Source organism: Camelus ferus, chromosome 4, assembly GCF_009834535.1.
Source record: "Camelus ferus isolate YT-003-E chromosome 4, BCGSAC_Cfer_1.0, whole genome shotgun sequence".
Classification (NCBI taxonomy): Eukaryota; Metazoa; Chordata; class Mammalia; order Artiodactyla; family Camelidae; genus Camelus; species Camelus ferus.
Genome location: NC_045699.1, coordinates 41,404,779 through 41,465,726, shown reverse-complemented (window position 1 = coordinate 41,465,726; position 60,948 = coordinate 41,404,779). Strand labels below are relative to the sequence as shown.

Sequence of the window (60,948 nt, the reverse complement as noted above, 5' to 3'; positions counted from 1 at the left end):
TCCTATATATCATACATTTTTATGCTTTTTCTCATTTATAACCTGCTTTTCATAATTTTGGTTTTTTGTATCTTTCTTTATTTTTTCATTCTAATGTCTAGCTGTGGTTTAGAAGTTATACAAGGTATATCTACTCCTTTAAAAGTAACCTTAGACACTTCAACATATATATTTAACTTAACATGCACACACAGAAATTATTCAATATACTTAAATTCTAAACAGTATAAATCTTAAGGCTTTTTTTCCTCATTCACTCTGGTTTTAAATAATGTTTTCTCCAATATTTTAGTTCCATCTTGATTAATAAACCTTACGTCATTCATTATTATTATTTTATACACTCAATATTTGCCAGACTTCTCAATGTTTAACAGTTTTTTAAAATAACCATTTTTTCTTGAAATTAATTCTTCTTTCTGTACATAGTAGTTTGTATCAGCTAATCCTGAAGTTCCACTTTATCCTCCCCTCCCCCTTCCTTCCCTGGTAACCATAAGTTTGTTTTCTATGTCTATGAGACTTTTTCTTTTTTGTAAATAAGTTCATTTGTGTCATTTCTTTAGATTCCACACATAAGTAACATTATATGATGTTTGTCTTTCTCTGACTGACTTACTTCAGTTAGTATGATAATCTCTATGTCCATCCACGTTGCTGCAAATGACATTTTTATGGATGAGTAGTATTCCATTGTATAATATATACCACATTTTCTTTCTCCATTCATCTGTCGATGGACATTAAGATTCCTTCCATGTCTTGGCTATTGTATATAGTGCTGCTATGAACAATGGGGTACATACGTCTTTTCAGATTAGAGTTTTCTTTGAATATATGCCCAGGAATGAGATTGCTAGATCACACGGTAACTCTATTTTTTTGTTTTTTAAGGAAGCTCCATCCTGTTCTCCATAGTGGCTGCACCAGTTTACATTACCACCAACAAGTGTAGGAAGGTTACTTTTTCTCCACACCCTCTCCAGCATTTATTATTTGTAGACTTTTTGATGATGGCCATCCTGACCAATGTGAGTTGGATATCTCACTGTAGTTTTGATTTGCATTTCTCTGATAATTAGTGATGCTGAGCATCTTTTCATGAGCCTGTTGCCCATCTGTATGTCTTCTTTGGAGAAATGTCTATTTAGATAATCTTCCTCAAATAGGGTTCTTTTTTAATTTAATGCTTTTAACAAACTAAAGAGAAAATTACTTCATTTATGTTTCTATTTTTAAAAATTTGCTACATCTTAAATTTTGAGAGTGTTCTATCTTTAGTGAAGTATATAAGTGGAGTGAAATATTTCATTTTTGTTAACATTATGAAACTTCTCATTTTTCCTTTTGCCAAGGTGAACTGATGTAATCCAGGATTTTGTTCTTTTCAAGAGAAGATGAGCAACTTTGTAAGAAATCTTAAGGGAGAGGAAAAAAATCTTCTTGTATAACAAGTACAACTTGGGTAACTGATATTTTTACATGAGGATTTTTGGCTCAATATAAGCAAGAGGATTTTTTTAGCCTCAGATAGCAACCTGAAATCCTTCAAACTCATATGGACAAGTTTGAATATTAGGGATTCTGTGTGATTTCTTTTTAGAACTAGACAAAATTGAATTTTGATATCTTATTTTTAAAAAATTACTTTATCGAGCAAATACCAAATAATTACACCCAAACTATATAAATCTGAATGTTTCAATATTTCCTATTAAAACTGCATATTATTTTGATATTAATGATATTAAAGATTTAGAGATGCACAATCTGGATTCAAGTTTTGGCTTTGACCTAGTTGTTATACATCCTTAATTTTTCAGGGTGTTTCTCTAGAAGAAGCTGTGAATATCTGTCTTGGCTTCTTGACAGCATTACTCTGAGGGGGAAAATCAGATAATGCTTGTAAAATTCATGCTAAACTTTCAAGCACTCCGTTGATCCATAATTGATATCCAGATAGAACACTCTTGCTTATGAAATTTTACGTAACAAAAATATACCTTCTCCATGTCCATCCAATTCTCCTTGGCCAATAAAATTTGCATGCAACTGGCTTGAATATTCAAACACTGATTTTGTTACGAGAAGTAGTCTATTACCTTCTATGGGTCAAGGAGGTTCTCCCTCAGCTGTCACTTCTCTGCTTCCCAAGTAGTAAGATAACCAGTAATAGCAATGCCCCAAGGCACCAGGACCACCCTATCATTTGCCTAGTGATGATATTAATAGTCAGGACCGTAACAGTTAACCTTGCTGTGTGCTGCCTGTGCTTTAGGCACTGTCCTAAGTACTTCAACAGGCATTATTTTAGTTAATACTCAAAACCAACCTATGAGATTGATACTATAATACACACTTTCAGAGAGGAAACTAGAATTCAGGCGGCTTCGTTCATTTGTTTATTTTAAAAATGTGTGTTGTGTGCCAAATATTACCAGGCAGTGAACTAGATGAGAAAGAAGAGCAATAACCAAGATTTAAAAGGTCCTTGAACCCATGAAATTTATATTATGTTGGAGGGAAAGACACAACAAAGATCCTTCTGAGGAAATGTCCTGGAAGATTAAGCCTGAATGACAGGAAGAGGCCAGCCATCTCAAGAAAGGTCAGTAGAGAGTCTACAGGGCTGAGAGAACAGTAAGTAGAAAAGCCCCAAGATGGGAATAAGCTTGAGGTGATGGTAATGACGAAGAGATGTGTGTAAAATTCGGATATGTTTTGGAATTAGAATTGATGGATTTTCTCTTGGATTGCAGACGACAGTGAGGGAAAGAGATGAATCAGAGCGAATACTTTGTTGGTTTTTAAGAGTAAAGTAGGTTGTCGCTGTGCTTTTTGGGGAAGATGATGAGGGATGGGCAGGTTTGGGGCAAGATCAGAAGTTACCTTTTTCTCCCTTTTACATATTTTTTAAAAAATTCTGGTGAAGCATGCATAACATAAACTTTACCATTGCAACCATTTTTAGTGTAAAGCTCGGTGGCATTAATTACACTGACACTGTTGTTCAACCATCACCATCGTCCATCTCTAGAACTTTTTCATCTTCCCAAACTAAAAAATCCATCCTCATTAAAAGGTAACTCCCCATTCCCCTCTCCCTCCAGCCCCTAGAGATTACATTGTACTTCCTGGCTCCATGAATCTGAGTACTGCAGCTCCCTCATGTAAGTGGACTCATACAATATTTGTCCCTTTGTGACTGGCTTATTTCACTTTGTCTAATGTCTTCAAGATTCATCCATGCATCAGAATTTCCTTTTTTTTTTCTTTCTGGATTTTATTTTTAGAGCAGTTTTAGGTTCATAGAAAAGTTGCCCAGAAAGTACATAGTTCCCATATACCCTCTGACTGCACCCCCACCCTCCCCTCACCCTACAACCCCCACCCCATACACACATAGCTTCTCCTACTATCAACATCTCCCACCAGACAGAGTGGTACATTTGTTGTAGTAGATAAATCTATATTCTATAGGTTAACAATTCTATAGGTTAAAAATTACTGGTTCCCAACTGGAGTGTATGAAGAGCAGTAAAAAACTAACAGTATTTTTATTATTTTCTTTCTCTCTACCAGTTCTGTCCTATATAACTACCACTAGCCACCTGTAGCTGTTATATAGTGTGAAATATAAGTTAGTCTGATATGCTGCAAGTGTAAAATAAACACCAGACTTTTAACACCTAGTAAGAAAGAACACAAAATGTCTCACTAACAATATTTTGTATTGGATAATTGTTGAAATAATTTATTTTCATTTTTTTAAATTGTAGGTAAAATACACATAACATAAAATTTATCATCTTAACCATTTTTAAGTGTACAGTGCAGTGGCATTAAGTACATTTACACTGTTGTACAGCCATTACTGTCATCCATTCACAGAACTCTTCATTTTGCAAAACTGAAACTGTGTATCCGTTGAACACAACTCTCCATCCCCCCCACCCCCGCACAAAGCCCTTGGCAATCACCATTCCATTTCCAATCTCTGTGAATTTGACTACTCTAGGTTAAAATGATTACTGTTTTGGGTTTATTGGGTTAAAGAATATAAATTTTTAAAATTTAATTTTGCTTTCTTTTTTTAAAAAATGTGGCTATTAGAAAATTTAAAATCTCATGTGTGGCTAACAATATATTCCTGTGGAACAGCCTTGTCTTACATGGCTCTTTAAGTTTAAATTAATTAACGTTAAATTAAAATTTCAATTCCTCATTTGTAGCAGCCAATTTTCATGTGCACACGTGGCTAGTGGTTACCATATCAAACAATGTAGACATAGAACATTTTTATCTTTACAGTAAGTTCTGTTGGACAGGACTGCTCTAGAAAACCCAACTAAATTAGAAACAACCAAAGAAAAACAAGGAAGTCTGAAACACAGGGTGGCTGAGCAAATAGTTCTTGTAGGCAACCATGGAAAGTGGTAATTAACTTACTATGCAAAGACTAAAAAGTGTTGTGAAATTTGTAAGTTGCATTATTTATTCTAAAACACATGGGCAAAACAGACAGCTTCAGATGTTTTTCCCATGAAATTTTACATGTTGCCTCCAAATGTGTAACACACTACTGTGTACTGTCATAAGTCAGCTAAAACACGTGTAAACATGTCATGTTGTCATTAAGAAGAAGGGTATAATTACACTTTTAAATGTGGCAAAGCATTTTGAAAGTAGTGTATAATTTTCTAGAGCAGGAACCTTTGTGAACATATCTTTCCCTGAGTGTTTATACAGCCTGACATCTTCGGGTTTGTTCAAATCAAGAGCCCCACTGTGAACGAGCCAGCTGCAGACAAAAGAAGCAATTTTTTCTTTAGGTGCCATTTCACTGAGAGAACCAGAAAGAAGCAGTGAGGGAGGCCCAGAGTCGCAGACAGAGAGAAAATCAAGATAAGACAGAGGGTATGACCAGATTACAGCAAGCAGCTGAGAACTTTGTAAGATCTGCTCATATTAAAGGAACAAATTTTTTATAATTGCTGGTGACCAAGATGCTGACATGACAAATGCATAGTTTATCCTATTAAAGTTGTTGCTTTGTACTTTTTTTTTTACAGCTTTATTGAGGTATTATTGTTAAACAAAAAAACTGCACATATTTAATACACACAATTTGATGAGTTTGGACATATGCATATACCTGTGATATCATGAACACACTCAAGGTAATAAACATATCCAGTACCTCTCAGAGTTTTCTTGTGTCCCTTTGCCTTTTTCCTGTGTGTGTGGTAAAAACACTCAGCATGGGATCTACCCTCTTGATAGGTTTTTAAGTGCATATTACTGTATTTTCAACTACAGCACCATGTTGTACAGCAGATCTCTAGAACTTCTTCATCTCAGGTATCTGTAACTTCATATCCATTGAACAACTTTCAATTTCCCTGCCAGCCCCTGGCAACCACCACTCTACTGTTTCTATAGGTTTGACTAATTTTAGATAACTCATATAAGTGAAATTATGAAGTATCTGCCTTTCTGTGACTGACATTTCACTTAGCAACAATGTCTTCTAGGTTAGTTCATGTTGTTGAAAATGCTAGTATTTCCTTCCTTTTTGAGGCTGAATAATAAATTACATGTATTATTTATTATATTATAAATATTACCATATTATCTTATATCATTTATTCGTTACTAATTTATATAATATATACAATATATAATTATATAATATATGAATTTTATAATATACAAAAAAATATATAAACATACAATTATACAATATGTAATTATATACTATGTGTGTGTGTGTGTGTGTGTGTGTGTGTGTGTGTGTGTGTGTATCTCACATTTTCTTTACCTCAGATTCCTCTGAGAATACTAATTATAGTTCTTCTAAACTCTCCTTTGGATTAGATTATGAATCATATTTTCCTAAACTTTTAGTTCTTCTTCTTCTATTTTCCATTCATCCTATTGTTTTTCCTAAAATGCTTGTGATTCTTGATCACATGCTTACCTTTTCACCTAATATTCTCTTGGCATATGTGTATTATTAAGGATGGTATACAGCATTTTCTATTTCTTTTAACATTAGGGCAGAACACCCAAACAGATGTTTTTCCAAAGAAGACATACAGATGGCCAACATGCTCAACATCACTAATTATCAGAGAAATGCAAATCAAAATAGTGAAACATCATCTCACACCTGTCAGAATGGCTATCATCAAAATGTCTACAAATAACAAATTTTGGAGAGGGTATGGAGAAAAGGGAACCCTTGTAATATTGGTGGGAATGTAATTTGGTGCAGCTACATGGAAAACAATATGGAGGTTCCTTTAAAAACTAAAAATAGAACTAGCATATGGTTGAGCATTTCCACTTCTGAGTATATATCCAGAAAAAAGGAAGATACTAATTTGAAAAGATCCTTGCACCCCAATGTTCATAGCAGCACTATTTACAATTGCTAAGATATGGAAGCAGCCCAAGAGTTCATCAACAGGCAAATGGATAAAGAATAATTTAATTCATGTTTATAAGGGTTATCAGAGATTGCAGACCTGTCAAGTGCTGGGTCTCGCACATAGCTGCCATTTGAACCACGTGGTTGTTTTTCCTTGTGGTATTTTCTGTTCTATACACTGGCATAACTGACTAGAGGGAATCAGGTCCTGAGAAATGGGAACACTCAATCTGCTGGTTGCCTGTAGAAGCTGTTTTGAGATAGGTACACTTGTAGCTACCCTCTATATGTACTGCTATTCCTCTCTGTTTCCTTGTCATGGAGCAGGAAGATTGCCCCTTTCTGGGTTTTTGGGAGAAAAAGGGGGCTTAGAAGAAAGAAAAAGAGAAAGTTCCACTGTAGAAATCAAAGGTTGCACAGTACTTTTCAACCTATAGGCAAGAGTTTAGAAATACCCTTTCCTTCACAAGCAATGTTCTCTTAGCCTTATCTGTCAGACATTAAGATTTTACTAAGCTATGAATCACATCCACAATTTCAAAATACTATTTCAATGTTACTAGTCCTTTTTTTTTGTTCCAGAACAAATGTGTCTCCTCAACTTGAAGAATGACTTCTATGAGCATTCTGGCCAAAAACATGTGGCTTTTGTGTGTAACTGGTTTCACGGCTTAGATAACAGCTTACACTTAGGGAGGTCTGTTTTATAGAACTCTGGAAGCTTAATTTTGTTGCCGATAGTGGCCAAAGTGCCTCCTCAGTTATACGTGGAGCATCTCCATGGATATGTCAGTTATTGCAACAAATTGCATCATAATAGGACCTTTAGCAGAGATAAGCAACTGACTTACAGTACATGGGACTATCTTCTGGCATCCCTTCTTCCTTTTTTCTTGCATTGTTCTCATTTTTGTGGGGGAGGGGGACAGGACTGAGCTACTGTCACGGCTACCTAACTGATATTCCCCCAGCTACTCTCCATTTTCTAGACTGACCTATTTTTATCATATGAATCTGCATTAACAACTTTCAGTGGTTTCCCAGTGCCTAACAATGAAAACCAAAGTCCTTGTCCTGTCCTGAAGTTGATGCACAAACCATCTCTACACCAATCACAACTGACATCCAGTGTGCTCCTCCAGGCACCACCTTATAGTGTTTTCCCTCCTTGCTCTTCCTGGTACAATGTATCTGAGTGGAACTCTAATGTATTCTTCCTGTCTAAGGAAATTCTACCCACACTTTCAAGTCTATACCTTCTTCACTAATAACCTAGGCAGTTGTGGTCTCCAATGATCTTTCTGTTTAACTGAGGTCTAATTGACATATAATTAATATAAGTAATGATTCAATATTCATAGACATTGCAAAATGATCACCACAAAATGTCTAGTTAACATTCATTACCATACATAGTTACAAAGTCCCCCCACCCACTGACCCTTTAATATCCTTCTACATAATACTTAATATAAAGAGCTTAAAACAGGGCTTATTAATAAACTGTTCAGTAGCAGCCATATTTTGTACTTAATTTCTACTTTTCTGTCTTTATGGTTATGTGTTCTCAAGGGCAGTGACCATCCCCAACTCATCTTTGAACCAGCACAGTATCTAACCCAGTGCCCACTCATAGTAGTTCTTCAACAGAGTTGTTCAGCAACTTAACTAGCACCATTTGCTATTCATTGTTTATAGATTTCATTCATTGGCACAAGTTGAAAAATATTTACAAGAGACCTATCTGTTCATCAAATATATAGATGGATATGACATTGCTTTTGGCAACTAAGATTGTCCTTTGGTACCAATTCATTATATTGGCTGAATCATAACAACCCTTTTTTTTTTTTTTTTTGGCTCTATCTGTTATTTATATCTTATTTAGCTTTTGACTTCTTTAGTATCAACTATGTTCTCTTTGTATTCTTGTCTTGTACCTTGTATTTGATGCCACTATTTTTTTTCCCTCAAGAATGGCCTTGGTTCTCCCAACAAGAATTTTGGGGAACAGTTCCTTTTTTTTATTTGCCACATTTCTCATACTCCCAGCACTCCATATCCCCTCAACATCCACCAATCCTTGTTTTCCCAAGGAAACTGACAAACTTGGGACAGCCTTACCTTTCCATATTTCTCAAAGAGGGATATACTTCGTTTGTCTATTTCATAGAAATATTAGGGGCAACAAATGAATCAATGTGAAAGAAATGTACAAACTCTAAACTCAAAATTATACCAATCTAGGGCATTATTTTAAAATTACACTATTAAACATATTCCTTGGTAACGTATCTTCTGCAGCATCTAATGATGCCGGTTATCCTCAGCAAGAGAAACATTTGAAAAGAAATGCAATTTTTTATCCTCCAACGAAATCCTCTCTTTAGTTTTGTCTTCCTTGTATGGCCAGACAGAGGCTTTAAAATTGGCATTAGTCAAGGCAGTAATGACGACTGCAGAAACTGAGGGAAAAAAAAGGAAGAGTCCCTTTTCCAGTTAAGAGTTCTCTCCAGAAGGGAGAAAACTTAAACCTCTGATGGAAACATTTCGAAAGCGTACGTGAAAATCCCTCTTACTGGGTCACCATTACTCAAAGAAGGGCCTGCTGAAAATAAGAAATTCACGCTGTCCTGCTGACATGGAGAGAAAGAAAACTTCAAAGTAAACCTTGAAGAAACGATTTTTAAAGTAGTAGAGTTGAGGCTTGACCCAGTAATAGATTTTGAAAGAGTGTTTGGTATCTCTGTGGTAAGTCGGAGAATCCAACAGACAAGGCTTCAGACCCAAGTACAACCAGGCTGGAGGCACCTTAATAGTGATATTGATTGACTATAAACAAAGACAGACGAAAGTAACCAGGATAGCAAAGAAAAATGTATTCGGGGGGAAAAAGGTTATTATCCTCCTTCAGGATGACTAATACCACAGCCATAGAAATTCATTTTACAACAAATATTTTCTGAGCTCCTACAACGTGCCAGGCACTGGATAAAAGACACACTTCTAACCCTCAAGGCATTTTCAGGCTCGTTTATGTGTTTTAGGGAGGTCGGTGGAAGGAGGGAAGGATCCACGGCTTATACACAAAAATGAAACCTGCCACTTTAGCATTATCAGTAACCCACACTCTACTGAATTGCTCTGAAAAAAGAACCAAGCCACACAGAATGCCTCTCATTTTGTTTCTGTCGCAAAACAGCTGGTAACTTAGAGCAGTCACTTCACTTTGCTGGGTCTGTTTCTTCTTAGTCAAATACAGGGAGCAGCAGCGGGAGGAGAAAGACAGTTAACGAAAGTTATTTATAAACTGTCTTCTAATTCTAGAATTTAAATTGGGTCGGGAACGGATATGCAACTCAGTATTAGGATGTGACCTTTAATGATCTCTGTGAATAGAATATAAACTCTCACCCTTTGTAAGAAACAATTTGCACCAAACCTGTTGGCAGAGTTATTGAGGGCAGGTGGCGGTTTTGCTGCAGTGTCAATTTTCATGTCACCAGCACACCTACTGCTAGTTTCAGGGCTCCTGTCTCTGAGACAGGCAGAAATAGCTCATCAGTCAGTGGAAACATAGTGCTGTGCGAAGCCTCTTCTCCTTTGCTTCCCCTGGATGGACATTTTCAAAAGACTGGGATTTAACGGATTATTTTGGAATCATTCAATCTGGAGTAACTCTATGGAATAGGATAGCTAATGGTGGCTGGGGTTTCTCTTGATTTGTGTATAGAATTACTTTCTAGTCCTTGCAATGGTCTCTTGTCCAATCTGCTGAAGCTAGACTACTTCCCAAGCAGCACGCTGGGTGAACTGCAGCAATAAATGTAGGGGAAAAAACAAAAAAATTTAAAAAAAAAAGCTAGTTGGGACCACTGTCTTAAAAGACAACTTCTCCACTGCAGATACTCAGGATTTCACAGTCACTCATCTACTAAACAATATTTAAGCACCCAGTAGGAGGCAAGTAGTGTTCTAGGGTGGAAGTGATGGGCAGTAAAAAAAAAAAAAAAAAAAAAAGACAAGTTGATCTTGAAACCTAAAGAGTGAGACAGGCAGTACACACATGTCAAGTCTAACAACAACAAAAAATAACTTCAGATAGCAACAAGTACTATTACACATAACAGCTCCCCACCTGCCTCTGGCTATGGCTGTGGCAATGGCTTCTACGCAAGCTTTAAGCATCTTCAGACTAGCACAGCTTGCTGTGCCTCTCTTGGGGCCCGATGCCTGCCACAGAGCTTTTCAGCTTGGATGCTCCTGGGAGTCTGCTAGGCACCCACTCACAAAATTGCCACTCTGAGCAACAGGTGATGGAAGATGCATGTGCTTCCTATTTCATCTCCACAGAGTAAAGTTCTGAGATGCATTATTCTAGGCACCTCCAAAGGTACCACCCAACTGAAAATACATCCTTGTGTTTGCTTGCCTTCCATACTTCGCTGTCCTGTCCCTCACTCCTGAATTGTTCCCAAATTAACTGCTTTCACGCAAGCTTCTGTCTCATGTTCTGCTCTAAGGTGATAGCTAGGCTACCGTATCATACAAAATACTGTGCTTCTGCAGCTGTGTCTACTGGTGGACTTCTTAGAGCAGAGAAGAATCTATTTGGGGTAGGAGTGATGTAGGGTAGGGGGCCAGGTGGAGAAGAGGGAGAGGTGGTGAGGGGGTTGGAGGAAGAGACTTAAGGATTGTGCCACAAGTATGCAATTTCTTTGAAGTCAGGTGGTTTATATTAAGAATTCACACAAATTTTGCATTTTCCACAATATTTCCATGTATATTTTAATGTAAAAAAACAATAGCTTGGTGACAACTTTGTAATAACTAAAGTCCTGCACAGCTTATTGGCTAGCCTCACTGTTTCCACAGTTGGCACATCCCAACCACGCTTCCTAACATCCTAAAGTGTAAATGTGATCAAGTCATTCCTTTGCTTACAACGTTTAAAGGAACTGAAGTTCTAATGAAGCTCAAACTCCTTAACATGATTTATAAGGTTTTGCATAATGTGGCCCATGCCTCCCTCCCCAGCCATTTGCTATCTCCTCTTTGACATCTGTCATCCAGCCATAATGAATTTCCTTTAATCCCTTAAACTCGCCATGCTCTCTTGCCTCCAGGCATTTGCTCATTCTTTTAAACCAGCCTGTAGTCCACGTACCCCCTGTTCTTCAACCTGCCCTTCTGCCAGTTCTTCATTCCTCAGCTTCCTCCCAGAAAAAATGAATTCCCATCTTTGTCTGAGTTGGATGCTCGCCCACGTTCCTGTCACATTCTAATCTTCCCCATTATAGTCCGTGTTTCACCCTTGTGTTCTTGCCTATTCGTCCAGATCTCCCACAGAACAGAAGCTTACAGCTAAGGTCACTCCATTTGTCCCTGTTGCCTAGTGCCTTCCACAGTACTGGGAACAAAGCTAATGACTGTCAGGTTAGGGTCCTTAGAGTCACTGACTTCAAATACTGTTTTTCACAACTGCTAGCTGTATGACTTTGGGCAACTCTTACAAGCTCTTTTAGTCTCAGTTTCTTTATTTATAAATTGTGGGAAATAGTAATACCCTGATTATAAAATCATCAAGAATAAATGTGATAATTCATGCAATGTAGTACAATGACTGACCCATTGTGAGCACTTAATAAATGATAGCCACTATTATTCTAATAATAATTGTAATTATTAGGTATTCAATACATAAGTATGAAATGACAATGCAAAATAAAAGAAAAATATTTCATACCTTTCTCATTTGTTAATAAGCAAGTTAGTTTTTCATTGTCTATCAATTTCTTAAAAAACAGAGCTGAACTGAAGAAGCTAATAAACTGTATAAGATTCAGCATCCAGGAAATTTTTCTTCACTGCTCCATTGTCATAAAAGCAGAGATGACAGGTATCAGTTTTTCAGCCCTTTTACTACTAGGTAATTAGGATAACAACAAAGGAGGGTGTGACTGGCTTAATAATGCTCCCCCCACAAAGTTGTCCATGTCCTAAACCCTGGAATCTCTGACTATGTTGTTTTACGTGCTAAAAGGGACTTCATGGATGTGATTAAATTAGGGATCTTGATATAGGAAGATTATTTTGTATTATATAGGTGGGCCCAATGTAGATGAAACTGTCCATATAAAAGGCAGGCAGGAGGATCAGAGTCCCAGAGAGAAGGTTATGTGATGATAGAAGGAGAGGGCAAAATAGCCATGAGATGTAGGATCAGAAGAGGTAAGGAATAGATTCTCCAGAAGGAACCAGCCCTGCTGACACCTTGATTTTACCTCCACAATACTCATTTTAGATTCTGACCTCCAGAACTTCTGACAGTAAGTCTGTATTGTTTTAATCTACTAACTTTGTGGTGATTTGTTACAGTAACACTTGGAAGCAAGTTTAGGTTTGAGATACACAGTATATTGACTACCAAGTGGTACATAGTACTTTTGGATTTCCAAGGATGGAGAGATTGACCAGCATGAATTTATATAAAAGGATAATCTCTTATTATGTAAACAGAACTGAAGACATTCTGGAAATATAATTTCATCTTTTGCTGGCTATATAAGTCAGTAAGAAGTGTTAGCCTTTTCTTATTCTAAACTCCAATACACATTTACAAATATTTGGATCTGTAGCCATGCTATTTGAAATATTATGACATTATAATATATTTTATTATATAGTAGACCTAGCCTTAACTCATTATTTTGCTTCAAAAGGTTTCCAGCCATTGTACCTTTATACTTCCAGGTTAATTTGGAAATATTCTTGTCATTTTAAAATAATCGGATTTTAAATTTTCTTTTGGTTTTATTTGAATTTGGAGGATTTTTAAGAAGTATGAGCATCTCAATTTTATTGAGTCTTTTATTAATAACTAATGTACATTTATATACTTAGCCATTTTTTTTCCTACCAGTCACTGATGTCCCTTCCTAGATTTTGTCCTGCCATCACTCCTCTTCCCAGATCACTATTACTAGTCACATGTGGACATTCTGAAAGTGTATATGTACCTACTCTTATATTAAATAGCTCTGCAGAGGTCTCCGAAGTATAAATTCTTGATACACCTAACAAAGACAGTTGTGAATTCTTCTCAATTCCCTAAAAGGCTTATAAGCTTTTCTTTTAAGACTATGTGGAAACACCAATTCACATGATTTATTTCATCCAATGTGCATGTGCATGGTAGGACAGAAATAACTAGTGAAATCACGACTCATCAGGAATTAGGCAGTAAATTTTTCTGTCTAGTAAGTTGTCTGGAAAGTTGAAAGGTTGCCTTAATGGTGTTCGATCTTTTTTGTGCACTGTACACACACACACACACACCAGACTCCCTTCAGCCACATCTTGGCACATACAGTAGCTCCACACCACACAGACTCAAATTTTATGGAGTTGTCTTTCTCTATTTAAAATGGATGTATGCTTATTGTGTGAAATATTGCAAATAATAAGGAAGGAGGAAACATGAGAGTCTCACTAATGGATAATTTTTCTTCTATGAGCCTCAGTAGAGTATTATCTTTTTCTCAGAATGGGTCTGCATATTTGTTTGCCTTATTGTCTAGGTATTTTCTTGTTGTTGTTATCAATGGAAGATTTTCTTCTATTGTCACTGCTACAGATTGAACGTGCGTGTCCTCCTCAAAGTCATATGCTGAAGTGCTGCCTTCCAATGTGATGGCATTGGGAGGTGGAGCCTTTGGGAGATGATGAGGTCATGAGGGTGGAGTTCTCATGAGTGAGATTAGTGCTCTTAAAAAGAGGCCCCAGAGAACTCTCTAGTCCCTTCCGCCAGGTAAAGACAGTGAGAAGATAGTCACCGGCTGTGAATTAGGAAATGGCTTCTCTTCAGACACCAAATCTGCTGGCACCTTTATCTTGGACTTCCCAGCCTCCAGAAATGTGAGAAAGAAATTTCTGTTGTTCATAAACCACCCACTATAATAGTATTCTGTTAGAGCCCCCTAATGGACTAAGACAGCCACATTGTCTTTTTCTTAGCTCTCCCTGTGTTCTTTTCATCACATTTTGCTGTCAAAGGAGCTCATGTTTGATCTCTTTCTTTTCTGTCTCCGTGCACAATCTATGTTCTCTTTTATATCCATGAGAAATGCATTTGTTGTCCAGAGTTTTATTTTTCTTTCTGGGATTAATATTCTGCTAGAGTAGATGACTTATTTTTTCTATTGCATGCCATATTCCTTTCTTTTGTCCCTTTGTATTTCTAAAGAAATTCTGTCTTCAGTGCTTTATTCCATTAACAAAAATAAGCTTACTTATGGTTGATGGATGCAATTCTGAGCATTCTATTTACTCTCTGGTAGTGTGTGGTTTTCCTCTTGACTTCTTTAGATTTCATACTCCACTGCTATCCTTTCTTCAGAACAGAACTTAAGAGATGGCCTGGGCTTCCCCTCCCTACCCCACCCTCCCGGATCCCCACAAGCTTCGGAAGAACAAGGTAGAGCAGAATAGCAGAACCTGACAGCTGCAACTGGTAAGACAGGCTTTTTTTCTCTCAATAAAACAGAGGTTTATTTTCATAGTTCCAACTATGGAGGATATCAATATGCATACACCATCAGTGGGATCATGTTAGCAAGCCAACCAATTACAGAAGACCCTTGGCTCCTGGCTTTTACACTATCCTTATATGACAAAGTAACGATATTTTCAACTTTATGAAAGAGGTATGTTTTCAGCTGACTTACATTTTCTCAAAAAAATATATTTGTGTTACCACATATATGATATTGAGTAAAGAACACAAAATTTTGTTGAGATGCACAGGCTGTGTGATAGTCAGCTGCTTTCACTAGTAAAGTGACTTTCACACAAACTAGCATCTTAGTCCATGCCAATTTAGTTTCTTTCTGCAGCAAAATTATCAGTTACTCGGTATCATGGACCGTGAGTATCCTGCAAGGATAATCAAGGTTGTGAATAGTAAATCTGAAGGCTGAAGGTCTACTATATTCACTGTAGATTTCCAGACTTCAAAATTACATAAGCAGGTAAGATGTTTAATGTAAGCCCTGTAATGATGCCAGTTCAAACTATTTTGTAGATAGAAAAGAGTTCTGAAAGTGAATTCTATCATTTAGGGTAAAAATCATTATATATGCAGAGATAGCTATCCTGTAAATATAACTTAATTCTTCTGAGATGCTCCTATTCATAAAATAGGCCTTTTTTCATGTAATTGTGAAGAAAATATCTGAAATATGATTTAAAAGTCCAAACACTAAATAGAAATGGAGATAGACAAGATGGGAGAAGTTAGAAAATGTTTTTTTTTCCCTTTAGTGGAGGTACTGGGGATTGAACCCAGGACCTTGTGCACGCCAAGCATGCACTCTACCACTGAGCTATAGTCCCCACTCCCTAGAAAAGATTTAAACTATACAATTTTTTAACATTGGTACTTAAGTATTCCTGTTCACAGGTACAAGGAAATCACTCTTTCCTGATAACCTTATCCACTCAGATTTACACATAGAATTAAAATAGGCCAGGCAGAGAGTGTAAAGGTCACTGAAGGACAAAACCTCCAGAATTCCCAGCTTACTGCCCTGAATCACTACTTAACTGGTTTCCCGTGTCACTAAGTTTTGAAATCCCACATCTAAGGGAAATAAAAGGATTCCCAAAAGAAGTTTTCCTTTGTTCCCCTTGGAAATGACACTCCACTTATTTAAGAACCTAGTGAAATAGGTATTTGATCAAAGTTACTACAAAGGGATAGTCAACGGGATAGGACAGGCAGACATTCAGTAATGTCCTCTGAGACATTCAGTGAGAAAGCCAATTCAAAGATGACCACTTCCACTTTAGAGAGGCAACCAGTTTTTCAGTCCTGTAAAATATGGAGAAATGTACCCCCAATTTTGACATTACCTACATTTTGTCCTGCATTTACTGTAATCTCTCTTACTTTAACACATAACCTCCTTTCTGGCATATACTAAAATAGAAACAGATCTAATTCAACACAAATGAAGAAATCCCCTATAAATCTAAGAGAGACTGAAGGTGATAAGCCCTTGGACATCTATTCCAAGCAGCCTGCTACACTGCAGGAAACCCCATTGCTGGAGGAGAAATTATTACATATCAGCCAGTCCAATTTTATGTGGGTGGTAATATCCTTGACTAAGTAGACGGTTGCATTTTTCTGATGTACCAACCTGACAGCTGCTTCTATGACCTTTAGTTTTCCCAGTGCAGTCAACAGTAATGCTATTTCTTTGACTCCCAACATATCCCATGGCTGTGCTCACCATTGACAGATCTGTACGGATATATGTCTTCCTTCATATCAGAATGAAAAGATGAATCTTGATGGAAAACGCTCTTGAGTTGACATTTCAACAAGTAATTTGATTTGGGGAAGAGAAATAATTTTAATTTATTGTCATTCTGAATTTGTATCATCCTAGTGAAAACTGATAGCAAGGCAAGATAAAGCTCTTCAAAAATACCGATGTCTTATATACAGGCCATGTGTAAGAATGTCCTTGCTTGGAAGGGTCAAGTGTACTATATTAAGATGGTATATATATATATACACACACACATATATATGCATGTGTTATATCCATGTAACTATAGAATGCACTTGTATGAAGAAAAAAATAAGAAGTAATTAATAAATACTAAGCCTAGGAGGTATGGATATGCAAGAGTTACTTATGTATTTATTTTTATTTTTGAATGCTTAACTTTTTTTTATAATTTAAAAACTTTTAAATACTGATATCAATATGAAAATTTCAAGACAAAAACAATTTGTACAAAGATTTGTTTCCCCCTTGGGTAAGGCCATGGACTGTAGAATGAAAGCTAAGTATTGAAAAATCAGGATAGCACTCAGCTAAACCAGTTTGCTTTTTGAAAGAGGCTGCAGCACGGCATGGCAAGACTCAGAATCTTGAAACAGCAGTCAAGCACACATCCTTCCTTTCTTGCCTCCACGCTTCCTGATTCCGTCTGCTGCCTGCTTCTCTGCAGTCATAGCCAATAACATGCTTGGGATAGAATCGGAACTCTTTTCAACTGGAGTCTCCCATATGTTCATTATAGAAAATGTGTTTGCATTTTCACTGCAACACACCGCATATACTGACGCTGCCTGACTGTGAATTCATAGCTGGGAGAGAAGAGGGACTGGCAGATGAAGTGAAAGAAAGTTGGTGAGAAGCAGAATTCCCGCCCAAGAGAGTTTCAGAGTTTCACAGGACTCTGAAGTTCTTCTGCTTGGCATAGCTCTCACTGCAGAATGCCTGGGTTGTTGCTATTCCCCCTCCCCGGGGCCCCTTGCCATTTAGACATGGCTTTAATTTCATCAGTTCTAGCAACACACAAACTTTCTCAGCATGGGACCTTATATGAGATAAATGTGTCTCATTTCTGATTGTCCTTAAGTGATTTTATTTTTTTTCCTAGCCACTGACAGTATTGATTTGTATTTCACAGATGCCTGTAGATTCAGTGGCTTGGACATATTCTACTTTACCTCTATGTATGTAGATGAATGTAGGGGACAGATGGATGGATGGACAGATAGGGAGAGAAAGAGAGAGACTGAGAGAGAAGTAAACATATTTTTGTCTTCCTTTTGGCTGATCTTAGAGCCTGCTATTAGAGAACACATGGGAAAAGTTTAGAACACAAAGACATGTGAAAACTGTTTACTGAATCCACATTTCTGTGCTGCCTCCAATAGACCACTGTTTGGGACTTTGCAGAACCCGTCTTTATAAAGTTCTTGATTTTCTAAGGTTTCTAACTCCTATTAATCTTGACTAACATTGCCATATTATGAGCAAATTATTTTTGTTGCAAATTAGAAATTAGATCGCCACAATCTAATTTTAGAACACTTTCAGCACTCCCCCAAAAAGCTTGTACCCCTTAACAACCATGCCTCTCTCCTCCTCTAGCTCTTGGCCAATCTACATACACTTTCTGTAGACTGGCAGGGAAGCGGGGAAGTGAGAAAGGAGTGGAGGTAGTCGATTCACAGCGTGATCAAGAGAGCTCCACATCAGTGTCTAGGACTTCAACCCACGAAGAAAGTCTAGAATCTAGCTTAAAATATGTGCTCAGAGATAGCCCGTCAACAGGCTAAGAAGCTGGGGTATTCAGACACCACCTTTCATCAGTTTTCAGTTGAGGCTGCTCTTGAGCATTTAACTCTCTGGCATTTTTCCCAGACGTTCGCAAGAGTAGATCATTGCATTAGTTACTCAGTCATACCAGTGTAACTTGTAAGTAGACACAGAATGTCGTAAGTTGAGGAAATCTTTCTGAAAGTCAAAATATATTGTCTTCTATGTCAACATTTTTCAACAGGAACATAATACAAGCCACAAACAAGGGAACTACATATATAATTTTAACTCTCCAGTAGTCACACTAAAAAAAGTAAGAAAACAAGTGGAATTAATTTTAATATGCTTTCCTTAGCCCAGCATATTTAAAGCAGTATAATTTCAACATGTAATCAATATAAAAAGCATTAATCAGAGATTTGATATTCTTTTTCTCATACTAACTTCTCAATATCAAGCGTGTAAGTGAAGCCTACACAGCATCTCAGTTCAGACTAATTCAGACTCAGTTCAGACTAATATTAATTCACCTCTTAATAAGTGTGTGGCTAGTGGCTATTTTATTGGACCACATAGCTCTTTTTAAGAGATGTCTGAATTTTTAATCCTTGGAGTTAATGCTAAAGATTATTCTTAACCTAATTATCACACTTTAAAAGTGAAATAAAAAAAATGTTTAGAAAGGTTAAGCAATTAGTCCAAGGATATAAAACAAGAAAACTTAAATCTGAGAGTCTGGGGCAGTTATTACACAGTTCTCTTCAGCTGTGCAGGAAGTACCATATTTGCTTCTCTTTTGTGGTAAATGCTGCTTAATGCCTACCAAATACTCATTCTCCTCTTCTTTTTAGTAACTAAACTATATACCTGGGGGAGCAGATGCAGTGATTTGCTTATCCGTAAACCTACATTTCTGAGCTTCTCTCATGTGTAAGGCTATTAATGAGACATAGTTCTGGCCAATAAGTTATAAGCAGAAAATATGACGGCAATTTCAGGGCAAGTTTCACTTTTCTGAAATAATGCCTTGTCTCTTGTTCATTGTTTTCTTTTCCTACCTGCTTGGAATGCAGATATGAGACTAGAGGTGAGGCCACAATTGCATGACACTGAGATGATCCATGGACATGAAAGTCACACTCTTCAGACGATGGATAAGAAAGATCAGGATAAGGAGACGCAGAACTGGGGCCAGCCGTGAACTGTATGCCATCAAACTTTTTATAACCTAAGTATAAGCCCTTGCTTGGTAAAGCCCCTAAACTGACATGCAGCAGGATGTCATTACTGATCGATATTTTCACTTCAAATATCATTATTTCCAGAGTAATGGGCATTTAAAGCAAAAATTTCAACTAAATACTGATAATTCTCAATAGGCTACTGTTGTTTTTTTGTTGTTATTTTGTTTTGTTTTTGTTTTTGTTTTTTTGCTTTTTTGGTAAATAAGAAAAATACAGGAACAAAAAATAAGAAAAAGAGAAAGATGTATTATTTTCCCTTTGTCATATACACAGTCCTGGAAAACAGAATTTTAACCTTCTCCATTGCTTGTTCGGTTTACTAGAACAAAATATATTTCTATCAGAGCAGTGGCACAACACTATGTCCATGTATGTCAACGCCTGCTAAAATGGGGAAAGAGCCGTCTTCTATGATGATGATGATGTCCCAGGAATTATGAGATCTTGGTTCATTTCACGGTTCTATCACAAACAAGTTTTCTGCGGGTAATTCAGGTAGCTTCTCTGTAACTCAGTTTCCTCACCTGTAAAGCCAAAGATGGAAGGTACTGGAATCCTGAAGTCCTTTGCAGATTTAGCATTCTGTGAATCTACAGAAGCATTTCTTCCAGGAGACAGGATTCACAGCCTGATTTCCTTCCATGTTTGGCCTTTGGGGGCTGTGCGAGTTTAAATTGTTAGATTAAATTTTTGGCAGTGATAACTCTTAACCAGCCACCATTTGCAACTCTGACAGTATTCCTTCTGCTACAGAACCTACCCTTTTCAAAGACTCAACTTATTCAGTATTGCATAAAGCACTTTCATAAAATTTCCAGTGAAAAGGATTTCAAGGAAGTCAGATTTAGTAGTACCTATTTTCTCTTTCAGAGGTTCTGGGAAATTATTTTTAGTGAAGTTAAGAAAACAGGGACTATTCATACAGTTAAGCATTCTCTGCATGTGTGCGTTTTAAAATATTAGCCTCATTTCTTTAGATCTGTTTACTATTAGGCATTATTGAAAATTCTACCTCCTTTCATTTGCTCTTAAGAAACTCCAAAGAGTCTTTTTCCAATTCTGGAAACTCTTGGCTAAACACTGGTGCTATTTTCAACTTAGAGTAACTGGCAACCTCACGTTTTGTAAAGTTCACGAAGAGCAGAAACTCAGCTTCCGAATCTGCCACTCTGTCAGCCAGTTCGAATGAGCAGGAAGCAGACAATGGAAGGCAAATTTCTGGAAGCCAAACCCTCCTCGCCTGTGAAGAGCAGATTCGAATGAAGGCTAGGACACGATGAGGGGTGGAGGGGACCCAGTTCTAATCGCTCTTCTCCCACCCAGGTCATCTGTTAGATCGCTCATTAAACTGTCTATTATACACAAAATCGTTTTTAAGTACTTTTACTTTAATACTATCGCTATCATAAAACATGTTCTTCCTCACAATATGCTTGCAAACCATGGTTCCAAGGAGACAGTATTGCCTAATGGCTAAGAATGCACGGATAGTAGAAAAACAGATCTGTCACACTGAAAAAGCCTCTCACTCTTTACTAGGCCTGAGTTTTCTACTTTCCATTGTAAAAATGGGTATAATTGGAGTCTCCGCCTCATCTAGGATGATACTGATGACCACATAATGCAGGTAAAACATCCAGCTACTCTTGGTCATGGTCACTATGCAGTACCTGGTAACTATGTTAGAATCATTATTATCTGTATCATTATTGTTTGAAGTAGTAACAGTATTTTATAGCATTAATATTTCTCGAAATAGTTTTCCTTGGTGATACCATTAAATGCGTCCTCTCGGCTATTACATAAAGTCGATTTCTACACTCATTTCAATAAAGTTAATTTTAATGATTTTTTTTTTTTTTTTGGTTTCCTAACATAGTCCAGGCAGGATTCTGGAGAGTAAGAATTATGTTGTATTCATCATATGCTCAATGTCTAGTGTAGCGCCTAATGTATAGATGTTCTTTGAACAAATCACTTTAGGGTGACAAGCAACAGAGATGCTTTCTGCTGGCAATCACCTGCAATTTTATGCTGTTTCATAAAAAACTATCCATTGATCCTAATGTAACAAAATGTTAAATGAGATTCTTTCATTGTCTTATAACTGAGACAAAATTTCTAAATGGAGAATAACAGATACCAAGTACCTCCCCATTCCAAAGAGAGTAAACTAAAGATCTTAAAAACATCCCTGTCGTTCTTATAAAAGTAGAAAATCTGGTCCTGCGACCATGACTGCCTATCTCCTCCAAGCCTCTTTAAGAGACACATACAGAGAATTTGAGGAAATGTTAAAGTCTTGAGTCAAAGAACTGGGGCACGAGTACATCCAGAGGGAGCAGGGTCTACCCCTCCAAATTAGCCAAGAGAGAAGTCTGCAAGAGAATTATTTGTAGAGGTGATGTTTGCAAGAAGGTAAAACTGGCATCTTACTTCCTGACAGGAATCTGCTTAAACAGTGGACTTTCTGTGCCTTCTTCTGCTTTATATGAGAGAGAACGAGAGAAACAAAAAGCCTAGAAATTGGAGGTAAGACCACAGAGTAAAGTGAGAAAAAAGGGGAGGAGCAAACTCCACTCTTACCTCTCACAAGATGCGGGAGTTTCCCATGGGCCATAGCGGCCCCTAGGAAGTGGTCTACCTTGAGACACCTTACTGATGCCCCACTCAGCAGGGCTCTTATAGTACAAACTGAGTGTAGGGAGTTTCTCGGTGACCTGGAGCTGAAGAGGGTAACTGAAGAGGTCAGCTGGAGAACAGTCACCACAGGGTCCTGTGAAGTGGGCAACAATTCTGCAGAACTCACACAGCTGCCCAGGGGAAGCCGACATTGGGATATTGCCCCAAAAAGGGTACCAGGGAACAAAAGATGTTGGTTCTTTGTTTTTGACTCCTCCCTATCCAATTCCTAATTCAGGGGCAGGCAGAAAAAGCAGGAAGACGCAGGGCATCCAAACAGCATGGAAGAGAAAAGTCTTGAATTGGATACCAGATGGAAGCTTTAAGATTGGACTGGAGGGTTTTCATACTTCAGTATTAAAAATATCAAGGTGAGACTGTTTTTATGCGAGGGTGATTGGTTCCTTCTGGAATGTGCTCCAGATGTTATCAAGGGATATGAAAGGAAAGTTCAAAAGATGAAGCATGAAGGCAGTGATGGAAGAAAACTAAATATCTTTCCTACGTACCCTATGTAGTCAAGGCTCTTCATTGTACCAATTATACTCCCAACCTTGGGAAGGGAGGAAGGAGGGAAGGCTGAAGCAGCCAGATGGGGAGGCAGGTCAGTCAAGATTAACTATCAAATGCATTCCCTGTCATTACAAAGTGAGTTAGCAAAAGCGGGGATGCTGAAGCCGGACTTCTGACTGTGCCAAGCTCTCTTTCCACTGCTCACAGCACTATCTCCTGTAACAAGGGCTTCCACTTATACTGCTCTTTAAAATTAACAAAGCACTTGGGTGAACCAGTGCCTTGCCAAGAATGTTTAGTCTGAACAAAATTCTGTTTAACGAGGTGTCAAAACAACCATTAAAGATGTTTCTAGGAGCATTATCTCAGCGCTGCAGGGAGTCGGCGTGATGTAGAGAAAATACAGGATTGGGAACCTGGAGCCTTGCGTCTGGTCACAGCTCAGTGAGGAGCATGGTGACAGGAACGTGGCATTTGGCATGAGATTGAGACCCAGATTCTGGCTCTGCTATGTAGCAGCTGTGTGACCTAAGGCACAATTCTTGACCTCTTTAATCCTGTTTCTTCATGCATAAAATGGAAAAATGGCACCCACTTTCGAGGTTTGCTGAGAGGAATAATGAGATAATATCCAGGCCCAGGAAAGTGACTAGAACTGAACCCAATAAAGGTCCAATAAGGCATGAGTTTGATCAAATCCTCATCAGTCCATTTTCTGCTCGGCTGAGCTGAGAGAACGCCTGTGATGTTGAAACAGAACAACTGTATGAGAAAAAACTTTTTAAAGTCAAAGTTATTTGAAAACATTTCTGTTCCTTGTTCTCTTCCTGGCAGATAGCTCTCTCTGAACGACAAGAGCCCAGAGTGAAGAGGAGATGGGGAAGTTCTTTTTCTTTTAGGAAACAAATTCTAATATTTCACAACCAATTTGCGCTGTATTTTCTAGGCTATATTCACTTGCATTAGTATTTTTATATATATCATTGCTTCTCAATTATAAAAGACATACAAGTTCTTTGTAGAAAGTGTGGAAAATATTGCAAAGAATTTCAGTTTTTTCTAGATAAGAATATTTTTAAGAATGGGGCTTCTATGTACATATAGTTCTGCTTCCTGCTTTGTTCTTTTTAAGTTAACACTATACAATAGGACTTTTTGACTAGGATCATTTGAAACTTGGTTGAATATCGGAGTCAGTGAGCAATAAAAAGAGAAACTGTAATTCATTACCAAGAGATACAGAATGGGAAGACAGTTCCTTAAAGATGTTTATTATTGTGGATTACATACTCACAGAAGAAAATGTAAAATGTATGTGTACAATTTTTAGAAATAAAAGAAGGCAAATACCTGTGTAACTACCTCACAGGTTTAGGGATGAAATATCTCCATTTCTATAGAAACCCACCGGGGCATTTCCTCCCTCTCTACCTTTCCTCCTTACACCTCCTTAAGAGTGAGACTCAAAATGTTTGATAACTATCGCGGCCTGTCTTTTGTTACTGCCAGCGAATGGTGTCTGCTTCCCATCCAGGGTCCCAGGGGCCAGAGGCAGTAGGATATAAGAGTCAACTCCCTGCCACTTGCCCTATATTTTGATTTTCCTGATAGAGTTCTTTGCTGTGTCATTTATTTAAATTTTATATTTAACTGAATTTAGAAACCTTTTTTTGTTATTGTCTCTCTTTCTCACTCTCTTTTTTTTTTTAGGGATAGCTAGAAATGCTTTCTCCACAGTTAGGTTATAAAGGAATTCATCATTTTCTTATAGTACTCATGATTTCATTCTCTACATTTAGATCTCTGATTGATTAGCAGTGCTTTCTGGTATATGGTGTGAGGTATAGATCTATTTTTCTTTTTTTCCCAATAATTTGGGATGACAGTTTCATTATAAGTTAAACAGATTAGGTCCATTTTTATAACCTCTTTCATGTTCATTATTGTATGAGTCCATTCATGCACCAGTACCAGACTGTTCTGATTACAGGGACTTGATATCAAGTTTTAATATCTGGTAAAGATAGTCTCCCTTATTGTTCTTCTTTTTGATGGCTCTTCCAAGTAATTTTTCAAGTTTATTTTTCATGTGAACTTTATAATCACGCTCTCTAACTCCAAAATAAAAACCAAACAAGACAAAGCAATACTGCTTATGCTTTATTGAAACTGCATTAAATTTGCATATTTACTTGGGGAAAACTAACATCTTTCTAATGGTGAGACGCCCACCGAGAACAAGACAAGTCTTTCTTGTTATTCAAGGTTAATTCATGTCTTTCAAAAATCTTTTGAAGTTTATCTCTTGTAGAGTTTGTCTATTTTATGTTGACTTTATTACTAAGAATTTTGTCACAATTATATAATAAAGTTTTTCTTTTAGTCTATCTTCTAGATGGTTTCTATACAGTAAGGCTTTTGATTTTTAAAAAAAATTCAACAGCAGTTAGTGATTTGTTTATTATTTCTGCTTATGCTGTCATTTATTCTCATGGATTTTCCAAGTATACGGTCATCTCATATGCAAATAGAGATAGTTTTACTTTTTCCCCCCAATTCTCATACTTCTAATTTTTATACAGTAGTAAGGATACTCAGTATTCTTGCCTTTTTCTTGACTTTAGGAAAATATTTCTAGTGTTTCTCCATTAAATTAGATACTGGCTTTAAATGGATAAAGTTAGCTCACACACACATCTGTAGACCAATCTTAGATACATAAATATACATAAAAACTTTAAATAAAATATTAACAAATGGAATCCAACAACACATTGAACATGTGTATTTTTCTAGAAATGCAGGGATAGTTCAAATACAGACAGTCCTACAATATATTTCCCATATTTATAGCTCAAAGAGAAAAACAGTATCATTAGCTCTAGATGCTGATAAAAAGTTCAACAAAGTTCCCAATAGAACAGAAACTCAATAAAAATGGAATTTATGAATACTATCAAAATGTAATTAACCTATCTATACCTATAATTATATTAATTATATTCATAGATAGGTAGAGATAGAAATACAACTCAGCTCTAAATGGGGAAACACTAGTTTCAATGGGGACATTTTCTTGATGTCAGGAATTATTATTTAACATTGTGTTAGAAGTATTGTCAGTGCAATCAGATGAAGGCTACAACATCATCTAAGTCTTCACAACTTGGATTTACAGAAGTATGCACAATTATGACTTTTACCTGTAGGTTGGTTATGAGTTGGATGATATCCATGTGAGTAGCAGCAGAATAGGGATGAATTTATTGTGAAACAAAAGGACATTTCCACCAGCCACAGATTTGAGAAGTGCTTCGTCCTGGGATCCAAATCGCCCAGGGATCTTACACATGTTTGCTACAGACTGAATGTTTGTGTCCCTCCAAAATTCATATGTTGAGTATGATTCCTAATCCCTAATGTGATGGTATCAGGAGGCTGAGCCTTGGGAAGGTGATTAGGTCATGAGGGCAGAACTCCACAAACAGGATTAGTGCTGTTATAAGAGAGGCCCCAGAGAGCTCCCTTGCCCTTCTGCCATGTAAGGTCACAGAAAAAGACACCTGTCTATGAACCAGGAAGCAGGCTCTCTCAAAACACCAAGTCTACCAGCACCTTGATTTGGGACTTCTCAGGCTCCAGAACTGTGAGAAATAAAGTTCTGTTTATATAAGCCACCAATCTATGTTTCTGTTGTTGTTATAGCGATGAGACAGGAGGGGAGGGGGCAGGGCACAACCATTAAAAGAATGACACAGCAATTAGCACCAAGGTGGTGGAGGATTCAACTCCCAGTGGACCTTGAGCTTTAATATGCACTCACTGAAATGCAACAGCATGCTGAGTGGCACTCCACTCATGTCAGGTGCCATGACAGTTTCAAGGCTGACAGTAAACGGTCAAAAAGTGGGTGACAGCCCAATTCCTGGGAACCTCAGCCCTTTCCCCAAAGTAGCTGGAATAATCCTCCAACTTGTTAGCATATGAAGTTGCCACCGAGCCCATAAAAACTAACAACCCAACCCCTACACCTCATGGCTGATCTCATTTTTCCTAGCCCACCCTGTGCTCTGAGGCTGCCGTCCTCCCTTCCGAGTAAGACAGCCTGCATTCTGCCTTTGGAATGTTTATCTCCTAGGCTTTTTCTCTTGCCTTTTGAGAAGGACTGCACACAGTCTATGCAGTGTATATATCTACTTTTGCTTTAAATACTCCCATGCCTTGTGGCCTCTCTGGCCTTCTGAGATGGCCTGTACTCTGTCTATGGAGTACATATTTCTCTGAATAAATCTACCTTTGTTCAACTCTGGCTTGCTCTTGAATTCTTCCATGTGCGAAGCCACAGACCCTCACTTGGCCAGGCACATCCCAGAGACTCGACTGAGTCCTTGGAAATGACCATCCTCTCATGCTGCATTTTTCCTGTATCAGCAATGCAGATGGATTAGGACAGAAACTGATAAAAGAGGGGGTGTTGCTGGAACAAACACCTAAAAATGTGGAGTGGCTTTGCCACTGGGTATAGGCAGAGGCTGGGAGAGCTTTGAGGTACACACTGGAAAAAGCCTACACTGCCAAGAACAGACCTTTAAAGACAATGAGCTGTAGAGAAAGCTTCAGTCTTCTTGGAGAATACTGAGGTAACCCTGAACAGAATGTTAGAAGACATAGGGATGATAGGATAGGGCTATTCTGACAAGGTCTCGGATGGAAATGAGAATCAAGCTATTAGACACTGGAGGAAAAGTGATCCTTGTTATAAAGCTGGCTGATGTGTGTTCATGTTCTAGTGTTTTACAGAAGGTAAAACTTGTGAGCAATAAAATTGAATTAAGCTGAAGCTATTTCTAAGCAAATTGTTGAAGGTATGGCTTGGCTCCCCCGACTGCTTATAGTAAAATATAAGAAGAGAGAAATGACTTACAGATGGAACTGTTAGGCAAAAAAGAAGCAGAACTTAAAGATTTGGAGAGTTCTTAGCCTTTCCATATTATACACGAAGAGAAAGTATGGTGGGAGGAGAACACTAAGAGGTGCCCAAATGACCATCTATAAGGAGATTAGTGTGGGTCATCCATCTCAAAAGAAGCCAGGAGCTACTCTCCAGGACAATGGAAAAATGACCCCAAAAGGCAATTCAGAGATCATCAGAGCTGTTGCCTTCATTTGAAAAGGGTGTGGTGGGGGAACCATGGCTTCATTTTCAACACACCAGGTGGTATAGCCCCAAAGCCAGGGGGACAGGGCCATGGAGAGTTTGGGGGACCCAACCCCTGCCCAGCAAAACTGAGGGGCAGAATCTACCACCCCAGTGAGTTCAAATGGTGGGATCTCCATCTCTGTGGGCAGTAGGGCAGAGCACTAAGCCAAAGAGGATTATTTTGGGGCCTTAAGATCTCATGGAATTTGCTTTATAGTTCAGACTTACTTGGAAACAATTATAGGCATATCTCATTGTACTGCACTCCACAGATATTGTGGTTTTGCAAATTGAAGGTTTGTGGCAACCCTGCCTTGAGCGGTCTTGTTGGCACCATTTTTCCAATAGCATTTGCTCACTTCAAGTCTCTGTGCCACATTTTGGTAACTTTCAAACTATTTCAAACTTTTTCATTATTATTATTTTTTATGATGCTCTAAGATCAGTGATCTTTGATGTTACTATTGTAATTATTTGGCGTGCCATGAACTGCACCCATGTAAGTCAGTGAAGTTAATACACGTTGTGTGTCTTCTGACTGCTCCACTAACCAGCTTTCCCCTCATCTTTCTCCCACTCCTTGGGCCTTCCTCTTCCCTGAGACAGAACAATATTGAAATTAGGCCAATTAATAACCCTACAATGGCTTCTAAATGTTCTAGTGAAAAGAAAAGTTGCATGTCTCTCACTTTAAAGCAAAAGCTAGACATGATTAAGCTCAGTGAGGAAGGCATGTCAAAAGTCAAGACAGGCTGAAAGCTAGGCCTCTTGTGCCATTTAGCCACGTTGTGAATGCAAAGGAAAAGTTCTTAGAGGAAATTAAAAGTGCTACTCCAGTGAACACATGAACGATAAGTGACTGCTGATTTGAAGAAAGTGTTAGTGGGCTGCATGGAAGATCAAACCAGCCACAATATCCCCTTAAGCCAAAGCCTAATCCAGAGAAAGGTCCTAACTCTCTTCAATTCTATGAAGACTGAGAGAGGTGAGGAAGTTGCAGAAGAAAAGTGTGAAGCTAGCAGAGGTTGGTTCATGAGAGTAAGGAAAGAAGCCGTCTGCATAACATAGAAGTGCAAGGTGAAGCAGCAAGTGCTGATGCAAAAGCTGCAGCAAGTTATCCAGGAGATCTAGCTAAGGTAATAAATGAAGATGGCCACACTAAGCAACAGGTAGTCAGTGTAGATGAAACAGCCTTATATTAGAAGGAGATGCCATCTAGGACTTTCATAGCTAGAGAAGAGAAGTCAATACCTGGCTTCAAAATTTTAAAGGGCAGGCATACTCTCTTGTTAGGGTCTTATGGAGCTGGTGACTTTAAGTTGAAGCCAATGCTCATTTACCATCCCCAAATCCTAGAGCCCTTAAGAATTACATTAAATCTACTCTGCCTGTGCTCTAGAAATGGAACAACAAAGCCTGGATGACAGCACATCTGTTTATAACATAGTTTACTGAATGTTTTAAGCCCAGTGGGAGACTGTCTGCTCAGAAAAAGAAGATTCCTTTCAAAATATTACTGCTCATTGACAATGTGTCTGGTCACCCAAGAGCTCTGATAGAGAAGTACAAAGAGACTGATGTTGTTTTCACAACTGCTAATACAACATCTATTCCCTAGTCCATGGATCAAGGAGTCATTTGACTTTCAAGGCTTATAATTTAAGAAATTCACTTCATAAGACTATAATTTCCATAGAGAGTGATTCCTCTGATGGACTGGGGCAAAGTGAATAGTAAACCTTCTGGCAAGGATTCACCATTCTAGATGTCATTAAGGACATTCCATGATTCATGGGAAGAGGTCTAAATATCAACATTAACAGGCATTAGGAAGAAGTTGATTTCAACCTTCAATGATGACTTTGAGAAAGGGTTCAAGACTTTAGTGGAGGAAGTAACTGTAGATGTCCTGGAAATAGCAAAAGAACTAGAGTTAGAGGGGGAGCCTGAAGATAGGACTGAATTGCTGCAATCTCATGATAAAACTAGTGGATGAGGAGTTGCATCTTATGGATGAGTAAAGAAAGTGGTTTCTTGAGATGGAATTTACTTCTGGTGAAGATGCTGTGAAGATTGTTGAAATGACAACAAAGGATTGAGAATAGTTCATAAACTTAGTTGATAAAGCAGTGGCAGGGTTGAGAGGACTGACTCCAAGTTTTAAAGAAGTTCTACTGTGAGTAAAGGCTATCAAATAGCATTGCATGTCTCCAAGAAACTGTTCACAAAGGGAAGACTCAATCGATGCAGCAAACTTCATTGCTATCTTATTTTAAGAAATTGTTACAGCCACCACAACCTGCAGCAACCACAACCCTGATCAGTCAGTGGTCATCAACATCAAGGCAAGACCCTCCACCTGCGAAGAGATTATGACTCACTGAAGGCTCGGGTGATGATTAGCATGTTTTAGCAAACTATTTTTAAATTAAGGTATGTACTTTGTTTTTCAAGACATAATGTTATTGCACACTTAAGAGACTACAGTATAGAGTAAACATAACTTTTATATGCACTGGAAAACCAAAAAATTCGTGTGATTTGGTTTATTGTGATATTTGCTTTACTGCGGAGGTCTGGAACCCAACCTGCAATACCTCCAATATGTCTGTACTTGCATCCTTCCTATTTCGGAAGTGTCTATCTAATGCTTAACCCACCACTGTGTTTTGGAAGCACATAACTTATACGGTTTCACAGGTTCACAGCTGGAGAATAATTTGCTTCAGGATGAATCATACCTTGAATCTCATCCATATCTGATTTAGATGATATTTAGATGGGACTTTGGATTTTAGATTTTAGTGTTGATGCTGGAACAAATTAAGACCCTTGGGAATGTTCAGATGAAATGAATGTATGTTTTGCGTGTGAGAAGGATTTGGGGGGATCAGAGGTGGAATTCTATGGACTAAATGTTTGTTTCCCTCCAAAATTTCCTATGTTGAAATCTAGCTCCTAATGTGCTGGTATTATGAGGTAGAGTCTTTGGGAGGTGATTAAGTTATGAGTGGGGAGCCCTCATGGATGAGATCAGTGTCCTTATGAAAGAGACCTGGAAGACCTCCCTTGCCCCTTCTGCCATGTGAGGAGACAGTGAAAAGCCAGCTGTCTATGAAGCAGGAAGCGGGGCTCCTCTGGACACCAAATCTGATAGCACCTTGTTCTTGGACTTCTCAGCCTTCAGAACTGTGAGAAATAAATTTGTTTTTATAAGCAACCTAGTCTATGATGTTGGCATAACAGCTAATAAGCTAAGACAATATCCACATAGCATATATCCTTACATCTGGAAATACAGACTTCTAGACCCGATCACTGAATAAGTAGCTCTAGGATGTTACCTTGCAATCTTTGTCTGTATGCTCTATTTCAATGTGCAGACATGGTTTCATAACCCTAATTTGACCAAGTTTTATTTGTTTGCTTGTTTGTTTTCCACCTTGTTTCAGAATGGATTTAAGGTGGCTGACCAGAACATATAAAATATAGAAAGACCAATTTAAAGGAATTATGGAAAAAAGAGAGAAAATTAAAATGAAGAAAGTGAAATGTTGGCAGAGAAGAAGCTAATATAAAAAAGTCCACACCAGTGGTCTAGAAGCATTAGGGCCCTTTGCAGAAGCTGGGACACAAAGCCAATCTTGGGATGTTGTGAAGAGTAAATTACATTACACATTCTTTCTCTCTTTCCAACTGGTAGTATTTGTATGTGCATAAAATGGTTTAAAATAAACATCAAGAGCCGCTGTAGGGAAAAAGGTGCCAAAGAGGGTTTTCACAGCCTGAGAAGAGCCATGTGCAAAATACTGGGATAAATCCTCAAAACTGTGTTATTGACCAGGAGTCTGGGGTCTGGACTGTGGGCATTTTTCATTGTTTATGTATTTAACGTTTTAGCGTGGGTCAGCAGGATCAACTGTTTCATCTCCAGCATCGGTATCCACGAAGCTTTATTTATTATCTAGGCCCTACAGGTCTTACATAGGATTTAAGGAAGGTTAAATGACAGCAAACACACAGACACATGTGTTTGTGTATGTACACAGATACAACACAGTAACTGACATACAGATTGAAAAAAAAAATCAGAAATCATACCAAATACAGAAAAGCACACAAATCTAGGAGATACCTGTTACACAGTTTTGACTGCAACGGATTATTTAGGTTTTCACTGACTAGCCAATAAAGCACAGAGAGAACCAGAACAGAGATTGTTCTCTGATGAAAAGAATCTTCGATCTCTTTAGGAAAGGGATTTTTTTCCTGCTATTAAATTCCAAGAGGAATTTATCATATAGAGCTATCCATGAACAGCACTGAGTCATAATTCTACAGCCTTTACCACCCTCCAGCATATCAGGACGTTGGCTTTTATCTCACTGGTTTATAGTCAGGTCTTTAGTTAGTTCCTTACACGTGTTTCTCCTTTGTTAGATGAAGAGCTCTCAGAGAATCAGAATATGTCTGTCCATCTTCCTAAAGTCGTACTTGTCTTGATACAGTAGGTGCTAATAGATGTTCATCAAATGAAGGAATGAATGAATAATGAATGATTAAGTGAACAAACAGTACTTGAGTGTCCGGCCAATTTCATCTCTCAGCTGTTACCCAAGTAACTAGGCTTGGGGTAGTTATTTCACAGTTCATTTATTTAACAAGTATTTATTGAGCACCTACTACATGCCAGGCACTATTTTTAGTACTGGGATATGGACAGTAAAGAAAGGAAGTTGAAAAATATTCCTGCATTCATAGTGTTTATCTTCTAAGGTGAGCTGGGGAATAAATAATGAATAAAATGTATAATATGTTAAATGACAAGAACTGCTTTGGGGTTAAAAAGAAACCGACAATGAAGAAAAGAGGATAAAGAATTCTGATCTTTGTGCGTGTGAGAGACAGAGAAACAGAGAGACAGAGAAACAGAGAGAGGGAAGGGAAGGGAAGAAAAGAGAACATAGAATCCAGGAGAAAAGCAATTACTTATGCATCCTGGCTTCTTATGGAGACTGATCTAAATAGGAATAAAAAACATAATGAGTTAGCTCTAATGGTTCCAAGGCAGGTAATAGCGTTGATGGAAAGAAACACACCTAGAAGCACAAAGATTATGGGTATTCACCTTACTTTGCTGCACAGAGAGATTTTGGGTATACCCAAATCAAACCATTCTGGTTAAGTGCGCACATTTGGGGGAGTGGGTTAGGGAAAGTGGCTAGGGAGAAGGCTAGGAGGAGGCAGAAATTCTTGGGCACATTGGGACTCCCTGCAGCACTGCAACAGTAATGTTTCTCAGGAAAGAACTTGAGAATTAATTTCCAATTGGAAGTCTAAGTGTAATTTAGGCAGGCAAAAAGTAATTTCCTGGGTTGGATTTGAGCCAGGGCATTGGAATTAACACCTCATCTCCTGCAAAAATTGCCAGTGGATCTTTAATAATCACAAGCAAGCGTGGCCTCAGATTTACAGCTCCAGCATAGGCTGGGATCTTCAGAGGGCAGCTCCACTTAGCACTCTGAACAAACTCCAGGTGATGAATGACACCTAAATGCCACTTACTGATTTACATGTACTCCATGCTCCCAGCAGCCCCTGTGGTTTTCCCTGGGGAGCTCCTGTGCCCAAGGACTACTAAGACTTTGCTCTGCTAACTAGTACAAAATCAGATCAAGTGATACTAAAGGACCTCTGCAGCCAGGAAATCTAAAAATAAAAAATGGTCAAAAGATGCTTGCCGTGGTAGTTGTTATTTTTAAGCAGGTAAATATATCAAAATGAATCTTGCAGAAATAATGCAGATGGTGAACACCGAATAAAGTTTCCATCTCTACAAGTACCAAACCATGTGAAATCCAGCAAGTCACTTCACCTCTTGGAGCCCAGCTTCCTTGTCTATATGCACCTGGGATGAAATTCAAACAACCTACTTGTCCCCCGAAACCACCACCTGATCTATCACTTGACAGTCTCTCTCACTTTAAAATCTGTTCCTATCTCTCCCTCCCCTATGATCCCAGCCACGCTGGCCTTCTTTCCTTTCTGCAAATGTGCCAGACTTGTCTGGAATCGGGCCTTGGCACTTGCTTTCCTTGCTATGTGAAATTCTACTCCCCCAGAGCTTTACATGGCTGACTTCTCATCATTTAAATATGACCTTAGAGTCTCTACCTCATCTCCCAATCCAATGTTGCTCCTTGTTCTGTTAATTTTTTTTTTTTTTTTGCTTATAGCATCCCATTTAATTAACTTTACTTTCCAAAATTATCTTCTGATGTAACTGTTCATCTGTTTAATGTCCATTCACAGCCCTTCCCCTTATAGAATCAGAGTTTCCATAAGGAAAAGAGTCTTGAGTATCTTTCTCACCAGTTTACTCCCAGCATTTGGGATAATAACTAGTGGAGAGTAGGTTCTTAACGAACAGGAATAAATAGAGGGCCATACCGGCTCCAGCAGTCTGGGTGCCCACACATCTTTTGATAGGGTAACTGTCAGCGCCAGGCAATGTCATAAGATAAGGAAGTTGTTTTCAGGGTCTTTCCACACCTGTCCCCACCCTCTGCCTACTCTAATGAAATCTCTTTCTCCCAGGGGCATTGTTCAGTTATAATTACATGGAGAGGAAGATTGTGGGTAAGAGTCACATGAGATAGAATGAACTGAAACACCTAAAACAGCACCTAGCTCACAGTAAGCCCTCAGGGCTTTCCCTTTCTCCCTACTAGCAATGGTGACATCCAATATAAATACGAAGTAAAATGTAGAGTAGTTGAATATGTTTTAATAAAATAAGAGGGAAAATTTTAACCATAAGACACTTTAAAAACATTGAATTTCTAATAGTTGATTTTCAAATGCCATACATTTCTCATGACAGGATGAGAACGACAGGGACTGAAGAATGAGTGTGGTTGAGATTGAGCATAGGACATAAGGGCTGTAGGGTATTAATTGTAGGGGGTGGGGTAAGACCCATGAACACATCAAATTCGAGGCAAGAATGTGACTGTAGGGAGTGGCAGATAAAGAATACAGAAGAAAAGCAGTGAGTGATTCTTGCCAGATGAAGTAGTCATCTGAGAAAGTCATGGGGAAGCCCAGGAGATCAGAGTTGGCAACAACTGTGTTTTGTGTGGCTCAAATGGAGCCAGTTTAAAAACAAAATTTGAATGCATCTAGTCAAGGCACATCATTTTATCAAGATCTCCTCCCCCACCTTTTCACTGACTTCCACTGCTATGGTAAACAAGCAGGAAGCAAAATTCGTATAGCTGGGAGCCTCTGAAAGCTGAGGATGTTAAATCAGTAAGGCAGGACCCAAACTGGTCCAATACAATATTTTTTTTGCGTTTGTATTAATGAGATATTAGTGAGATTTCTGGAGCAATGCTTATCTTTTTAAGGAGCTGGCTTTGAATATCTAGACATCTCTGCTCTAACGTAATGTCTAAATTTTCCTCCTTCCTTCTAAAAAAGTACTAATATCAGATGGGTTCTAACAGATTTGATGTGAAGTCACAGAGACAAGGAGTAGGAAAGAAAGCACTTATATCTTTGTATCTAGACAACTTCTTCAGAGAAGAGAACTTCCACACGCCAGTTTTATCAGTCAGAGACCATCCAAGAAAACAAAGCTTATCACACCAAGCAATTCAATAGCGATCATTTAAGTTGGGCAATTGGTTACTAGAGGTAAGAAGAACTGGAAGGTCAAACAAGAGAGGATGAGGCAACAAAGAGCTCAGCAACTGCAGGAAGGGGCTACCACCTTGAGGACTGGAGAGAGGAAGCAATGTACTGCAGCCCAGGAGCCCGAGCCACTGTGGACATGGAACCATAGCAGACCTGGGGGTAGGATGGAAGGTCGGACAGAGGTGTGTGGTGTCACAGCCATTGTTGGATATATGCCTGAAGCAGGGAGAAAAAGGAAGAAATCTTCTTCCTGACTTCTCATTGCCCTAAAGGAGCCAGAAACTAGTTGGTACCAGGGACTGGGAAGCATAGTTGGCGGGGGTCAATCCCTGTGAAACAGTGGAAGAAGAGGAAATGGACCTGTGAGCTAACAGGTCCCACACAGCACCGAAGAGGGCTGAAACACTGGCTCCAGTCCACCAAAGCCTGGTCTGCCCACGACTGACTGCTCCATCCCCCTCAGGTGCTCCAGTTTTTGTTTACTTGTTTTCATTTCTAAGATGTTCTTTATGAGTATGCTGTCAGCACGATACTGCCATCTCACTTTAAAAGTTTCCTTTTCACAACCGCGACCCCATTCAAGGCCATTGTACCTAGATGGGTGGTTTCTTTCAATGCCAATTGAAAATTATTTTCATAAATACATATGCATTTGAGACCAGGGAAGAAAAAGAACAAATCTGAGAAGAGAGTGGAGTGCTAACACAAACCAGAAATCCATTACAGCGTACTTTGCAAATACCGTAGGTAATTAAAGACTTTTAAGGGCAAGTATAGTATTATTTACTTGACAGTGGAACTCTTACAGGCTATTATGTAAATACACATTGAGCACATTTTAAAAGTGCATGCTATTTACTATTTGTAAGTGTTGTTAATATGTATTTCATTTAACCCTAAGGAGCCATTTCACTCTCTTGTGTGAATTTACATTTATGAATGTTTTTATAAAATTCATATTATTTACCCAATAGGCAGCTCTGCCATCAGAAATGCTAGAGCTGATTGCCAATTTAACTTCACATGAGTTTCCAGGCAATTGTTCCTGAAGTCTGCCTACATGGTTGAGCATCCCTAAATAGCCCTTCCTTTCAAAATCCTGCAAGTCAAGACCCATGAGCTGTTCAAATGATGGAATTTTCCAGTTTGTTTTGTTGGTTCTGGGGATTTTAGTATCACATAAAAAGAGGCCAAGATATATCTCATCTTAGAAAATAAAATAAAGATTTCATCACTGAAGATGGCAGTCTATAAAGTATATGTGTGTAATCACCTTGTTTACTCTGTGTACTGAACTCAACATCCACCAAAGAGGAGCAGGCTCTAAAGTGGGACACTGAAAAAGTTAATTTCCTTCCTCCCTTCCTCTTTCCCTTCCCACTCCCCTTCCCTTCCCTTCCTTCCTGCCTCCCTACCTCTCTCCCTTCCTCCTTACCTTCCTCCCTTCTTCCTTTCCTTTCTTCTTTCCATCAGGATGGAATCCTTCCTGCCCCAGTAATTTTCACTAAGACACCAATATGATCCCCCACACCCACACACATACCATATGCGGAATTTACAAAGAGAATAAAGATTTTCTGCCAATACACACACCATATGCAGAATTTACAAATGGAATCTGTTCCGTGACTTCTGTACCCCTCAGCCAGATCAAAGACATACACAGGGATCAGGAAAAAAAAATTAAAGAGAACAGACTGGTGAAAAGATTTCTTTGGAGTCTCTAGGCTGGAAGCCCCTGCTCCTTCCTTTGTCGGGGGAATGGATGAGAGTGCTACTTCCTAATCCAGAGTCTGGAGGGACACAATGAAAACTTTGAAATTTGTTCACATGGGAGAAGCGGAGACTTGGTGCTATTCTCATGACCAATAAAGCTAACACAGATTGAGAACCCAGGTCTGATTCTTACCCAGGAAACCAAGAGAGCAAGAGAAAGCCTGCTAAACTGTTTTGATGGCAGACCTAGCAGAGTGTTGCTGTGCTGAGACTGTCCTACAGTTCTGGGATTCGTCAGGACAAAGTGTATTCTATCGACCAGACAGGGAGCCATGGTGCAGAGAGAGCGCAGATATCAGGCTGTCTTGGGTTCTATTCAAGAGGCAAGAGGTCTCAAAATGGAGGCCTAGGACCAAGGAAGAAATAAATAATAAGCACTCAGACTACAAGTGCCTCTGGCAAAGGTCAAGAATGACAGAGATCTCTAGTGACAAGAACCACTGAGGAAAGCATGGCTGTCCCACAAGAGTCATCTTTAGCCAGAAGCCACCCAGCTGAGTAAACACCCATCCCCTCATCTCTCTCCCTTATTCCTTTTTTGATCGTGGCAGAAAGTGACTAGTAGCCAGAGACATGAAGATGACATGAGAAGGCAAAAAGTATTGAATAGATGCTCAAATTCTTTGTGGTGGATTGTACAATTGGCCACACAGCCTCCCTCTTGAAATGCAGTATTACAAGTTGTTTCATCAAAACGTGGGGTCCATTTCTCCTCATCTTCAAGGTTGACTTGCTTTGGCCAAGTCTGGGAAGATGCTTAAAGCATTTGCACATTTGGGGCGTGCCCTCTCTTGCTGGTCTTGGAAATCCTATGACCACCACCTTGTGAATGAGCCTGGGCCAGCCTGCTGGAGGAGGAGAAATCTGTATCACGGTGCCCCAGCCGGTAACCAGGCAACAACCAGATACGTATGCGAAATTACTATCAGCTGACTGCTGACCCATGAATGAGTTCAAGCCAACAGAAGAACCGTATCACTGAACCTCATCCAAACTGCTGATCCACAGACTTGTAACAGATAATAATTATTGTTTCAAGCCACTAGGTTTATTCTGAAGCAGGAAGTAACTGGTAACTCTCCTTCAGGCAGATTTGCAGTCTGAAGCAGGCTTGAACTGGGAAAGAGGAGAAGTTCAAAATGTCTGTGGGTCTAAACATGCAAATTTATGAATTGAGACTATGTTTATGAGACTATTAGGAACATCTAATATCTAAGAATCATTGGCCCACATTTTGCTTATGGACAAGGAAAAAAATTACTCCCAGTAAATGAAGTTTAAAGAGATGGTAAAACATAAATTTAAAATTCCATTTTGATCAAAATCCATGTGTCAGTCCTGTTTAGCACATTGATGATACATTAATAACATGCCCAGTATAACATATGCAGCATGACCTCAAAACTAAATGCGTGGCAATTCAGAACTTCAGTAAATTCAGTAACTTCATTATTTATCTATGGTTACCATGTGAACTCAAATGTGGATTTTTTTCAAAGATGTTGGAAAACTAAAATGGACTATAGAATGTTAGACATTAAGGTTTTATAGATGATTTTCTGAGTACTTGGTAATAAGAGGGGTGCCTTTATCAACAGCTTTTAGTGTAGTAGTGGATTAAGTCATATAAAATTGCCATTTTTATAAACCCACAATGTAGAGATATTAGAAGTTTTATATAGTTCAGTCTAATAAAATACTGACAATGTATAGATTGGCCAACATGAGAAAGATTACAAAAGAAAAAGAAACAAGTAAAACTTGGCAAATGTTGATTTGTTGGTTGGTAATCCAACACTTCCTTAATATTTCTTCACCTCTACTCTCATACTTCCTAGAGTTTGGAAAAGAAAATTTACCTTTACAGCCATAGTCAGGTATAGTCATATGACATTTTTCTGACATATACAACATCAGCCAGGGCTTCTGGAAAGACATTTGTTCTCTTAGTAAACGGCGTAGATGAGGCTGGTACCATGCTGTCCCTACTCTCTTCTTCCTGTCTTGGGTTTGATGCTGTAGCTGTCAGCTGGCTAAAAGGTTGAACACGTGATCAGAAGGATGGGCAGAACCTGAGTCCACGACCACATCACAGTGTCATCCTATCTGCCCTAGGCTTTCTACCTCCAGACTTCGGTTAAGTGAGAAAAACCAGCCTGCAATTACTTAAGCCACTCCTCTGGGTTTTCTGTAACACACAGCTAAAAAAAAATTCGAACCAATACAGTGGTAAACATGAATGTGTATGTAGACACATATGAAAAATTATCAGGGCTTGGGTAACAAGATTTTCATTAAAAAAAAAATCCTGTCAATGAAAATTAGGAAAAGGGTTTTTTGTAGCAAGCATTATTAGAGTTTATATTAAATATGTCACATTTCTGTGTTAGTGAATACAGAAAGCATGATGTGACTTTTTCATGGTATTTCAACCATGATTTAGTGCCACAGGCTCATCTTTCTGAGCACCAAAAATCAGTAGTAGGTTAAACCTTATGAAATAGCTGCAGGTCACCTGGTTTTGACAAGCAGAGGTGACAACTTCATTAGGTTCAACACAATATACAGCCCTGTCACTAGAGGTGTAAGAAGTTCCTGAGGTTTGGCAGCAGCTCTGTGGATTCCAGGACATACTCTGGGGGTAACAATTTTACATTTTATTTATCTATTTGCCTATTGTATAAACTAAAATTTTGAAATGTGCTTGTTTTCCTAAAGTTTTACTCTTATACATAAAGGGAAAATTCAGCAAAACTTCTAATTATGATTTGGGATCTCATGGGACCCAACGTAGTGCACACAAACCCTCAATCTGTTACTGATCAAAATCTGATTATTGGGGATGGGTCTTTGTGTCTAAGCATACCATACACACATACACATAAACACACACACACATATATATAAAGTATATCTTATAAATATTCTCTTTGGACCCAATTACTTTCATTTTCTGGCTGCACCAGAATTTCTTCAAAATAAGAATTTTAAAGTCAAATATTCTAAGATTACTAAATGCCAGTGATAGTGAACCCAACATTTATTAGACATTTGGTAGAACTGTATTGGTTATTTATTAATTTGTATCAAAAATAACAAATATTACTAAAGTTTCCTTTACATACAGTTTTTGAAAGCTGTCTGGAATGCCAAATATAATGCATTTTGCAATAGTTCTATAAATTTTCATTGAATTCAAACTTTCAAATAAATCTTCCAATATCTAATGCATCATATTATCAAAGCACAAAAAACCATTAAATGATTATAAGAAGAACCTCAGAACTCACTGTCTTCAAATTTAATGGACTCCCAGTGCTTTTTTCCCCCTGCAAAGACTGTTTTTAAGACATTTCACAGTATTTTATACATTATAAATGGATTCCATTCTTGGCTTAGTAATTCACCTAATGGACAATGGATACAAAAAAGCTGTAACTCCAGGGACATTAAATTGGTTCTAAACTCTGAAAATTACAGCTTTTACAAAAAGAAGAAAATACTAAAAACATGTCTAATGCAACACTGCATCTAATTTTCCACTACCTCCAGATTGTGTCTAAAAGCTCCTAAACTTCTTAATGACACAATATGTTAAAATTGCGTTCCTGTATATTTAGATCTCAGGAAGATCTCATCCATTTCATAACCCCAAGGAGGGCTTACCAGCAAGAAGGGAGTGTGCGTGTGGGGGGACAGGGGGAGTAACAAGTGTGAGGTGCTACATCTATCCCAGAGACTGTGAATTCTCTTACTGGGGTAGGAGGCTAGCACCCTTGTATGGATTCCTTTCCTGCACCAAGGCAATTACGAATCCAAATTCCCTGTTTTAACTGCCAATCGATGGTATTTCAGTAAAGGAACAGGAGGGGAACAGAAGACAATGCTAGACACACCCAGTGATCGACTTTAAGCTCTAAGAGCAGCCTCTAATTTGGTAATACTATTATTTAGATTTTCAGCCATTCAGAGAACATTAGCAATTCTCCCTGAATCTAAGCAATACATTCTAGCAGTGGGAGTAAAGAAGTTATTCTGTTGAACCGCTAAAAACAAAACGCTTCACATTTTGCAAATCCACATGTGACTATAATAAAATATGACCTGAATCTGAATGCAAAGAGTCTATGAATTGGCACAGATTTTAAATAATGCTCAGCATGGGGCTGGTTGGCTAAATTCTTCTCTGAGCTATTCGAATTTCAAAAAGGACACTTCCCCACCCCGCTTCCTCTCCCTTCTGAAGAAACAAGGGATCCAGAATATTATCACTGCAACATAAATCCTTTGATTTAATCTCTCTCTCTTTTTCTCTGCCTTATTCGGAGATTAGGAAATTTCTTTCTCCAAGTAATTATTTTTTGGTGAATTTTTTTCACATCATTGTAGATAACATAAGGACAGTACGGAAAGATGCCTGTCTGGCATGTTCCTCTGATATCGTGGGCATTTTACTTTATTGATTACTTGTGTTTGAGAAAGTGCCGTTTCGTGCTAGTTTTCACTCCCTCCTTAACTGCTGATGGCTCTATGACAAGGTTGGCACATCTTTTAGAGAATCGGTGTTTCTTTTAAATTAGCACGTTTAGGTAAATAAAAACTTCTCTGTGCCTAACACCTTTCGTTACTCCAAATCTGACCCATTATAACAGAAATTTACCTAGTCTGGGCCTTTTGGCTGCCTTGATTTCAGTACTTCATCCTCCGTGTAATATGTTGATAGTTTTTTAATCTTTTTTTCCCCATGCTAAAGAAAAAAAAACTTGTCAAGCTTTAATTCCTAGTTTCTCAATCTGTACCTATTCTTTCCTTAAAGGCTGCACATCACCCTCCAGTTCTCAAGAAAAGCACTTGACTTTTAATGAGAAGTTACATATTTGCGTGTGCGTGAGCAGCTTACTCTGTTCTTCACCTGATGTGGTCTAAGAGATGTGCACAAATGAATTCTTCCTCTTGTTCCTTAAAACTTCCTGGTTTTAAGGATGATCTTTGATCATCAGCCACGCACACCACACCTTCGTACTATATGAAGTAACTGTGGTAAGCATTTCCCATTTTGATAAAGACAATCTGTGTAAAAATAGTTCTTAGTTTCCCTGCATTCCCTCTGTGCCCTTTGTCCCCATCTCTCATCACCTACTGTCTAATGTTCCCCTGGATTCTCCTGAATCTAAACATTTGAAATAATCTGACTGTCTCTCACTACCTTCCAACAGAGCCACAAAAATCCTGTGAGTCCTAGCCCCTAAATCTCTCTAGAACCTGTCCCCTTTGCTCTCTTCCCTATTATTTTATGCTCCTGTAATGATAATAACATTTACTGCAATGTATAATATCACAATGCTATTTCATTTAACTCTGTATCATTTTATTTTATTGCATCAAATCATTCCATCATTACAACAACCCTGTCAAGTGGTTACTGTTACTCTTCTACTCAACAGATGAAGAAATTAAGGCACAAGTAAGCCAGGTAATTGTTGGAAGTCCCCAAAGGGAGAGATCAATGTCTGAACCTAAGCAGACTGATTCTAGAGCCTATGAAACATGGCTTTTTCCACTGCAAGATGAACTCTTGCAGATGCTCCAAAGTGCTCTTTCAAACTCCAGATCCATCTGCATGCCTTTAACCTTCCACAAAGGCACTAGGCTGACTTTCTGAAACTTAATTCTGAACAAATCATCCCTCTGCTTAAGAAATACTTCTGCAGCTTCCCAATGCTCCATCTTTCTGCAATCTGACCTAGCCTCTCCCTCCCCCAACCCGACTTATCCCATCCCTTTCCCTTCCTCACCCATGTTTCAGCTGCTGAAAGCATCACCCTTTCTTGAAGCCAGGCACTTCCATATCTTTCCATCTACAGTCATTCTCTGCTCGCCGTGCTCTTCTCTGAATTAACCACTTGTCAGAAGTCATTCCCTCCACCGGATTGTCTGAGATTTTCTTCTTAACTCTGTTGGACTTGAGATCTCTTTCCCTTGATTATGACCATGTCAGGGGAGAGGATCACATCTTTTATCATTTTTGTCTCTCCAATACCTGCTATATAACATGCGTGCCCAATAAATACTTGTAAAATAATGCTCCCCTCTCTTACCTTTTAAATAGTATTGTTTTATTCCCTGACTAAAAATCACATGTGTAAAGACATCACCAGGGATCTTTAATAGAAATATGAACTTTCATACAGACAGAATTTATACCCTGAGAGATGCTATTTGATCATTTTTTCCCTTGGGTCCCTTCGAGTTCCTGTCCTTGAATGTCCTGACAGTCTACTAGTTACCAACCACACAGCACAGCAGTTCTCAAAGTGTGTTCCGGGGATGTCTGGGGGCCCCTGGGACCCAGAGGTCTGTGAGAAAACTGTTCTCATAGTAATCCTAGGAACTTATTTATGCCTTTCCACTCTTATTCTTTCATGAGTGTCCAGTGGAGTTTTCTAGAGGCTGACATGATACTCTCATTCTATGGCTAATGGAACGTGTGTTTGCTTATGCTTGTATTTTTAAATTTTCAGTTTTGATTTCTAGTTCAGCAAATACGGATAGATATGTCTCAACATAAAGAAAATCTCTTTGGGTTCCTCAATCATTTTTAAGACTATAAAATGGTCCCAAGACCAAAAACTTTGAGTACTTCTGCTCTAGCAGTGTGCTGGCCTACAGTGAATCCTCGTGTGTGATAAAAGACTGGCACAAAGAACAGATTCAAAATTCTAAAGATTGCACGTGCATGCTTATTGTATACTTTTAGTCTTGTAGCGTATCCCCAAACACGTTTTTATCATACTTGAACAACGTTCCCCAAAATCTACTTCCTGGAAACTGATGTTGGGTGTGGCCCCAGACACTGTGCTTATATAGGAAATTACAAACTACCTGATGATTATTTCTAGAACCTGCCTGTATATTAAAGTTAACTTGTCTTCTCTGCAAGTATAAGATTTGGTTCTTATATAAAAAAAATAAGGATGCATACACATTTTCTTTATTCAGGCTCTTAAATAAGGCAGTTATAGTAGACAGTTTGTTTTTTTTAAAATACTAATTCCTAAACTAGTCTCTGAAATATAGACTATCTATTCATGCAACAGGGTAAACTTTATAATTAAAAATTTTTTCTTTTATTTAGTCTAAATATGCCAACTTTTCTCAAGGTTATACCCACTTCAACCAGATTTGCAATCTTCTATAATTAAACACATTTTAAAGTGAATTATCCTGACCTTGTGTTCTTACATTTTCTTAAATGTAGTAACAAGAATGAATATGTGATAAAAGTCTATTCTAGGATAAACCCTTATGCTTTCTTTCTAATAATCCAGATTTAAAATTTATGATTTTTCTTATATAATTTCTCCTTTCACTAAGGCATATACACGAAAAGAAGTGCTAAGAAAGATTTCTACTTATTTCTGCTTTCTAAAAATATCATGCATACATTCATCTTGGCTAATCTTTCTGTATGTGGTTGCAAATAGATTATTTAACATTTTGACTAGAATAAAAATCCTTTATGAATTTTCACTGATATTAAACCCCTATGAGACACAAAATGCTCCCAAAGGAGTGTTTGTTTCTTTCCAAGTCATGCGTTATAAAACTTAGCCTACATCAAAAGATGATGTGACAGAATTCAATAAAAATAAAGAATAATTAGAAAACATAAATATTTTATATCTTCTGGGATTTGAGGGTGCCATCAAAAAACTGTGTATTGATCCTAGCACAAAAGTTAGAAAATTATTTTCCTTCCTCTGCTATCATTCTCATGGAAATTTCTAACTTTTGAAGATGCAGCTAGATGGGGCAGGGAAAAAAAAAATCTAAAAATCTGATCATGCAACCATGTTGAGATAAGTCTTGTCAAGTCTGAACCTTCCAGGATTACACCTAATTCTCGAGCTCATTGCCACGATATAATCTTTCACACATGGCTGCCCTTTAGGGCTCTGCCCAACCCCACACAGACACCCTGTTGTTTCTCACATTTTCTTGTAATTTGAAGAGATAGATGGTGCCAGCTGGCTTCTGTTTAACTCAAGGCAGGATGATATTCAGCTCTTCGAGAACTTGGTACACACCTCAGAAAACTTGCCAGAAGAAAAGAGGAGTGATGGGTGCGTGTATTCAATTGGGGAGGGAGGACATGTAGAGGGAGAAACACCTGAAACAACGTGCTGTAGGAACAGTCTTTGGGGATTTAATAGCCAGATAAGCACAAGTGTTCATAAATCCTAAGTGAAGCATATGGAGGTGGACTGAAGTTCAATACACAAATGAGGGGAAAAAAATACACAAAATATCTGATATATTTGTAAAAGTCTTTACCTCAATTTCACTTGATTAAATCACTTGCTTTCTCAGTTGGACAGATCAGTTGGGAAAAGAAGGTGGTAGAGGGCTATCATTAGGGTCAATCTTTAAATTGCTTTTCTTAGAGGAAAATCTGTGTTGAAATAAATAAATGAGGATATATGCAGCTAAATATCAACAAATAATAGTTGATAGTTCTGGAGGGCTTAATATGTACCAAGCACTCTTTTGGAGGGGTTCATGTGGTATAATTAATTTAAATTTCATAAACGGCTAATGCCCTAAGTAACTATCATTATCTCCATTTCACAATGGAGTGAAGAAACTTGAGGCAAACAGAGTTTTAGTTCTTTCCTAGGGAGCACAGAAAACAAGTGTGGTGGTGCTGGGATCTGAACCCAGGAAGTCTTGCTCCAGAGACCCCACCCTTAGTTACTTCCTGTTGCCTCAAGAGCACGTGTAACGCCAAGATGAAATTCCTTTGCATGTCTTATGTTCCATATGACGTCTTATGTTCCATAATTTCGTAAGTTTGAATGCTTACTACTTTCAAATATTTGTTACTGCTCTTATTTTCATCACTCAGACAGCCTTCCTGCCCTGAACAAATCAAGAGAACAATTCCTGTGACAATTCCACGGAAAACTCAAAGACTAACTTGTATATAATGGCTAGGAATCCATTCTATAGTAAGGAGATCATAGCTTAGCAATCGACATCGTAAAGTAAGTGTTCCATTATGTCCTCATTCACATGTATTTTTTTTTTAATTCACGAAGTAAAGTTGATTATTTTTCTCTAATGATAAAAATATTGGCATGTTTACTGTGAAACTCATAGAAAATACTGAAACGAGAGGGAGAGATCTCAATCTGAAAAATCAGCCTCTATCACCTTTGTTCTGTCTCCACACACACACAAATGTCTAAGGATAGGACTGGTCAACAGTAAGGTGAGGAGTGAGCTCACTGTTACTGGAAGCGGGGTTTGAGAAGACAGGGAGACCACTCAGCCCAACTTGCAGGTTACAGTGGCATCCATGTGGTGGTGGTAAAATGGATCCTGGGGAGTTGGGGGAGTCCTGACTTGTAGTATGTGTCAGTTTCCATGGTGTAAACTACTCCCACCACGGCTGATTTTAAGTCATCAACATATCACTGAATGTGGACTTGGACTAGAGGCACACAGCAGCTCTGGAAAACAAGTATGAGCCAGACCCAGTACAACATTGATTGTGTTCTCTAAGATTCTTGCTAAATGTTAACAGCCTAGTACTCTTTTAGCCAAGGTATTACAGCTCACATCTCCTGGATGAAATTGTTTTCCTTCTCTCTTTGCCAGCACTACTGCATTTGCCTCCCAACTGGTTCACCGATACATCTGGTTTTCCTCCTATTTGTCCTTTACAAGGCAGCCAGGGTGACCTTTTAAAGATACAAATCTGAGCATACCAATTTTTCTGCTTAAACAAATGCAAAACCTTCCACAGTAGGCTGAATCACTATTATAAGTGGCCCCCAATTATGCCCTTCTGTTTATCGGAGGGTGTGAATGTTGCCCTATATGGCAAAAAGGACTTTGCAAGTGAATGGGAGCAATTGACTAAGGATCTTGAGATGGGTAGATAATCCTGGATTATCTGGGTAGGCTTGATGGAATCACAATGGTCCTTTTAAGAGAGATGCCTAAGAGCTCAGGGTCAGAGCAGAAGGTGATGTGATGGAAGAAGCAGAGACTGGAGTGAGACTGGAGTGATGCATTTTGAAGACAGGCACACAAGCCACGGATGCAGGAGACCACTAAAACCTGGAAATGCAAGGAGACAGATTCTCCCTTGAGAGTCCCCAGAAAGAGCCAGACTTGCCAACACCTGGACTTTAGCCCGATAAAACTAATTTTGGGCTTCTGTCCTCCAGAACTGTAAGAGAACAAATTTATGTTCTTTTTAAGCCACTAAGTTTGTGGTAATTTTGTACAACAGCTATAGTCAACTAACACAGTGCCCTTTCCTATGAAGGAAAGACAGAATCCCTTCAAAAAGCCCATGTCCCCTGTATAACCTTACTTCTACCTACCCTCCCACATCAACTCTTATCACATGCTCTGGTTTTTTTCTGCTCCAGCTCCACTGCTTTTCTTTCAGTCCACTGTATTTCCCACACCTTGGCTGTCACAGGGACTTTTCCTATGCTGTTACTTCTGCCTTGAATGCTCTTTCCTTTTTTTTTTTTTCCTAGTTAATTCTTAATCTATGTCAAAAGCATCAATTCTTCAGAAAGACTTTTTCCTTACTGAGTGGATCAAATTTCCCTGTATATATAACAGACACACACACACAGAGTAGAGTATTTCTCTCTTTGACTGTATTTGTAGCAGTTGGAATTCTCCATGTGTTGTACGATTTTTTATTAATTACTGTCACCTGTACTGGGCAAAGTCCATGCTCATTTTGACTTCCCTTTGTATCCTAGGGGCCTGACACATTAAGAAACAATAAACATTGAGCATACAACTGACTACTTCTTAGCTCATTCCTCTCTAAAGGTTGTGATCAATACACTCTTTGTTATGCTATTATGCATCCAACCAATATTTACCAAGAATCAACTTGACACAAAGTCTTGATCTCACATATTCATGCAACTTCTCTAACAACAATAATAAAGAAATAGTAATACAGCTAATTTTTACTGAGAATTTACTATGTGTCAAACATTATAACAAGTGCTTTAAATATACAAGCTCATCTTACTCTTGTATGATGAATATATGATGACTACCATTTTCAGATCAGAAAAAAATAGGCCTTAGAGCATTTATGTAACTTCCAATAGACCATATGGCTAGAACTAGATTTAGTATACAGATCTGGCTGGCTAAACCTTTATTTCTTAGCACAGTGTTACTGTTTGTCCTTTCAAGGCCTCATACTTGTTTACAGGAAATATATGTATATACATGATTATTTATTAATGTATTCTCTTTTAGCCCATTCTCATTCCCTCCTTTTTTTTCACTCAGCATTCTCTTCTTAAGAACTATCCATGTTGATGAAATACATATAGTTCATTGGTTCTGATTGTTGCCACAATTTATTCAATAATGTGCTTTCATCATAATCTTACTCATAATGCCAGAGGGCTAATTCTTCTCCAATATCCATTCCTCCTTCTTCCTCTAGTAATAATGGACAGGTGAGAATATGACTGTCCAATTAGAAACTACATTTCCCAGAATTCCTTGAAGCTAGATGTGGCCATGTGACTTCTGTTCTAATTAAGTTTCTATGAGTGTTAATAACATGTCAGGCTTCTAGGATGTCCTCCTACATAGAAGTGAAAAGCCTTCCACTTTTTCTTTCCCTTGTTCCCACTGGCAGAGCCAGGGAAATCATTTTAGACCACAAGGCAGAAGTATGTGTTGGGATGGTGAAGAATCAGAGTAGAAGGAATGTTTGCCACAGACACCATAGAGCTGCCATGCTAGCCTTAGACTGCTGAAACTCAGATGGAGATAAATACGTTCTGTCTTGTTTAGCCCGCTATTAGTTTGGATTTTCTTAGTGCAGTTGTAGCAGTACTCAAACCAATACATTTATCCATTCCTCTGGTGAGAGACATTGAGTATGTTCTAACTCCCCACCACCATACTAATAATGCTTCACAATGTCTCCACACATTTCCTTCAACTCAATTCTTTCATTTTCATTCAATGTACAACTTTAGTAATCCCAACCCTTGCTTGGTTTAAGTGTAAGTTCTATTAAGGAATAACAAAAGAGAATGGAGAAAAGTTGGTGGGAACACATGGAGAAGTGGTAATTTTTCAAATTAATTTGGTCAGCGGGAAAATGTTTTTCAGTAACATGGACTTCAGGTTTTCATCTTATAAAGGATATATAATATGAATATGCTATTTCTGTATTAGAACAGATTAATTTCATAATTCTTTATAATTTTATTACTTGACCTTATGCTCATAAACTATTATCTCTTTGATTGCCTTGAGTTGTTAAAAACCATGCCCAGTCTCCAGAAAGAAGATTTCACCCTAGGAATTATCATGGCATTATTTGCAGCCTTGGGGTCAGACCGATTCCTTTGCCACCAAGTGGATGATATAAGAACTTAATCTAGTCCTTTCCCATCATTAGCCTTTATTTCCCTCCCCTATTCATGAGAGAGGCTGACCAAAAAGATCTCTAATCACACTTGGATGCATGTGTCACGTTAAAAAATAAAATGATACATGGACTAAATCTCTTAACACTGTGCTAAGTGCTAGCTATATCAGGATTAATGTGATGTAGCCTCTCCCTTCAGTGATCTCATCATCTAGAGATCAATGTAGTAAGATGCATAGGTAATTCAACCAGCATTGTGTCCTGTTGTGTCCACCTCACATTCCTTTCAGCCTCTCCTCTGATTCTAGCCATGGCAGGGAAAATAGTTTCATGTGGACCTACTGGTGAGGCCATGGAATATGTAGATTACTGTGTTTCATGTTAGTGATCACCACGGATCATCCACTGCAGAAGAACCACTAAATGAGGTGGGTAGGATGGCTCATCCTCTAGAGTTATCTTACATAATATTACCTTCAAGTAAGGAATATATTTCATGGCAAAGAAGGTGAAATATTGGGCACATGATCACAGTATCCCCTAGTCCTGCTGTATACTACATTATGGGAAGGAGTCAATCTATAATATAATGGTGATAAAGGTGCTAACTTGAGCTAATAGTCTGCAGTGTTGTTTCTGTCTTCCAGAGGAAGCTCTGCACAAGGCCAATAGCCAATATCCTGCACCTTAGCCCCAAAGGCCAGACTACATGAATCCAGGAGTCAAGGGGTACATAGAGGTTGTCTGTTTCAACATTGCTCTCAGTGACTCACTAAGGAATTACTGCTTCCTGTCCCCACACCTTAGGATCTTCTCAATTAGTCACCATAGTTCCCAGGGAAGGGATGTTGCCATCAAAAGACACAGTAAGGATTCCATTGAACCTGAAGTGGCAACTATGACCTGGTTATGTCAAGGAACTCATTATAGTAGAGCATCTGCCAAAACACAAAATAACAACAACAATGGGAGTTTCTCTTAGGTGTAACTGACAGAGAATGTCATGACGAGCCCAGGGTTGCTGTTACAGAATGGGGGCTGACAGAAGCTGTCTGAACTCTTCACTGGGGTATGTCTTATCTCCATTCCTGGTGATAGCAATGAGAAAATAATTGTAGCAAGCACTGCCAAACAATGGCAAAGAATTTAAAGGCTTAAACCCCTCAGGAATGAAGATCTGGCTCACCCCACTAGGCAAACAACTCAGACCAACTGAAGTGACTGAATCTAGAGTGGATAGTTGAGGAGGGAGATCCTTGAAGATCACCAAAGGCCTTGAGGCCATTTACACCTGTAAAACTAAGACTTCTTCCATTAATCCCTGGGTGTTAAGTATTTGAAGAGATTGGAGAGGCCACTACCTTGCAGACTCACAGACATTTTTGATTTAACTTAGGTATGAATGAGTATGGGCAGGGTAAGGGTTAGACTATATCAAACACCTCCTGTTGCCTCACTGTGGCCTCACCTCTGCTCCCAGACATGGCTTCACTGAACAGTTCCATGTGAATCTCAATTCACAACACAATGACAGCATCTTCATAGTACTTGGTAGGCAGGCATGTGCAGCCTGGAAGGGCAGAGAAGCCACCTTAAATAATGGGGGCATATCTTGAATAAGGGGGAGCAGAAGCCAATGTATACCTGCTTTTTCCTTTTGATCCTGAAATGCAAAATCTGAAAGACATTCTATAACCTCAGAAAATATAGGCAAAATTAATCTGCAGATGTTCATGGTGGTGTTCAATTTTACTATGTATGCTTATACTTCTTCTCCATTTCTGTTCCACTCTCTTCATCACCCCCCTCCAACTTCCTGGGTTCATCTCCAGCACACAAGTCTGTGGCTCAGCCTCTTCTTTTGGAGAAAACCCAAGCTAAGTGATGAAAGTGTGTCTAATGAAGGGCCCAATAGCCCTTGTCACTAGCTCGGTAATTGTTTACCACCTGTATGCCCCAACTAGAATGGATGTTTTCCTGGAAGCATATTTAATGACTATTTTCCTAATATAGGGTCTCCACATAAACACAGATGGTGCCCAAAATTTATTAGTTGAATGAATGAATCAATTATCAGTGTGGTGATAATAACACTCCAGGGAAGAAATATCTTAATAGTTTATCAAGCAGATGAAACTTTAGATGATCCAGCATGAAAAAAAGGTCATGAGTCTTGATCTACCTAGATGTGGCCATGAAAGTAGCCAGAGCCAGTGCATGTGAACCCAAAAGGGTTACACAGTTAAGGTCAAGGTGCTACTGATACATGAACTGTATAAAGGCTCATTAAAGACCAGAAGAGACAGCAGATACCTCTGAGAACACTTGTGTGGACTGAAGCAGCTCCTCCAATGCTTAGTAAAAAGTCAGTACTCAATTCAGACCCACATCCGCCAGAACTGGCTGGTACTTTGGGCAAACTGCTCCTTCCTTTGTCTCAGTTTTCTCTTCTACTAAATAGGAAGTGAGGAAGATTAGCCAAAGGTTAGATTAGCTCTTAGAAAAGTATCTGGAATATGGTAATGATATGTAAGGGTTTTTTTATGTGAAATAAAATATACTTCATACATCCAAGCTGTGGATTGAGATTTGACCCATTCTGTGCCCAACACAACGAGTTTTAAAAGGCAATCTAAATTTTATCAGGCACTGCAATGAAAGGGCCATTTTAATTAAACTTTTACTTTGCTTCATTCTATTGAGGCAAATAATTAATACAGCCCCCAAGTTAGCAAAATAGTCAAAAGTGAGCTATTAATCTAATTACCTGATTTTCACAACCAACATCTCAAACCCACTAGCATTTAGGAAACAAAGCAGTATTTCTGGTAAGTCTGCCTTGGGAAGCTAACTGGTTCCCACTTAACCTCCTCAGGGGATGTTCCCTTCCCTTCAAGGGCTCAGCATCTCCAAGTTACTGTCAGAGGTGCTAATGCTGGAAGCTTCAGAGAAGAGGATCAACTCCTTGTTAACCTGGTCATGAAGCAGGCCTCTGTACCTCATGCCTGTCGTGTCACACACACACAGCTCCAGCTGCAAATGGGTTCTGATCACTGGGCAATGGTCTGGCTGCTTCTAACTGAGCTTTGCTGGAAGGGGAAAGTCATGCTGGGAGTTGAATTTTCATGTCATTAGTGACCTGGGTTATGACTTAAACAGAGGCAATCAAATAGATCTTTTTAGGACAGTGTGATAGCCTCCAGCATCTTGGCCTCATACCTAAAGACTCTTTTTCTTTCTTTTTTTTTTTAAACAATAAATATGATTTGACTTGACCATAAGCTTTACACCAGTACTTCCTCAAGGCCATTCAGTGCTTATAAAAAGCTTCCATTGGAAACTGCCTGTAATAAAAGTTGTGAAAAGTTCTGATTTTACAAATGAAAAGAGGCAATTTCTGTCTCTCTCCATATGGGAGGCTTAACTCCTTTGAGCCCCACTTCAAGGTCTACAGTGATCTGCTATTATCCTCTATATTGAGGATAATAGATCTCATTTCTCTTTGCTCCAAATCCTTTGATTGCTACTGTCCTGAAATGAATGGGCATTTTTTTTCTCATTATGACCTTTTTATACCCAGCTCCTATACACCTTTGTAGCCTTGTCTTACCCACCCTCCCTGAGACCATGCCTCTCCCCAACCCTCCAGCAATTCTGACTTGCTTGAGGATTGACTAAAGCTGGCATGGCATGATTCTTCTCCCTACTGTGCCTTTGCACATAATGCTCCCTCCTCCTGGAATGTTCTTCCCTCCACTTCCCCCATCTCCCATGCTGAGCTCCTTCCTATTTATCACGTGGACTCAGGAAGACGGGTAAGTTAGGAAAAGCCCCCCAACCTCCTATCTGAGCTCTGAAGGGTGAGTCTGTGTGTTCAGGTCTCTCACCTGCCAGACAACACACTAACTCTCTCTCTCAGAACAACAGGGTAAATTCTGCTCCAAGCAGAACATGTCCTCTTTATAACTGATGACAAATGCAGTTGTGCAAGCCAAAAAAGTTTAGAGGTAGATGAGCATTAGCTCTCCTAACACACAGCCTTAACACCCAAACAACTATTTTCTTTTCTACTGGCTCCTAAATAGGCACATCACCAAGGCTGATATCTAGCAGGTATGCACTGATACCGAACTACTCCCTCCCAGTTGGCAAAAGCTGCCCTCTTGACCTCGACTGTCATCATTGCTTTGGCTGACTTGACATCTCGTGTTGGATACTTCCAAGAACTCTCCTTTAGCTAAAGGGTTAAAAGCTGGCCCAGCAGTGGGCCTCCAGAATCCAACCCCATTTTGGTTTAGTATTTAACAACTTGCTAAATGCATACTGAGCTTCTGTGAATTTAGATGCATCTGGCATATGCAGAAGACAATAATTACAGAGAATGTACAATGGGGGCAGCCCATTATTGGCAACAGAAGAGGTGGAGGCAAGATTAGAGAAACAAAGATTGTAAAGATGACTTCAAGCCATGTAATTATGCTTCCAACTACTGGAAATGTTTAATAGATACTGATGCTTCTATTGTTGTGTTATTTATGAGAAACAAAAATAAATAAATAATGAATATTCCAGAAATGAATAAAATGCAACAATAACACATGCACCGAGGCGTAAGTCGATAAATGTTCTAGGACCCATGCTACTTAAGTGGAATCTACACTGGCACTAGTAGAGGGCAATGAGGGGAGTGTGTGAAATGACTTTCCATCTCAGAATACCATTTTCCAAGAGTGGGACCTCAGGAACAGGAAATAGAGGTACTAGTGAAGAGAAGATGTAAATTTCAGAGCCCAGTGGACGTGTCCATTCTATGAAGAGTTACCGAGATCCTATGATGTGCTGGGCTCCCTGTATAGTAGTGAGGGATACCAAGATGCATGCAGCATGAGTCTGTCATTAAAGAATCCACAATTCCAGTAGAGCAGACAAAAGAAACACAAAACCTACTCTAGTTCAGGCTGCAATGAGTGAGGCAATAGAAAGCTATGAAGACACACAAAACTGAGTCATTAATTCTGCCTGAGAAACACTAGGCAAAAGTGACATTTTGAGTATAGACAGAGACAAATGAGAAGGGGCCTTACTGAGTAAAAAAGGCTGTATGTAATTCAGAGGTGTCAAACCATTTACTTGGAGTGATGGTGAAATAACCAGTCATACATAAAATCTGTACAAGCCAGGGAAGGTTTAAAGAAAGCTTTTTTTTTTTCCCTACACCATGAGAAACAAACCAAGGTGGATTTCAGAATATTTCTATAATATTTAGAATAAAGTGTCATACAAAGGCCAAGTCATCTCTTTGGGCACAGTCCCCATTGCAGCAACATCTGCCTGGTGTATCCACCTTCAGAGCAACCCCCCTGCTTCCGAAGTGCCCAGTGGGAACTAGTATCTATGGTACTGGGGCTGGACAGGCAAAGAGTGGGATAAAGAGAGAAAAGAGAACCACAGCCTCTTCATAGCAAAGAAATAAGGATGGGAGAAGGAAGTTGGGCGACTCGAAAGTGAGCTGGGTTCTGGCACCAGAGAAAGTATAGACTATACTGTCTAATGCAGTAGTCATTGGCTACCTGTGGTTATTTAAATTTACATTTAGATCAGTTGAAGTTGAATGCAATTAAAAAGTTCCTCAGTCCATTAATCACATGTCAGGTGCTAAACAGCCACAGTGACAAGTGGCTACCATACTGACTGATGCAGATATAGAACATTTTCATCATCGCAAAATGTTATATTGGACAGCACTGGCTTAAAACAATGAGGAAAAGAGAAGAGAGAGTTAACAAAGAGATAAGCAATGTTAAAAAAAAACATTGGGAGTTTGAGATTTACAAGTATATATTATATAGATTAACTACTATATATAAAATAGATAAGCAAGTTTCTTCTGTATAGCACAGGGAACAATATTCAATATCTTGTAATAACCTATAATGAGAAAGAATATGAAAATGAATATATGTATGTATGTGTACAACTGAAAACATTACTCTGTACACCAGAAATTGACACATTGTAAACTGATTCTACTTCAATTAAAATAAATAAATAAATAAGAACCTAGACAGAAATCTTGAAAAAAAAAACCCACAAAGAGTATCAGATCTTGTGGGCAGACAGGACACTGGTTGAGGACCTTTTTCTCCTTTAATAAACTATTGTCAAAGGAGAGATGAGACAAAGGCTAATTATAAGGTCAGGAGCATGTGACATTCCTGCTCCATCAATCCAGCGCTGCAGCAGAGGATGAACAAATGACAAAAGCAGTTAGGAATGTGACTGTTCTCATCTCCTTCCCACCTGAACAAACTCTGTTTCCTAGCTGTGTGGTCCCAACCAGATCACTTAAACTCTCAAGAGTTCACTTTTTCACTTATTAACTTGTGCTAATAACCTCAGTTCAAGCAACAATTTAACGATCAAATGAGATAATGCTCATGAAAGTTCATTACCACCTGCATGGTTCCACATAAAAGTTAACAACTACTCATTCTAACATATTTTAGCTATTCTTTGACATCTTTATTTGTCTCTCTTGTTAGATTATACAGGAATTTGGGGGCAAAAATGCATTATAGGTGACATAGCCCTGCGTAAAATTTTTAGTTTTACTTTTCTGACATCTTAGTTACTTTAAAAAATGTTTTCTATTTCTCTCTCATCAAACTGTAAAGTGTTTGAGAGTAGAAACTCCAAGATGGCTCCTCATTTCTGAAAAGGCCAGGTCAATAATTTTCAGAATACTCATTAAAATTATCTAATGTTAATAATTTAGTGATCCATTATTCAAACATTTCAGGGGTCCTGCAGATAGGGCTCCTCAGGAAGCACCCTTGGGATGGAGATTAGGATGCAGGATATTTATGAGGAAGTTCTTGTGGGGTGCACATGTGGAGAAGGAAGGGAGAGACAGGGTGACTGGACAAAGAGTGAAGCTGAGTGGCGTTACAGCTGAGTCATCAGCAGCCCCAGAGAGCTGGAATGAGTCTTCAGAATGGAGGTCAAGGGGTCTCAATGCCCCTGTGTTGATCAGTGTTTGGTTGGAGGCTCTCCCGTGGTGAAGTGTGACCTCAGGAGAAGCAGTTGTTTGCTACCAAGGCAATGCCCACAGAGGGCTGGGGGCCAAAGGCCAACTTCTGGCAGCACCCCCAACTGCTGGGGGGATATTGCTTACTTCCTGAAGGGCGCTCTGGGTGGTACACTGGAGCACTCTCCCTATACGAGGAACACAGGGAGGAAAATACATAAAGAAGAAAGAGAAATTACATTCAGAGATACTGCAGGAAAATCAGAGATGTTGTCAGGGATGTGAAGGAAAGTCAGGACTCTAAGAAGAGTGAGTAGCCAAAGGCATGAGATTACACAGAGGTCACTAATGCAACGACTGGCAAGTACCAATTATCTTTGACACAAATGTCTAATTTTAGCAAAAGCTGATGCAGTAGAAAAGGGAAAATGGAAACTAGATGTTATCACATAGAGGAGCAGATGCAAGATGCCTATTTTTTTTTATAAGATGAACTGCGAGGAGAGAAATGAGATGATAACTAGAAGTATACATAACTTTAAAGGAGGCTTTATTTTATTGTTGTTTCATAGAAAAGCTATTTTATTGGCTAAGGGAAAGCCACTTTCAATAGGTAAACTGAGAGTAAGATGTGAAGGATGCAGGTGGGGGTGCAGAGTAGGGAAAAACTGATGGAACAAGGTATCTTAGGAGGACACAGAATCCAAAACACAGATCAATCTCATTTTCTGATACAGCATCCTAGAAGCCAAGAATTGCTGTGGAGAGAGAGGAATCTGCAGAGGGTCCCAGGCAGGGAAGGAAGCTAGGGGTGGTCCCTGCTTGATGATGTCTTTATCTTCTGAGAATAAGGAGGTGGGGTAACCAGCTGCAATAGATTGTGAAGGGGTGGAGTTGGCTGACCGATTGATTAATTGATTGAACACTGGCAAGATACAGTTTAAAAAAAATCTTTTTAAACAAAGCTTCATTCAGTCAATTTGATGTCTTGGTATGAATTAAAAATGATTCTTGTATTGATTTACTCTGGAAGCTCAGCTGGTTCACCGAGAGAAGAAAGGTACCTCAGCGCGCAGGAGAAAGAGCAACAGTAAGCCAAATGGGTCTCTGGGAGACAGGCAAGCAGAAAATTGCCCCTGAATCTGTTCTTGCCCTAGGATTACCGTCACTTGTCAAAACAGAAGAAATGCATGGGCCGACTCTGCTGATGTCCACTGTTTTATACACAAAGACAGCTGACAAGTTATTTGCATAGGGCCTCCATATGTGATCAACAATGCCTTTCTAGATAAGACTGAAAGCAGGCTCTAGATGGACTTCAGGATTCTCCTAAATCATACATGTGCCTATTTGACCAGATCTTTCCAACTTCACACTAATCCACCTCTCATTATGAAATTTACAGGAAATTGTTTTATTTATCCATCTAAGGAAGGAAGAAAGGGAAGGAGGAAAAAAAGGGAGAGAAGGAAGAAAGGATGACAGAGAGAGGAAAGGAAAGAGGACAAGCCACAGTTCAAGATAACACGACAGATTAGCATCAACACAGCCCTCCTCCATTCCACTGTATACACTCCCCCACCATCTCCACCTACCCAAGCCTGCCCTCTGCAGCCACCAACACATAGTGTTAACATGCACCTTTAAGGAGTGTATTTTTACTTCTGGCAACAGATCATTTGTATGCCTTCCCTTTTCAGTCATTTAAAATCCTAAGATTCCCCCCTATTTTCTAATGGCATTAAAGTAACAAATTGAACAGTAAAATGAATAAAAATGTCAAAACATTTTTTTAAAGTTAAAATTTCAGAACTTTCTATTTTGTATTAATAGATGACTCAAAGTATCACTTTGAAATTTGCCCAGAATTTTAAATAAAAATGAATGATTCTTTTTTAAAATGTGATAAATGGAAAACAAAGCAATTCGTGATTGCTATTCTCCATTATTCTTCCTCTCTATCATCCAAAGACAAGCTACTTAAAATATAGCCATAGATTTTGAAACATTTATATTTATTTTCAGGAACTGACCTGATACATACCATGTTGCATAATTTTTTCAAGCAATCAGTGTGAGTTATTTTATTTTTAACCAAATGCATATACTTTAGATTTCCTTATTTAGATACCTTACAGATACATTTGCTTCCACTTAGATAAATGTGCCTCTTTCTCTTATCCCAATACTGTCATTGACAGCAAGGAAAAGGCAACAAAATGTGAAAACGACTCTTAAGATTCTGTTCCTTTTCAACTTGAAATGTACTACTGGTCTTTTTAGTATAAGCCTAATACTTGGTGTTTTCTTTCAGACTCAGGCAATCTCCTGGGAAGAACTTTCTTCTGACTGGTAACAAAAACGAAAGCTATGCTTGCTACTTAATTCTATTATTCATTGCAGAGCTCAAAACCTTTTGCCATCATGAATCACTTGCATTTTTATTTTTTAACTTCTAAAGCAATCCGAACTGTGAAAATGGGTTTGAAAAGTTTGATGGTTGTGCTGCAAAATCACTGTGAGGCAAGTACGTTAACCAAAGCAGCAGAGAAAGCAAGGAAGGGTGAGTATGGATGGCTTTCAAAACTGGGGGAATGCAACTAAAGAACACAATGACATCTGCCTTTTAAAATCTGTACATTAAGAGAACCACTTAAGAACTCAAGTTTTACTCTTCATAAATTTTAGGGTTTTTTGCAGAAATTCTGAACAAAGCTATGTTGTGGATTGAATGTTTGTGCCCCATCCCCAAATTAATTATGAGGAAGCCCTAATCCCCAAGGAATTAGGAAGTGGGGTCTGTGGTAGGTAATTAGGTTTAGATGAAGCCCTAGAATGGGGTCTTCATGATGAGATTAATATCCTTGTAAGAGGAGACCAGAGATCTCTCCTCTCCCTCTCAACCCCTTTCTACCATGTGAAGATACCTCAAGGAAGCAGCTGTTTCCATGCCAGGAAGAGAGCCCTCACCAGACCCTGACCCATGCTGGCATCCTGATCTCCGAATTCCCAGCCTCTGGAACTGTGGGAAATATGCATCTGTTATTTACACCACCCAGCCTGAGGACTTTTTTTTTTTTATAGCATCCCAAGGTAACTACAACAGGCCACCACTGACCAAGAATCAAACTTCATTACTTCAGCAAACAATAGAAGTCTTTATGGTATATGTATAGTGATGCCTTTAATGATTTCAGATCTTATAGCCTTCCTGTCCTATTCTTTACCTACACGTCTCATTTGTGTTCACACAACCTCATCTTACTCACCGATTCAATCCAACTAAAGTGTCTTCTCTAAAGAGCCTGTACTATATATCCCTTTCCTTTCCCCTGATTTATTTAGCCCCTTATCTGCACCTCTCACAATGTACTCATTTATTTAAAACATATTTTTGAAGTGGTAACTACGATGTCGTAGGTATTCTCTAAGATGAACCCCATGATCCCCACCTCTGGTGCTAATTCCCTGCCCTCAGTTGAGGGCTGTACTTTGTGGCTTGTTTCTAACAAATAGAGTAAGGTGAAAATAAGGGGTATCATTCATGTGACTAGATTCAGAAAAGATGTGGTGTGCATCCTGCTCACTTTCCCTGGCTCTCTGAACTGCTTGCTCTACAGGGAACCAGCTGCCATGTTGTGAGCTGTGTGCGGAGAGTCAAGGAACTCAGTCCAATAACCTGCAAGGAACTGAACCCTGCCAATAACAACGAAAGACGCATCTAGGTCCCTGCCTCACAAAAACTAAGCATACTAATAGGAAATCATCCCTTTTTTAGCATTGTCATTTTTTACTCATATGTCTT

General features: G+C 38.7%; 1 long non-coding RNA gene and 1 pseudogene across 1 annotated transcript; both read left to right on the top strand.

The window, feature by feature from the left end:
- The first annotated feature begins 7,074 nt into the window (after positions 1–7,074).
- LOC116663174 lies at positions 7,075–12,664 on the top strand. The gene is made up of 3 exons (XR_004319297.1): positions 7,075–7,681; positions 11,054–11,055; positions 12,654–12,664. It is a non-coding gene; the product is annotated as an uncharacterized LOC116663174 (long non-coding RNA).
- A 15,992-nt stretch (positions 12,665–28,656) lies between these two features.
- Positions 28,657–30,603, top strand: LOC116663366 (annotated as a pseudogene).
- The last annotated feature ends 30,345 nt before the right edge of the window (positions 30,604–60,948 follow it).